Here is a 72,089-nt window from a genome sequence, read left to right as displayed (position 1 = left end):
TGTTTGTTTGCAGAAAATCACAAGGTAGAAGAACTACCACATCATCTAAGGTTTCCAAGACCTTAGTAAAAGCCACCTCAGCAAGGACTTATAAGTATTACTCCTCAAAAGTTCAAAGCCTCCCTCTTTCTCTCCAAAAATCCTAAAGCTTCATTTCTTTCCAAAGACCCTCAATATCCAAGATCAATTCCTTCCAAATTAAAGCCTCGCCATCATTAAAAGAAAGAGGATTGGAGTTCTAGATCGAGGAAAGCGCAAATGAGGAATCGAAAGGATTGTGGGTCGAAGAAAGCATGAAGAGGATTCCAAGACCATTGAACAAATACCAGATAAGTGGGCATTGCATTTTTCTCTCTACTATTAAGCTTCTTGCTTTATAATTTTTGGAAAAATACACATTTTTTAAATGACAACTCTAGAAAGAGATGAAATGGTTAAGGAGAGCAAGGAAAGGACTAGAAAAGGAAAAGCTATAGTTGGAGAGGAAATACATGAGGAAGTATAAAATGAAACTCAGGAGGATAACGTGGAAATGGAAGACATATACTATGGTGATTATGGAATTTGTATACGGAATTAACTAAACTTGAAACTCGAACACAAAATATGGAGACACAATTAGGAACTATTAGTGATACATTGAAAATCCTAACTGAAGCCATAACCAAGTTATCCTATTCTCAATCAAGAACTCCTATGGAAAAATCACCGACTCCTCCTAATCAAGTTGAGACGTCCACCTCTTGACTTGGAGAAACCTCTAACATTCTTAAGGACTTGAAACTGCCAATTTTCAATGGGGAAGAAAAGGAGCATAATAAAGATGTGATTAATGCGTTCTTGCAAAAGTGGCAAGACCCTTATCAACTCAGGAATACCCCTCTTGAAAATCAATTCATGGAAGCAAGTCTTTCCCTTGGAAACAAGGCCTATAAATAGTGGACGAGCCTCAAAGAAAATGATAGAATTCCTATGTATTGGGCTGAGTTTGAACAAGCCTTCTTAAAAAAACTTTGAACATTTTTTACCGAAAAATGAATTAGAAAGAGCGTGAGAGGCTTGGGACAATTGCACTATGGTAAAAACACTCTAGTCCAGTATATAGCAAAATATAGAGAAGTAGACCTTAAGCTAAAAGGAATTGATGAATTCCAAAAGATAAGTGGTTTTGTGAGAGGTCTCAAAGACAATCACAAGGTTGAGGTGAGAAGAAATTCTCCCAAAACCTATAGGCCCAAAACCTATAGGTTTTGTTCCTTAGTTCAATAAATTTCCCAATTTGAAAAGGAAGAGACACTTTAACAAGGAGGTTCCTCAGGAACCACCTAAGAAACCTCAAACACAAAATTATCCTCTCTTGAAGAAAGAGGATTATGCAAGGGCTAGACAATAAAATTTTTGCTTCAAATGTTTGGGCAAAGACCGTGCTGCTTGGAACTGCCCTAAAAATAAACAAGCAGGAGCTAAAGCCCCAAATAGACCTCCACAAAAACAACTACATGCGGTGTAGGTGTTTAATGGTACTAAAAAGTACACTGAAGTGGAGGTCTATCATGAGCAGAGCACCCACATGTGTGGCAGCCCGGCTACCTTTGGTCCTCATGATTTAATGAGGATGCATGGAAAAATAAAGGGGCAAAGGGTAAGAGTGATGATCGATGATAGTGCAACACATAATTTCTTGAACTACTCGCTAGTTACGAAATTAGAACTACTTGAGAGTCCAAGCGCCCATAAATATGTGGTCTCTTTGGCAAAGGGCAATGATAGGGACACCATGATACATGGTGTAGAGGTTGATATTCAAGGCTACAGAAAGCCTTAGGTTTCCAAATCATGCATCTCGATCGAACAAATGTAGTGCTTGGTCAAGAATGGTTGTATAGTCTCGGGTATAGCTTACACCGGAGTTATCTTAATAACTCCATTATGTTTGAAAATGAGGGTAGAGTCTTCTAGATTCAAGGAGAACATGATGTGCCCAACTCTCCTCTTATTTGTTTGATGGAATTGGAACGACTACTACACCAAGAAGAATGCAAGGTATGTATCTATGAACTTACTTTTATTGGTGATTTTATGTCTTTTGCATCGAAAAGAGTTCATATTGTTTTTTATAATGTTAAAAAGTATAAATCTTCTTGCAATGATTTAATGTTTGAATTTAAAGATGTTTTTTCGACTGATTTGCCTGATGGTTTACCCCCCAAGAGAGAAGTAGATCATAAAATAGATTTGATTCCTAGATCTGCCCCTGTTTGAAAATCCCCATATAGGCTTAGTCAAACGAAGGAACGTGAGGTCAAAAGACAATTAACTGAATACCTTAGAAAGGTCCAAATTCAAACAAGTAGCACATCTTGGTATGCACCAATTTTATTGATAAAGAAAAAGGATGGTACTATGTGCTTATGCATAGATTACTGAGCATTAAATAAAATCACTATAAAATATAAGTATCATATGCCTCGCATTGATGAGCTATTTGATCAATTTTGCAAGGGGCAAAATATTTTACTAAAATTGATTTAAGGTTAAGATATCCCCAAGTACAAATTAGAGAAGAGGATGTCCCTACAAAGACATCATTTCGTACTAGGTATGGGCATTATCAATTCAAAGAAATGCCACTTATGAATAGTGTCTTAACGCCATATTTAGGAAAATTTGCTATAGTATTTTTAGATGATATCCTTATTTATAGTAAAACCAAGAAAAAGCATTTGGAACATTTGCAAAATATTCCAACTGCTTAGAGATGATTCACTCTTTGCTAAAGAATCCAAATGTGAATTCTTTGCAAAAGAAGTAAAGTACTTGGGACATATAATATCCCAAAGAAGGGGTTTGTATGGATCCTGAAAAAGTAAGGGCCATATTGGAATGACCACATCCTACAAACCTAGAAGAATTACAGATATTCTTGGGTTTCTATAGAAGATTCATCCAAGATTATGCTAAGATAGCTGTTCCATGAAGCACCTTCATATGGGATGAACATCAAAAGAGAAGTTTTGAAAAAATAAAAGTAGCTATAGCAGCAACTCCTGTCTTAAAGGTAGTGAATCCCAATGAACCATTTGTGGTTGAGACAGATGCTAATGATATTGTTGTTGGGGTGGTACTTTAACAAAAAGGTGAACTAGTGGCTTTTGAAAGCAAAAAGTTAGATCGTGCCCAGCGGAATTACTCGGCATATGAGAAGGAACTATATGCTATAGTCTATGCTTTGAAGAAGTGGAGACACTATTTGTATGGTGCTAAATTTGATATCATCTTTGATCAAGAGAGCATTAAGTGGATTTACAATCAGCTAAAGCTGAAAGGTAGAAAAGCTAAATGGGTTGAATTAATGCAAGAGTTTGATATACAATTGACATATCGGAAAGGGAAGTTCAATGTGGTAGTAGACTCCCTTAGCCGAAGGCCAATTGTTAATGAATTGAGTTTTACTCAATTTTAGAATGATTTCCTTGAGTCCTTAAAAGGGAAATGTGAGTTTGATACTCACTTCTCAAAAAAATGGAAAGCAATTAGAAATAGGGATGCAACTAATTGAGAGGCTTTCATTGAGGATCGCATGGAAATGGTGACACACCACAAGTTGGTGATAAAGGACTCAAGTGGAAAAAATATACTATTGAGGATGGCTAGCTGCTCTACAAGGGTAGAGTATGCTCATATGGCATGTTCATTTGTCTGATAGGTATGATAATTTGCACATGCCTTACACTTATTTAATTTAAGGTTGTCTAATAGGTAGGATACTTTGCAAATGCCTTACATTTAATTTATTTACGTCCCTTGCAAATTTTCATGCTCATTAGACACCGTTTGCATGGCTAGATATGCATATTTTCCCATTTTCCACCACATGTCAAACTTGAGTATAGAAAAGAATGCTCATCGATGTGCTCCTATATCATGTGCTTTTGTCTGATGGGTATGATATTTTTCACAAACCTTCAAATATTTCACTTTAAGGCCCATGCAAATGTATCATGCTCCTTAGACACCATTTGCATGGTTGGACACACATATTTTTCCCTTTTTCAACACGTGTCCCACCTGACTATTAAAAAAAATATGCATTAATGTGCTCCTATGGGATGTGTATTTGTTCAATGGATACGATATTTGCACAAAACTTATAATTCTTTACTTTAAGGACCTTGCAAATTATCATGCTCATCAGACACTATTTGCAAATACGCATCAGCGTGCTCCTATCGCATGTGCATTTGTCCGATGGGTATGATATTTTGCACACACCTTGAAATCATTTAGTTTAAGGCCCATGGAACTTATCAAGCTCATCATTCACCATTTGCATAGCTAGATATGCATATTTTCCCATTTTTCACCACATGTCATATATGAGAATAAAAAAATACGCATCATCATGCTTCTATTGCATGTGCATTTGTCTCATGGGTATATTATTTTTCACACACATTGAAACCATTTGCTTTAAGTCTAGTGCAAAGTATCATGCTCATAAGACATCATTTGCATGGTTGGACATGCATATTTTCCTATTTTTCACATGTCATACATGAGTATTAAAAACAATACACACCCATGTGCTCCTATGGCACGTGCCTTTGTTTGATGGGTATGATAATTTTCACATGCTTGAAACCTAATTACTTTAAGGCCCTTGCAAAGTATCATGCTTATCAAACACCGTTTACATGGTTAGACATGCATATTTTCCCATTTTTCACCACGTGTCATACATGAGTATTAACAAAAATACACATCGACGTGATCCTATGGTATGTGCTTTTGTCATATGGCTATAATAATTTGCACACCCCTTATAATTATTTACTTTAAGTCCTTTACAAAGTATCATGCTCATCAGATAGGATTTGCATGGTTGGAAATGCATATTTTTCCATTTTTCACCACATGTCATATTTGATATCAAAAAATACGCATCAAAGTACTCCTCTCGCATGTGCATTTGTCCAATGGGTATGATAGTTTGCAAACACCTTAACCTTATTTACTTTGATGCCCGTGCAATGTTTCATGCTCATCAGACACCATGGACACACATATTTTTCCCTTTTCAACAACACGTGTCATACACGAGTATGAAAAAAATATGCATCGACGTGCTCCTATGGCATGTGCACTTGTCCAATGGGGACAATAGTTTGCACATGCCTTAAAATTATTTAATTTAAGTCCCTTGAAAAGTATCATGATCATCAAACACCTTTTTCAAGGTTAGACATGCATATTTTTTCATTTTTTTACATGTGTCATAATTCATTAACAAAAAATATGTATTGACGTGCTCCTATTGCATGTGCATTTTTCTAATGGGTAAGCTGGTTTGAAAAAATCTTTAAATTATTTACTTTAAGGCTCATGCAAGGTATCATGTTCATCAAACACCATTTGCATGGTTGGACACACATATTTTTCATTTTTTCAACACTTGTCATACATGAGTATGGGAAAAAAAAAACGCATCGACGTGCTCCTATGGCATGTGAATTTTTTTGATGGTTACAATACTTTGTACATGAATTAAATTTATTTAATTTAAGGCCCTTGCAAAGTATCATGCTCATCAGACACTGTTTGCATGGTTGGACATGCATATTTTTTCAATTTTCAACACGTCATACATGAGTACAAAAGAAAGTACACACCGACATGCTCCTATGGCATGTGCCTTTTTCTGATGGGTATGATACTTTGGAAACACCTTATCATTATTTACTCTAAGGCCCATGTAAATTATAATGCTCATCAGACACCGTTTGGCATGCATATTTTCTCATTTTTCACCACGTGCCATAGACGAGTATCAAAAAATACAAATCAATGTGCTCCTATGGTATGTGCATTTGTCCGATGGGTATGATATTTTGAGCACACCTTGAAATAATTTTATTTAATTCCCCTGGAAATTATCATGCTCATCAAACACCGTTTACATGGTTGGACATGCATATTTTTCAAATTTTCACCACGTGTCATAGATGATTATCAAGGAATATGCATCCGCGAGCTCCTATAGCATGTGCATTTGTTCGATGGATATGATATTTTGAGCACACCTTAAAATAATTTTATTTAATTCCCCTGGAAATTATCATGCTCATCAAACACCGTTTGCATGGTTGGACATGCATATTTTCCCTTTTTCACATGTCAGACATGAGTATCACTATGAGTATCATAAAATACGCATCAGCATGCTCCTATCGCATGTGCATTTGTCCGATGGGTATGATATTTTTTACACACTTTGAAATCATTTACTTTAAGTCTTGTGCAAAGTATCATGCTCATCAGACACCGTTTGCATGGTTAGACATGCATATTTTCCCTTTTTCAGCATGCGTCAGACATGAGTATCACCATGAGTATCATAAAATACACATCAACAATGCACATTTGTCCGATGGGTATGATATTTTTTACACACCTTGAAATTATTTACTTTAAGTCTTGTGCAAAGTATCAGGCTCATCAGACACCGTTTGCATTGTTGGACATGCATATTTTTCAAATTTTCACCACGTGTGATACGAGTATAAAAAAATATGCAACAACCTGCTCCTATGGCATGTGCATTTGTCCGATAGGTATGATACATTCCAAAAGCCTTAAACTTATTTAATTTAAGACCCTTGCAAAGTATCATGCTCATCAGACACCATTTGCATTGTTGGACATGCACATTTTCCCATTTTTCACCACCACGTGTCATACATGACTACAAAAACAAAAATGGATCAACGTGCTCCTATAACATGTGCCTTTTTCTAATGCATATGATACTTTGCACAAGCCTTAAAATTATTTACTTTAAGTCCTATGCAAATTAACATGTTCATTAGACACCATTTGCATTGTTAGACTTGCATATTTTCCCATGTTTCACCACATGTCATAGATGAGTATCTAAAAATGTGCATCAGTGTGCTCCTATCACATGTGCATTTGTCCGATGGTTTTTTTTTTTGTCACACCTTGAAATTATTTACTATAAGGCTCATGCAAAATATGATGCTCATCAGACACCGTTTGCATGGTTCGACATCATGAACCAAGTTCTCGAGTACCTGAGTTATTAAGACAACAAAGCAGCTACCATGCAATATATAAGCTGCACTGAATGAGCTGTATGGGATGAGAGAAATAGTGAGCACAAGGTGGACCACTTCTACAGAACTAGGATACCTCTTTGGCAAGCTTTCCAGACCACTAAAGGGTTGACGTACCACAAGTAGCGAGTTCGAGCTCGACCTGGGCGCACTAGACCAAGAAGTGGCTTGAGCAATTATCACATCTGAAGTTAGAAGGTGGTTTAGGAGTAGCGAGTGAGGTAGTAGAGAGGATGGGATAAAAGTAAGAGATGAGCCACAAGGAAGGTAAGAGTGTGCATAAGAAGTAGGAAATAGGGCAAGAAGATCAATAGCGATCTTCAGAGTCAAGTCAGGCTATACCTAAGGGCAAGGGAACGTCCTTAGTCATCTTTCCCTATGGATGGAATGTCCTTAGTCAAAATTGTGATCAAACTAAGAGGGTTCAAGCTAAGCTGAGGCGGCTTCTTATAAACAATTGATGATTAATGATAGTGAATTCTGTTTATCTGTGCATCAAATGTGCTATTCTATGTTAAGTCATTTCACCCCAACTACAATCACCCTAGTCCCTCATATTCTTTTACTACTAACACCGTATTTGTTCACCAACCTTGCACAACAACCTCAGGATTGCAAGAGAGGGCATCTTCACGAGTAACTCGTTAGTCAAATACCAACTACCGCTCACCAATACCTTGTAAACCCCTTAGACTAAAATGCAACCTTGAGCAAACCAATGTGCAACCTTAGACTAACGTGCAACCCTGAGCAAACCAAATTGTCAACATTTGGCAATCTTGTTGTGGAAGAGTCAGTCACGCTAAGAGTATTGTGAGTTGTGAGAGTATTGTGAGTTGTGGGCATTGAGCGGAATGAGCTTAGAAAGCCTAGGATTGAGTAAACAGTCATTGAGAGATTTATGTTGTCATGTAACGAACTAAGGCAGCTACTCGCCATTGCAAAATACTACAAGAAGCATCTTTAAGTTATTACAAATGACTAGAATAGCTTGTGGACATGTTTGAAGACAAGAAAGTGGACATCAAAGAGCATTCAGACAATAATTTGGCTAATTTGTGACTTAGCCAATATCTGACGCACGCTTAGAAAGAAGACATGGGTACGTAGCCAGATGGGAAGACTATCTAAACCATCCCGCCATGCAAGATAGAGCGGTTTCATAACCCAATTTGGGACTATGAGGGAGACTATCAGACCATTCAAATGCCCAACAGGAGTGATGTGTGCAAGATGAGAGACTTGGCCTCCCTACCCTAGGGGTGGGAGTTGACTACTATGCAAAGTCAAAAGGAAGAACTACTAGGTGGGAGTTGACTACTATGTAGAGTCAGAAGGAAGAACTATTAAGAATCAACTGAGACATTCTAGAAGACGAGCAACTAAAGGGCCATCACATCAAGTGGACAAAGAGTTCTCATCTACTGAAAGCTTGGAAGTGGAACATATGGCCGTGTCTTCTGTAAGTCGACATAATGAAAATGAACAAACCGAGAGATTGTCTCGGCACTATTTTTTTTTAGTGGAAAGGAATCATCGAGCAACCCATAATCAAAGGCAACCAGCTATAGCAGATGGTCCAATAACAATTAGAAATAAATAATGGCGAGCTCTGGATATGGAGCAATTGAGGCACGAACCGAGCGGAAAGTGACTCGAGTCGAGAATAAGTTGCACGATGCTCGTGATGAATATGGAGACGTGCCCATAGAATGTCTTTGCGTGGAACAATGGCAACCTCATGTAACATATCAGGAAGGTTACCGCTATGTACATTTGGGATGCAAAGTTGTTACCGACTCCATGCTTCCAAGTGGACGATCCATTTACTTGGTCTATGGAGCAGACTGAGTAGGTGAACCTAGAGAATGAGTAGGAAGGCTCAAAGCTCAAATTATTAAGGTGAAGTTTCAAAATTACAAGGGAGCAGATGGTGAAGACCCATATAGTCATTTGTAGAGCTTTTTGCAAGTCTGTCATGTTAATGGTGCTACTACAGATGCAGAGCACATGGATTATTTTCCTTGTACTTTGATCAAGTTTTAATCAATTTCCCATTGGATACTTTGCTGATTGGGACGCCATGTCGAAAGCTTTTTTGTGAAGATTCAGATAAGAAATCAATGAAAAAGATGTTTGAACTCATTTAAGCAAATAGAAATAGAATAAGAGGGAGTTCACTATTTTAGAGTTTATGCTGCAAATGTGAGCCCTCATTAATCAATTATCAACTGTACCTGGTGATGAGTCCATGCAAGCATGGTTGATTACTAGGTGCACTCAAATTGATTTAAGGAAACCAAAAATTGTGAATCCAACTTGGAGTTATGAAGAGCTGCTTGACTGAGCAGTAGCCTTGGAGAAGAGTAAAGGTCTCTAAGGCAAACCAAAGAAAAAGGATACTGAAAAGAAGGATGCTAATAATAAATATTAAGAGGAGAAAGCATTGAAAGAGCTAGGCATGCATAGGAAGGCAGGTTCTAATGAAAAATGGTGTGGCAAATGCTCGAGAAGTGATCACACAGAAGATAATTATAAGACAAAGCACTACAATATTTACACCAAGTATGAGCATGATAATTTTGAGCAATGGCTCAATGGTTAAAATCATACAATAGCCGCCAATCAGGTGACCACCATTGATGCTAAATCTACCGGTGAGAAACTGCCTCGACTTGATAATAAAGGTAAGGGAAAAGATGGGAAGGAAAAGGTTGATCCTTCCAAAGTCAAATGCTTTTGCTGTGGTAAAAATCATTTTCAAAATGATTGCCCCATTTGGGTGGAGCATGTAAAACACCTACATAATAATATGGAAAGGGGAGAAGTGCATCCCAAATGCAAAGCAGTCAAAGAAGAAATGCCTGACATAGTAGATGCTCATGTAGTTACCCATTCAAAGGGACCTATAGTATCTCCTAAAGATGATACAATGCATACTGATGTGGATTGGAGGGCGAAAAGAGAGACTGCAACTAGAATTGCTCATGAATTAAAGGGCAAAGCATCAGCAATTGAGTTGCCCATCGAGCAACCAATTACTATCATCGAGCCACGTGAATCTTCAAAATCTCAAGAACAAGTGATGAAATCAAAAAAATGCCTCAGTTACTAGCATAGAGCTAGCCGGAGCATGAGAAACCTTTAAAAACATGAAAGTGATGCTGGCATTTGCAAAGTTAATGTGACTTGCCCCGTATTGTCAAGAATTCTTCATGGAGCAATTCAAAGAGCCCGAGGGAAAAGCCCAAAGATGTGGATGCTTTGATCACGATGCCTATCATTAACACACCAACTGTGGATGAAGAGCTTCTAATCATCACTGTCAAGGTAAAAAATCAAACCATTCCAGGTGTGATAGTAGATGGTGGATCAAGGGTTACTATTATTTTTTAGGAATTCATGACATGGTTGAAGTTTAAAAACTTTAAGTCATCTCCTTTTGATCAGAGACCAGTAGAACCCAAAGGTATGCTTCAAGATGTAAGTTCTGTCGATGGTATTTATTATACTAAACAACATGTTATGATTGCAATGGAGCAACAAACATATCCTATTTTGTTAGGACGTCCATGGCTAAAAAATGCCAACGTGTTGCATGACTAGGGGTATGAGGAAATGAATATTAAGCTTGATGGGAAAGATGTTTGCATTTCGACTAATCCTCAAAAAATAATGAATAACTGTCGCCCTAAAGAATTAGATTTTTATGATCAATTTCCCCAGGATGTCGAGTCTCGACTCCTGGAGTTGCAAATCATTCTAGTTGGTGAACTTGACATATATTAAATGTAAAATGAAAGCTGAGCAAATAGCAACACAAAAGGATATGTATCCAAGTCATTTCATGGAAGATATCGTGGGTGAAAGGGAAATAGCCAAGACACCCATTGCCATCACACGACTCGGTACAAGGCAACTGATACATAAGCCAATGTAGGAACTTAATCTTGGTACGGAGGACAAGCCAAGCATGGTCATTGTTAGTGCTAATTAAATAATAGACTAGCTCAGTGTAATCATTTCAAAGAGTTGTTTGCATCCTATAAAGATGTCTTTATCTGGGCTTATATAGATCTCCAATGAGTTCGACCTGAGGTATGTAACATACAATTCCCCTTGTTTTGGATGTTAGACCCATTCGCTATAGGATGAATCCTAATTACGCTAAGCAAGTCAATATTGAGTTAGACCAACTCATTCAAGCATGATTTATTTATGCTAATAATCGAAGTGATTGGTTGTTTCCAAGTATAGTGTTACCAAGAAGAATGGCAAGCTTCTAGTTTGTGGGGATTTATAAAAACTAAATGCCCAAAAAGTACAAGATCCATTTTCGATACCATTCATGATTATGGGACTCGTGGTCTTGCTATTCATTGTTTGGTTGTTGCTGCTCCATGTTGGTTAGTGGTGCTTTCACTTGGTTGTGTGGTTTACGGAAAGAGATTGCGAGCCCTAAAGTCGAGTGCCATCTACATGGTCTTTTGATGGCATCAAATAATGTAAATTGGTTTATGGAGGCTTTGGAATTCATGGGTTTCAAGCAGCAAGGTGCCCTACAAATATACAATAGCAATTACAACGCAATAAAATTGTCTGGGAGGCAGCCACGTACAAATTTATGGCTCCATTTTTTGTCATTCCAATTTCTACCGATCTCATTCTTGAGCCTTTGGACATTCATGCTGCTAGTGACCTTCCTCTAGGCAAAAAAAACACGTTTTTGCCAGAGGAGCACCCCGTCCTCCACCTCTTCGTCAGTCATCATCACGGCCTCCTCTGCCGCCACCACCTCTGGTGGGAAGCTGTTCCTGGGCTTCTGCGGTCCCAGCTTGTTGCACATAAGAAGCTCTGAACCATGTGGCTGGAGGCGTTGTCCATTGTGTTTCATCGTGTGCTTACGGGCCTCTTCCATTGTAGTGACACTGCTCGATCATGTGCGTATTCATCAAGCATATAGCACACCACTTTCGGTTCAAAGCACACTCCATTATTGCAAAGCGCTCCAGATTTTTGCAATGGACACACCAACAAAGGTCTGGCCTTTGCACCCTCACAAGTAACTTTTGGAGGCCGCAGCACCCCCCTTTCCTCCTTTCAAGGTCTTCTTGGGATTTTCCTTCTCTTCTGCCACCGATTTGTCAATACTTTCATGAGATGAACTTGATTTGAGCTGTCCTCGCCTAACTCCTTGTCATTGTCTTGACACTTCTACTTTGAAGATTGCTTTTTAGATTTACTCTTGCCCTTGGACAACTGATGGTCTTTAGCCGTTTCACCCTGTAAGGATCTTGAACTTCCCATAGGGGTGTGCACATGGCTCAGAAAGCATATGAAAAATATATATATATCTCAAATATGAAAAACTCGAAGATGCTCTAATCCTCAACCGTCAGTCATTGATTGAGTGGAACCCGTTGCAAAAGTTACCGGTACTGCACCACATAATCCTCTACATCCTGCTCACCCTACTTCAAGAACCGCAATCCCTCCAATGTCTGTAGAATCGTCTTTTCCTTACAAAACTGCTTCAAGAAGGTGACCTTTATATCATTATAAGTCTAGAAGTGGTCTAGGGCAAACTCTCCTGACGCTTTTGCCTCTAGAGTAGACTCGAACATTGCTTCCTTCTGTGCCGGATCCACCACACGGAGCATGTTGAGTACATAAATTTTCCAAGTTGTCGGACATGTGCATCCGAATCGTTCACGAACTTTCCCCTGGAACTTGGTGTACTTCACGTTTTCCATTACCATCGAAACTGGATTGACCGGAACAATCGGTACCGATAGAACTTATCGTCCTCTTGCCGCGGCGAAGATGGTGAAGTGACGAACAAACCTTGTACTGCCGATGAGACGTGTCCCATAGTTGGTGATGATGGCTTGCTCTTCGACCCCATGGAAAAGGACGAATAGCAGTGTCCACACTTAGATGTTGCCTTGCAAAGAGCGGAGTACCCTCACCTGCTCCTATGGGGTGCTCTCAAGCTAGGCCTCACCATGTCCTAGATTGCATGTTGTAGCATCTTGCATGTTCTGCTGAACATCTATCTCCACCCACAGGTCGTCGTCATCGGAGATGGATTGCTTAGGCTGATGGGGCAGCCTCGTTGTTGGAACTAACGAATCTAGAGGTCCTTGCGACCTTGTTCGCATTCATGCCTCTGGTTGATTCTATGATTCGATGGGTCATACGGTCTCCTTTCACATGAAGCAGCCAAATCTATCGAACCAATTCACTAGCAAAACGACGATCACCAAATTGGGCATATTGTGGCCATGATTCACTGCGAACAGCTCTTTGAGCACAATGCTAATCTGTTGTCACTTTTGGCCAAGGCAAGCTTGCAGATCAACAACCAAAGTTGTAGGTCGTGGTCGCGTTAGATGTCGTCCCACCCAACAATGCAAACACGGCTAGTGCGCCATAGAGCTTGACATGCACCGCGCATGTGTGAAAACTTGTGATTAAGCATGGTCGTCAATGTGTAATGCCTTAATCAAAAGGCACTATGGAATATACTGCATGCTCATGCACACACGAATCACACTCAGAGATATGAAAATACAAAAAAGACAACTCTGCGTAATTCGAATATGTGAAATTTGCATAGAATGATCAAGAGACACTTGGCCTCATGGATATACAATGTGCGGCTACAACCGCTGACTGAAGGGTTGCGAGTACTTGCGCCTCCAGGAATCCACAATAACCCCGCATACTTTTAATGTCTTAACATGCACTTCAATTTTATAGAAGACTAGGCCTAACACTAATCCTAGTCCTAAGAGTCAAACTTAGTCAACTAGCATTTTGCTCTCAATGTGTTTGTGCCCTTCACCCCTTCCTTAATGTGGTAGATGGTTGAAGCACTTATGGAAAAGTCTCAACGGGACTTAATGTAGCAAAAGTAAGATGGTACTTTTTGTTACTACCATCTCAAACATTTAATCAAATCTCTCATGCCTAACACCAACTTTGAGATGGACAAATGTGTCCTTGCAACAATAGAGCAAAGGATGAAGACTAGAATATTAATATTTGCCATCGTTGCATATAAACATTAGACGTTAGTCAATGAACCATCCTTGATAGAATATACAACCCGAAGTGTGTATCTCTATTGTAGGCAAAACCTATCCTAAACATAAGAAAATGAGATTGTCTACCACCTATCTATAAAGAGTGCAAATAACTTTTTTTGCAGTGTCATGCATATTATGCTTAACACCATTTCAATGGAAAGCATTCTAAATTTTTCTATGAGATTTGTAGAAAGATTTGGTGATATGCAAATACCATTTTATGTTTCCAAAACTCACTAGTCAAACAGGAGTAAGATATGACCAAGTTATTCACTCTAATTTTTGTGATAATTGCCACTGTTGCATATGAACTTTAGATAGAGTGAATGAATCATCCTTGATAGAATAAAAGAGCCCCAAATAAAAAAATGTTAATTTCAATGTGTTTATGCAAGCATTAAAAATTTTGCTTTTCAATCACGTTAAAACTCTATAAAATGTCTTTTCTAATTATATGAAAACTCTAACACACATTGAAAATGATAATCTCAATGTGTTGTGCAAGCATAAAGTAAGTTTCTTTTTTTAGTTACATTACAACCCTAATAATTTGAGTGGCCATGTGTTTTGGAAGGATGCACCAATTTCCTCAAACCAAAATGGTAGTAGATATATGAGTTCCTCATTATGTTAAATCCCTTGAAAAAAGAGAGCCTTGATTCACTTTTGATTGATATGAAGCACATGATAGTCCAAGGGAGGGAGGCAATCCATGCATGAAATATTTATCATCAATGTCCCTTATTGATTGAGGGCCCAAGAAGTTCAAATTAATTGCCATTGAATAGTTTAAACTAGAGCAATAGAGCTTTGCAACTATATGAGTATTTTTGGGATATACCATTTCAAGTGGAAAGCATTTCCTTTATCCCGGTGCACTCGCTTCAGATCTTCAGCACACAAGGAAAGACGTGGTGGGGAGAAAGCTGCCCAACGCATCCGGCTGATCGTCGATCGGCTCATTCTTCAAGTAAGAATAACTAGAATTCTTCGAAAACATCTTTGGTGATGAAACCAAGTTTTCAACCAATACATGTGTCATAGATCTATAAAGCGATTGATGAGTCGCAACACATAGCTACCACTACCCAATCAATGTCCATGAATTTCCAAACATTTATCTAGCCACCCATATGGTGAACCTTCGATTGGGAGGTGAGAGGATACAAACTGTTTCTAATACCATTTCAAGTGGAAAGCATTCTAACTGTTTCTAAGAGATACGTAGCAACCTTTCTTTATGACGTGCATATACCCTTTGATGTATTCAAAACTTTGGTGGACCCATGAAGTTCGGATTTACTACCACAATAATAGTTCAAATAAGACTGATAGTGCTTTGCACATATATAAGCTTTGTTTGGGCTACGTTTCAATGCTCTATGTCTTTATAGTATGCAAAACCTATCCTAAACATAAGGAAATGAGGTCGTTTACAACCTATTATAATAATGTTTTCAGCAGTGTCATGCTTACTGTGCTTCATACCATTTTGAGTCTAAAGCATTCTAAATGTTTCTAAGAGATATGTAGCAAACTTTGGATGTGATATGCAATTACCATTTGATGTTCCCAAAACTCACTAGTCAAATAAGAATAGGATACGACCGAATCTTTCACGATAGGTTTTTATTGTAATTGCCATTGTTGCATGTGAACATTAGACATAGTTAATGAACCATCCTTGATAGGATCATACAACCCCAAGCCTAAAAATGATAATTTTAATGTGCTTTGTGAAAGCATAAAATACATTGCCTTAGTCAAATGCGTTACAACCCTAACAATTTCAGTGGACATGTGTTTTTGAAAAATGCACGAATTTCCTCAACCATAATGGTAGATATATGAGTTGCTTGTTGTGCTACTCTACTTGATAAAAGAGAGACCCCAATTCACTTTTGATTGAGACATGAAACACATGCTAGTCCAAGCCAAGGAGAAATCCAAGCATGGAGCATTTGTTATCAATGTCCCTTATTGATTGCACAACCAAGAAGTTCAAACTTGTTGTCACTAGAATAGTTTGTATGAAAGGGATGGTGCTTTGAACATATACGAGTTTTTTCGGGTTGCATTTCAATGCTTCGTGACTCTATAATAGGCTAAAACTATCCTAAACATAAGGAAATGAGGTTGTTGTTAACACTAATCCTAGGTTGTCTACCACCTATTTATAAACAGTGCCAATAATGTTCTTAGCAGGGTCATGCTTACTATGCTTAATACCATTTCAAGCGAGTTTTATTTCAAGCAAAAATCTTTCTAAATGTTTCTAAGAGATATATACCAAACTTTGTCTGTGATATGCAAATACCATTTGATGTTTCCAAAACTCATTAGTCAAACATTAGGACATGACCAACTCATTAGTCAAACATTAGGACATGACCAACCCATTAGTCAAACATTAGGACATGACCAAATCTTTCACACTAGGCTTGATAGGATCATACAGCTGTCAATGTTGTATGTGAAGTTTAGACATAGTCAATGATCTATCCTTGATAGGATCATACAACCCCAAGCTTAAAAATGATTTTTTCAATGTGTTTTGTGCAAGAATGAAATGCATTACTTTTTCCAAATTCATTACAGCTCTAACAATATGAGTGGCCATCTACATCCTTCGCTTGATAAAAGAGAGAACCCAATTCACTTTTAATTGATCCACTTCAATTGATAAAAGAGAGACTCCAATTCACATTTGACTGAGCAATGAAACACATGACAGTCCAAGCGAAGGAGAAAATCCAAGCATGGAGCATTTGTCTCATCAATGTGCCTTACCACAGTTGTGGACCCAAGAAGCTCATATTAATTCTCATTGGAACAATTCAAATGAGAGTGATAGTACTTTGTACATATGTGAGATTTTTTGGGCTGCATCTCAATGCGCCATGTCTCTATGGTAGGCAAAACATGTCCTAAAGATAAGGAAATGAGGCTGTCCACACCTATTTATAAAGAGTGCCAATAAAATTTTCAGGAGTATCATGCTTACCATGTTGATACCATTTCAATTCAAAAGCATTCTAAATGTTTTTAAGAGATATGTAGAAAACCTTGTTTGTGATATGCACATTCCATTTGATGTTTTCCAAATTCACTAGTCAAACAAGACTAGGATATAGCCAAACCTTGCACACTAGGGCTTTGTTATGCTATTTTATGTTTGTTATTGCTACCAAATATGATTGCATCCACACTAAAAGTATGGGCACAATCAATATTCTTCCTTGCTCATTAGGAGTCTTTAGAAAGGCGTGCATAGGAAAATTTTATATAAATCGTGGTCCCATATGTCAAGCACTTACTTTGGCCTAGAAAGAGCTTTTTGGAGCTTGTAGATCTTGGGCATTTGCCTTGATATCTAAATCCTTTTGCCAATTTCACATAGACCCCTTATTGGAGATTTCCATGTAGCCTTGACTAATTGGACGATTGGTAATAATAACTTCAAATTTTGGTTTGGTGAGTTCAAATATGGAGCCTTATGTTTTGGTTCACCACCATAAAGCCTTGGAGTTGTGCATGACTAGTTGCTACTTTTTCTATCACTAATATATGAGACTATCATGTCTTACCTCACCCACACCTTATATCACAACTAAGGTTAGGTAATGCAAGTTTCGATTGATTCACCGTGCGAAGGAAAGGAAGTTAAATGAGGAAAATAAAGGCATACGAGAGAAGAAAAGTTGGAGACGCATTACAAGGTTGAAAAAGTGGTTACTTTTGAAGACATACACGCAATGCATGAAGTGCACATTGCTAGGTCTCTCTAAATCCAAGTTTGGTATTAGGAAGGTCAACGTTGGACACTAGCTAAACACAACAATGCCATTATACAAAGGTTTAAGAGACACCACGTGTTATCATCAGGTTTGTGCTTTCCATATCCACTCATGCATCTTTATATCAACCATAGCATGTGCATCCACTTTTTATATGGAAACATGCCATTATGTTCCTTACATCTTAATAAGATTGAGTTCAAATTGCCATTGGATTATAATGAGAAACAATTCCTAGAAAGGAGTGAGAACTGAAAAGGTAAAGGTAAGGCGAGGAATGAAAAGGACATGGATGTTGAAGCATGTGATAATTGTTACAATGGGAGTGGATGTTGAACCATATGGTGATTGTTACAAAGAGGAATGAAAAGGACATGGATGTTGAAGCATGTGATAATTGTTACAACGGGCATGGATGTTGAACCATGTGGTGATTGTTACAAAGCTTAACACGGTTGGTAACTCTACATCCATGACTTGCATGACAAGTGTTGAGTTAGGTGAAAATTAATATTTTGTTTGAGATAATGTTTGTACTTTTGGAGGCAGCAGGCTAGTGATAATTATCATAAATAAAAAAGTTAAGATAATGTTATCAGTAACCAAGCACAATCTCCAATAGGCCTTAGAAGAAGTTGGACCAAACCTTAGTCTCTCGCAATTATAATATTATGAAGTCCTTGGCCTTATGTATGTTGCTCTGGTGAGAGACACCAAGTGCTCCTTGAGCCTTATGGAAGGATGCTTCATTAAGGTAAGAGGGAATGTGTAATAGTGATAGTGTCGTTACTTGGACAAGATGTCTTGACATGATGCATGGAGTCTAGTGGACCTACAATGCGAATCTAGACACCATGTATTCTTTTATTCAAGCCTGTGCTCTCATGGAAGGGTGCTTGTTAAGGTAAGAGGGAATGTGTAACATTGATAGTGTTGTTACCTTAATAAGATGTCTTCCTAGAGTCTAGTGAACCTACGACACCCTCAAGAGCTAAATCCAAGTGAACTCCTAAGTTTGACTAAGGCTAGGTCTACACCACTCGTCGGCCATCCTCCAAAAGGTGGCGTGAAGGGTTGCCGTCCTAGTTGGCCCAATAGGAGGTACGGGCTTAGACATTGACACATAAGGTTTGTGTCCCGACCCATGAAGGCCGTCCACTCCACTGCCAATTCCTCCAATTGCTACAGGATTGGCCCATTCCATCCGCTCCAATTGGTGGTGTAAACCACCACCACATGTGGGAGGGATCCTCCAATTCTATTTCCAACGTAGGGGGTGAACGGAGGGTGGTGAAATGGATGTGAGAGGTGATGAATACACCGAGATACATGTGAAGGGGGGGTGCGTCAGCGTTACAAAAGTGGGTCCCCCCCCGCCCCCCCGTTAATACTTCCAAAATGGGGTCCAAGTTCCCTCCGATTGTTTGAACCAAAACCAACGAACAAAGTGAATGAAAGAATCAATGACCCAAATATAGAAGAAGAAGAAGAAGAAGAAGAAGATCAACCTGTCCTTTTTGCATTGCCTCTGCTCTCACTGACTCCCCTGCCTCCTCCACTCACTCACTCAAACCTTCCCTTCCTCAATTCTTCTTCTTCTTCTGCTCCTCCTCCTCTTCCTTCTTCTGCTTCTTCACAACACATCCTTCCACACCCCTTCGCCCTCTCCCTGCCGGCCGGCTCCCTCCTGTAATCTGCATTCTTCCCCCACCCCCTTCTCCCAGCTCCCCCCTTTCACCCGCATTTCTCTCCTCTCCCCTGCCGCCCACCATCCCCCTCCCTCCCCCATCTTTTTGTCGGTTCGCTCAATCGCATGTGGCCGTGCCTGCTTCCCCGTGCCGGATTCCCGTGGCCATGCCGCAGCAGCCCATCTGGGATCCGATTCGCTGAATTGTACTCGATCATGGGTGTGATCTAGCTTGCAGAACTTCTCCCACAATAAGAGTGGCACAGCAGAAGCCGAATCGCTCTGACTTGTTGGAGCACGATGATGGTGGAAACACCTGCCTTGAGTGTCCAGCCGGTCAACATTAAGCAATCCTCCTTCATTTCGAACGGCGGGACGCCTTTGCATCCAAAGTCGCAACCAGCCAATGGCGAGGATTATGACAGCGACTGCACAGACTGTTCACAGTAAGTTCCACAGAGAGAGAGAGAGAGAGAGAGAGAGAGAGAGAGAGTCAGTCGAGCATTTAGATTAGGACAAACCAGGCGAACTTGACGACTGCCAAAAATTAGAGTAAGACGAGTGTTTTTGTAGTTCCTATACACATGACCGTTTCTACAGTTCGCTCATGCACGCTTAGCTTACAAAAGATAGATACTGGATTTGGCCTTCGATGTACGGCATTATCGCGTGCTACCTTGGTCCTTATATGATTAATTTTTCATACGCCTGTCGATGAAAACAAGTGGTCGCCAATTGACTTTTTGTGGCACATTGTGCAGAACACCCAGAAGCCTTTCAATGTCACTGCTTCCAGAGCTCGCTGGCGCCATCCCTCTTCTTGAAAGGTTTCAGGTATTATACTCATGGAAGTGGATGAGATAGGACAATGTATTGGCAGCAAATTGTCGAAAGAGTTTGGGGCCCGAATTCTTTCTCATGCACGAGATATTAGAAGTGGTCTTTAACAAACTGCAGTCCGTCATTTTGCTGAATCCTAAGTGTGATTGACATGGACGTAAAGTTTATGGTTTCATTATGCTTGGGCTTCATAATGCGTTTCATGTAATGTGATCCTTCAAACCTGTGGGGAAGTGAATTAAAAAGATAGCAAATTATAGGACTGGGAAGATGGCGTGGCATGTTCTGGTGACTAAGAGAGAAGAAATAAGGGGTCTGTTCAAGCTGCTCGACCTGTATAGACAAGTGAATCCACGTTTTAACAGGGAGTAGCGCACGTCAGTCTTGGGTTCACAAGGGGCATATAAACAGTGGAGACCACCTCACAAATGTCTTATCATTTTTCAATTGACAAGGCTCTTCAGAACTTATTGGGAACTTCCTGGGCTCTCCTTCTATATGACAAGGAAAGCAATTGCATGCAGGAATTGAAAACTTAATGAGGATCTTGCTAATTTGTGATATTGACAGTCACTTTAATATCTATGTACGAGAAATCCACGTGCTGTTGTTGTGGAGACCTACAAATATTCCATTGGTGGTTTCCTCCGATCTAAGACCGTCTTGCCCTCGCACAGGCTGCATTCTTCTATTATTATGTATAGATAGGGCAGGGCAGAGAAGACAAAGGTGTAAAATCCGAAGCTTTCCAAGTAGTGCCTAGACGTGGTTCAATGTAGATAGCACAGGGCAGAGATGACAAAAGGTTGAAACAAAAGCTGTGCAACTAGTCCCGGCAAGCTCCACCATAGCAATCTATGGCTTTGGCTTTATGGGAGGACAAGCTTTACTAATGGAAATCTCCAAAGGTCCCAAGACCATCTGCTGTTCTGAGACTAGTCAGAAGAAAAGGCTGTCGCAAGGTTAGATCCTTTTTTGAGAAGGACACCTTATCAATAATTTGCCTACGCAGTGTATGTCTTTTGTCCTTGCTCCAAGACATGACATTGTATTTTTCTGTGTCTGCTGATAGTTTTGTTATCTTGTCACACCAAGGGCACATAGCAGGAACTACACTTGATACAATCTCTATTCTCTAACACACACTCAGATCACGGGCGATGGCATCTGTTATTTCCTCCCAGCCTACTCTCGTAGATCGCAGGTTTTTTCAATTCCGTATCTTTCCTGTTTTCCTCATGCATATCCACGAGACCCTCAACTCCCTAGATGGTTCTCCTTGCCACATGTCATCATTTTAGCCTTTCCACTTGGTGCACCATTTACCCCTCTCTTGGGGCACATTAAAACCTTTTGCCCCTTGGCATTATTGCACATTTAGGTGCACCTAGGCCTTAGCACTCAGAGCCACCTAGTCAATGCCATTTCACCCTCACCTAGGACCTTGGCAGTTACTTCTCTTGACCATTTCATTTACGCACATTAATTATTACAACAGTTGGTCATCTAAGAGCGATCTTTCCGAGGTCATGCTATCTCGGCTAGAGCATAACATTCCTTCCCTCTTCAAGCATCAGTGTCCTCGATGATGAAATCTGGGAACACTCCGTAACTGGTATACGGATTCCCAGGCAGCTTTCGATAGAGGCTGACCATGCCATGCAACCAACACCGTGGGTATCTTCCGATTTCGTATTTGCATTGTTCCTCGGTCCAGGATTCTTGTTGGTTTTCGCCTTGCAATATCCTCTATCTCCTGAAACAAAACCACACCTTCGATTAGTGAGTCACCTGTATGTAAAAACTTCTTTAAGCGCGAAACATGAAAAATCGGGTGCACCTTACACCCCTGTGGCAATTCTAATTTATAGGCTACACTGCCTATTCTCTTTAGAATTAACCACGGTCCACAGTATCGAGGTGATAACTTAGCACACTCTCCTGAAGTCAACGACTTCGAGTGCGAAGGAACTCTGAGAAAAACTGTTTCTCCTTTCTTAAATACTCTTATAGACCGGTTCTCATCCGCATACACCTTGGCTCTATCCATAGCCTGGCGGATATTAGCTCTCGTAAGTGCTAGCATCTCCCGCATCTGAACCACAAAGTTCGCGGCACTAGGCACTTTCTGAGGTACTCCAACTATAGTTGGATTGGCGGGTCTATAACCATAGTTCAGTTCAAACGGACTGAACCCTGTAGAGGAATGTTTCCTATCATTGTAGGCAAACTCCAACAATGGCAACCACTTGTCCCATGTATGTTGCCTCAATGACACATATGCTCTCAGCATATCCTCTAAAGTCTGGTTGACTCTCTCCGTCTGACCATCCGTCTCAGGATGGTCCCCACTAGTCATTCCCAACTCAGTCCTTAGTGTCTCAAATACCGCTGTCCAAAAATGACCGGTAAATCTGACATCTCGGTCTGACACTATGGATCTAGGCAATCCATGCAGACGAAATATATGTCTAATGAACAAATCTGCCACTTGCGGGGCACTAACAGACTCCCTAGTCGGATTGAAGTGAGCCATCTTGATTATACGATCAACCACCACAAGGATAGAATCATATCCTCCTTGTGTTGTAGGCAGCCCTACAATAAAGTCCATGGAAATGCTCTCCCACTTACTTAGTGGTATCTCCAAGGGTTGTAAAAGTCCGGGTGGCTTCACCCGCTTGGCCTTACTTACCTAACAGGAAAAACACCGTGTCACATATTCATGAATATGCTTTTTCATCTTTGGCAAAAAGAAATCTCGCTTCACGAGATCATACGTCTTCTCGACTCCTGGATGTCCCGCACACGGGCTATCATGGCACTGTCGAATGACTATCTGCCTGAGATCATTCTGACTAGGTACTACAACCTTGCCATTTCTAACTAGCATACCATCCCTTATGGTAATCTTGCATAAGTTTGGCCTTTTCTGGATGCCAGGTCATCCTTTTCATTTTCCCCGAGTTTTAACACATGAGCCTTAGGCCATAAGCTCTGGACAAACTCGTCCACCTTCTGAGTTTCTCTAATCTCGGTCATTAGAGCACTCTCTAATACCGTGAAACTCAGGTTGTGCATAATGCGAGACAACGCATCAGCAACCTTATTGTCTTTTCCTCTTCGGTACCGAATCGTTAGATTAAACTCCTGCATGAGCTCTGCCCACCTAGCTTGGCGGCCCCTCAAGTCAGGCTGTTTACAAAAATGCTTCAGAGTATCATGATCCACATCCACATAAAGCTCTGAACCATATAAATAATGCCTCCATGTTTTCAAAGCATGGATAACAGTATATAACTCCAATTCATGAGTTGGCCAATTCCTTTGAGAGGGAGAAAGCTTCTTGCTTTCAAAGGCTACTGGCCTTCCCTCTTGAAGGAGAATTGCTCCTACTGCAATGCCACTTGCATCGGTTTCTAGGAACAACAGTTTCTGGGGATCAACTATTTTTAACACCGGTCCTGTGACCACAGCTTCTTTTATGGTGTTAAAACTTTCTTGTTGATTCTGTCCTCAAATAAAAGGTACTTTATCTGAGGTTAGATCAGTCAATGGCGATACTATTCCGAATATCCTTTGATATGCCTTCTATAAAACTGGACAAATCCCAAGAATGATCGCAACGCGGTCAGACTCTGAGGGATTGGCCAAGTTAGTATCGGAGCCACTTTCTTCGGATCCATTTCTACCCCCTATGGAGTAATTATGAACCCTAAATATTCAAGCCTAACCACACACAGTATAGTTTTCTTTTTATTTACATAAAGACTGGCTTTCCTCAAAGTACTGAACACTATTCTTAGGTGATCACGATGCTCAGTAATACTTTTACTGAATATCAAGATATCGTCAATAAAATGTACTACGAACTTTCCGATATACGGACGTAGCAAATCGTTCATAAGCATGACGAATGTCGCTGGAGCATCGGTAAGTCCGAAGGGCATTACCAAAAACTCATAATGACCAAATCTGCTTCTGAAAGCAGTTTTATGCACATCCTCGGCTCTAATCCGGATTTGATGGTAGCCACACTTAAGATCTATCTTACTGAAAATCACGGCTCCATGCAATGCATCTAGCAAATCATCAATCCGAGCCATCGGATATCTGTGCTTAACAGTGATATTATTCAATGCTCTGTAATCTATACAGAGGCGAAACGCATCATCCTTTTTCTTCTTTAATATCACTGGCGAAGCAAAAGGTGAGAAACTTGGTTGAATCTGCCCCAACTTGAGGTATTCTTCCAGTTGTCTACGCACCTCCGCCTCTTTGGTAAAACTCATTCTATAGGGCGGCCTATTTACACGTTCTGCCCCCGGGATCAGTTCAATCTTATGCTGAACTTTCCGCTCTGGAGGTAATCCATAAGGTAGTTCATCCCTAAAACATTCAAAGAACTCCTCTGTTATAAGATTAGCTAGCTTGGCCATTTCACCACTTTGCGTAACATCAGTGCTAGCCGAAGAACCATCAATCGGCTCTATCGATGCTGTGCAAAGGAATAAAAACTCTACTTGAGCTTTTCGGATTTCCATCACGGAAACCAATGGTCCCTGAGGTATATCTTTCTCACCTCGTAAGACATAAAGCACATCATTCATCTTGAATTGATATACGTGCTTTTTCCAATCAATGGCTGGATTCTTCCTAGAATGCCACGCCATACCCAGGGCTATATTTGCATGAGCAAGCTTGGTCATTTCAAAATCAAGCTTCTCAGCATAGTCCTGAATCCGAAGTTCCAACTGGGTAACCCTTTGGTCCCATACTTCAGTTGAACTTCCATCTACCATCCTGACTGTATACGCATAGTCAGATGGACTTGTCTTTAATTTCAGCCTCTTCACGAGCTTGGAGTTAATCACATTGTGAGTTGACGCCGAGTCAAACAACACAATGACATCATGATTGGCCACTTGTCCTTTCATTTTAATTAACTCCATATAATTAAAGGCTGTATACCCCGTTGCTGCGGGCTTAGATAGGATGTTATCAGGTGCACCGCTTACTAACTTAGTAACAGACACACTCAACAACACAGGCACTAACCTCTGAGAAGGTCCCGCCAATTGCATCTGCATATGTTCCGCCTTGGGACTCTCCTGCATTTCCACGTCGCATTCAGATATTATCATATTAGTCGTGCGACGGTCTTTATTCAGTGGACAATCTTTCCACTGATGTCGCTGAAGGCAGCCGAAGCACAATCCTTCTTTTCTAGCTTTCTCTTTTTGTTCAGGGGTCAACGAGGACTTTGACCAAGCCCGGGCTGCCATTGGAGTTATTTTTCTTTTCACCCCAATGGTGGTACTTGTTTTTACTGGTCCCTCAACCGGCTTCACCTGCTTGGTTTGGCCACTTGGCTGCGAGACACTTGTCTTTGAAGTCCATTTTCTTTGAAATCCCTCTTTTTTCGTGTACTCATACTGAGTCCCTGCCTGCACAAATCCACCAGATCTGCCTCTGGCATCCTCATAGTTCAGGGCTACTGCAATAGATTCATCTAATGTAGTCACATATTTAGCCCGAACTTCCATTTTGATCTTGTCGTTCAGTCCATAGATATAGTCTTTTAACTGAACCGACATAGGGAGAGGGTCTGTTATTTTCATGACACATTCCCTGAATTCGTCAGTGTACTCAGCCACCAACAAACTCCTCTGACGAAGATTTCTATAAGCATCCCAAGCTCGAGACTCTTCATCAGGTGGGAGAAAGTGTTTCTTAAATTCAGCTTTAAACCCTTCCCAGGTGGTAGGAGCAATTGATCCTTCTGTTGCTTTATCCACCATCTATCCGCTGCCTCAATAAACAGGTGAGTGGCCTCACGGATTTTCTTTAGATCAGATCTGATTTCACAAATGGCGAAGGCTTCTTCCCACTTGTGTAACCAAACCTCGATCACATCAGAACTGCGCTCGGTCATCCGACCAGCGTACTTTTTCGGTCTATAATTAGCGATATTAGGCACTTTGACCCTCGCGCGCTCTGATGAATGTATACTGGGCTCTGGCTCTGCTGGAGCTTTGCCCTTATCAATTCTAGACGGTCTAGCCGACAAGGCTTGCACCATCTCCCTGATCTCATTCTGACCAGCGTTCACTTGAAGCTGCTGGTTCATAATGTGCTGTAAAGCATCTTCTAATATCGAAATCCTACCGATCAAAGTAGGTGCTGTGTGATGTGACATTTGTTGTGTAGACCGTGCTCTAGACTCACTAGGATTCACCCTAGAATTCTATCCTTCTGCCTCCATAGTCTAAAAGGGGAAAATGTTTTTTTTTTTTTTTTTTTGAGTCCTTTCTAGAACCCAAATAAAATATACATACACCTCTTTTCTATTTTGCTTTCCTGTTTTTCTTTCTCTTGCACACTAAACTCCCAAATATGTAATACTCTGAACGTTCCTTTTACGGTGCATGAATAATAGGACCATATATAAAACTGTAAAATTTGTATCGAAAGAAGGTGCTTCCTGATTTTCTTCTCGAAATGTCGATTGATCCCCCTGTCGTATTTATCTCTGGTTCGCTTTTCCCTCCACCTGAAATAGTACCCAGACCTAGGCACGTGCGTGGGATTTACGGGCACAATGTTCGTAGCAGCGTCCATAGCCAACTGCGCTCAGAGTTATCTGGTAGATCACACGGCCAGCATCGACGGCTACTGCGTGGAGAAAATAGGAGGCGGAACGGGGCGAAGGCCTGGGGTCACAGTTGGTGTGACGAATGCGAAGGGGCAGGACGTAGACGTATAGCCACAGAAACTTGGCAGGCAATGGCGATGGCGACTCTTCCTATGTTGCCCGTTTCTCCTCACCTCGTCAATCCACCAGGATATCTAGGAAGGCCTACGTAATTGAGCGTAAGTGCCCGTCAACACCACGCCACATCGTCCCCGTAGAACATCAACCGGAGATGCCCGTCCACCTGCTCCCGTCACGTACATGTGATACAATTGACCACCTTGCATCACCTCTGCGCTCCAAACCTTCCTTCCGTCACCTAACTTGTCACTCTTCCCTTGGCTTGGGCTCTGATACCAATTGATACAATCTCTATTCTCTAACACACACTCAGATCACGGGCGATGGCATCTGTTATTTCCTCCCAGCCTACTCTCGTAGATCGCAGGTTTTTTCAATTCCATATCTTTCCTGTTTTCCTCATGCATATCCACGAGACCCTCAACTCCCTAGATGGTTCTCCTTGCCACATGTCATCATTTTAGCCTTTCCACTTGGTGCACCATTTACCCCTCTCTTGGGGCACATTAAAACCTTTTGCCCCTTGGCATTATTGCACATTTAGGTGCACCTAGGCCTTAGCACTCAGAGCCACCTAGTCAATGCCATTTCACCCTCACCTAGGACCTTGGCAGTTACTTTTGACCATTTCATTTACGCACATTAATTATTACAACAGTTGGTCATCTAAGAGAAAATGCCCACCGATCTTTCCGAGGTCATGCTATCTCGGCTAGAGCATAACAACACTCATGGCTCAAAGAAACATGCTTCATGAGGTAGGGGAGCTAGAGATATAGCTTTGTGGAATGATACACCTTATTAATCATGTAGCTTTGTGGAATGATACACCTTATTAATCACGTGTGCAGGTTGATGGGTTCTTAAGGTTGATGCAAAAGCAGCTGCAGACAGGTGGTAAACGTGGTTTTTTTTCAAAAAGATCAGTGGCTCCTCAAGGACGAGAGAAGTACACGTTAGAGGATATGTTGTGCTTCCAAAAGGTTGGTAGTGCTGCTACTTCTTGCTCAAGGGCTATATTTCTGTTTTCATGCAACGCTCTATGGATATGTCAGCTGAGAAATCGTTATTATTTATATAGGTTCTCAAGTGTCATTATTTTTGAACTTTCTTGGGACACTCAAGGGTTATATTTCTGTTTTCATGCAATGCTCTATGAATATGTCAGCTGAGAAATCCTTATTATTTATATAGGTTCTCAAGTGTCATTATTTTTGAACTTTCCAGGAACCAATTCCTACATCTCTCATGAAAATCAACAGCGACCTCATAAGTCGGGCTGTAAAGCTGTTTCAATTGGTTCTCAAGTACATGGGAGTTGATGGGTCATCAGGCTCAACGCCTTCAAGCTCACAAGAGCAACGAGAGTTAGTAATGAAGCTTTATAAGCACACTTTAAAGCGTGCTGAACTTCGGGATGAGCTGTTTGTGCAAGTCTCTAAACAGACGCGCAATAATCCAGACAGGTAAATTGCTTTTCGACGGGGCTTTGGCTTTTTTTGGATTGTTTGTGCTGAGAACGTCGCATTTGTTCTTTCCCTATTATATTTGAGAGGGTTGTATCTGCAGCCAACCTGCTTACATGATGTAAACCTGGAAAGTTACAATGGAAGATTTTGATGCAGCTTTTAGCTTCTTGGTTGATTTTTGCTTCACTTATTCATGGTTATTTATTCCACCCCCTGCTTGGGCCCTTGGCCAATTGCTTCATGGTTTATATATATTCATCTAAAGTTAATGTCTTGTATTAAGATACTTCTGTGTGATGCTAATTTTTTCATTTTCATTGCAGGTCTTCTTCATTGAAAGCCTGGGAGCTTTTGTACTTGTGTGCTTCAGCAATGCCGCCAGGAAAAGATGTCGCAGCTTATTTGTCTGAATACGTTCATGATGTTGGGCATGCTCAAGATGTTGATACTGAAATACAATCTCTGGCATTGAGGACATGGAATGCCTTGAAACGTACTACCAAAGCAGGTCCACGGCGCACAGTGCCCTCACAAGATGAGATAGAAGCACTACTTGCTGGACGCAAACTTACGACTGTAGCTTTTTTCCTGGATGAAACTTTTGAAGAGGTGACCTATGACATGACTACCACTGTTGCAGAGGCAGTAGAGGTAAGAGTTGTTATGAGATGTAATCCTGTGGTATCAAATGTGCTCAGGTCATTTTGGTGGCTCTGATGTGCACCTATAAGAAGCTTCCTGTAGTTTGAACGAAAGAGGATGCACATGGCCCACAAACACGTGCTTGGTTATGTACATGTCGAGAAAATTGTCATTTATTATGGTCTACCCCTATGTTCAATATATCTCCAGAGAACGTTTCGTATAGTCAGAAATATTTTCTAGAAATACCTAGACCCTTGGCTAGTTTCTTGATGCAGTGGAAATAGAAATGGATAAGGTGTGTGCAACAAACGAATCTTAGAGAGGAGAAGGGAATGCTTTGAAACTTCAAAGGTTCTGTGTCCATAAGAGAGAACTCACAAGCACCAAATTTGGGGCAGTGGAAATAGAAATGGATAAGGTGTGTGCAACAAAAGAATGTTTGAGAGGAGAAGGGAATGCTTTAATTCCAACTTCAAATTTTCTGTGTCTATAAGAGAGAACTCACAAGCAACAAATTCGGGATATAGACAACAGTAGAACAATCCTAAATATCTCAGAATATATTGCACAAATCTGAGCCAAACACTCTTACAGAAAGATTCACCAGAAATCCCAAAACATGCAGCAGTCCGCTGCCCTGGATGCTCTATGGTGAGCACGCATATTGCTCTCACTTCTGAGGTTGTGTGTTCCTCTGGTGCTCCAGAAGGTGGGGGCTGCTTCCAGTCTGAACTGCCAAAATGCCCCCACAATGGGGCTTTTTTATAGAGGATGTCAGACCCTGCAGACGGGCCAACGCAGTCTGTAGGTCAGCCAACCAGCACAGACTGGGCCCACCCAGTCTGTTGCTGACCCAAGTGGGCAGGCCCTGTTAGAAATGGACCAACAGAGGGTACGCACAGCAGAAGACCGATAGAATAGCCCAGGAGCTCACACTGTGTGTGGGGAGTGGAATCACAAACTTCTTAAACTTATGTGCATCAAATAGATGCAGATCAGGAAATAGACAGTAGACATAGCCAGATATAGAATCCACCAAATTTCCGTCCAAAACTATGGACACAACAAAAGAGATAGATCAGAGTCCCACCAATGGTGTGGTCCTCTGATCTTACCAAAGGTCCTTCTCTATCTGCTAGTCTCCTCTAGAACCCTGAGTCCACGTGCTCCACCTCGAGCGTATGTAGACTCTTCGTCCAGAGATCACAACACCTTGCTGCCCTAGAAGACAGCTAAGGTCCAGCCCTTGATGAGCTCAGTCTGCAGCAACTCCTAGACTCCTTTGCCTCCTGGATGTAGGCCGGAGGGTGTGTGTACAGCTGCTCCTGCTGCTCCTTTGATGGCTGACCTGTTGGATGTAAAATGAGGCCCAGGGCTTCTCCTTTTATAGGCTCCAAGAGCCCTGTGAAATGGCCGACTTTGTCTGCCCCAAAAACCGACCTGGTTGGCTGCCCCTACCAGCCCAACCAGGGCTCTATATAAGGGCTTTCACTTGCCCTTCCAGGCCTTTGTTCCAGGGCATAAAGACCTCCATTTTATTTGGGGTCCAGCCCCCCTTGGCCCTGCCATCTTCTAGGCTTGGTAGGCTCGCTCTGACCAGCCCTACCAGCTGCCCCAATACTGGCCGACCAAGCCTGTTGGCTCCCTCTGCTTGCTGGGCCATCTCCAGGGCCTGTTGCAGCCTATCAGCCTGCCCACAGCCCATGCTAGTCACCTTGCCATCAAGGTGCCTATGAACTCTGGTATCCCTGCCATCTCATGCTGCTCTAAATCTGCCTCTGACAGGTCAGATCCAGGCTGATTGTCCATCGCCATTTCTCTGTCCACAGACTCCATTTATTGCAGCCACCATGGCTCCTGCAGGTACTTTCCTTTTCTTTCTCTGATCTTTGCCCCCATGGCAGCCATAGTGCTGCCCATGTGGCCTTCTCTCAGAACCTAGGTCCACCTCCCCCATGCTCTCCTCATATGGGGGCTTACAGATGGGGAGGTGACCTTTCCAACACCCCCTCTCACTGACACATCTAGGCCCAATGCCAACACGTCGATAACGATGCTCCAGTAACTCCCTGGTCGTAGTCCTCTGGAACATTTTGATGTCGAAATCTTTTCCTCGCTTTTCATACAGTGGCTCCTGCTCCACTAGGTCCAGTTTCGCTTCCGCACACCATCTGGGTACATAGGTCCATCTCCGGTAGCACCTCCTGGCACCACCACCTTCAGTCACGTTCCCGCCTTCGAACTTGAGCAACCCAAACGCTAGTTGTCCCCCTCATAATGAGTGAACTACTTGGAGTCTTCCAGGCACCATGCTCTAAGGGTCTGTTTCAACCCATACTTCTTTGGCAAGGGGTGCAATAAAAGAACCATCTTGAGAAATGAAATCCCAAGAATATCTCCAGATAACCTGGACCACGAACTCTCACTGAGCTCTCAAGCAGGTACTCTTCTGGCTTCATACACCTTGTCCATCACCTTGTAGCAATCTGTGTCCGAGATTTGAAGAAGCACCCATACTTCCCCTTCTGCCTTCGAAGAAGGCCCATTCCTTCCAATCTCGCATTACCCGAGACATACGAAGAGCAGATTCTTTCCACAGCATGCTAAAGGCTGAAATTAAGAACATCAAGTACATACCAGATCATATGAGGAGAGCGTGGCGGAGGGAGACCTAGGGCAGGATGTGCCCAAGAAAAAAGGAAGAGAGGGGGCTGCCACAAGGGCAGCACCTCACGTCAAAGAGAGCTAGGTACCTGGAGGGGCCAGCATGGCTGCAATAGAAAGCGCCTATAGAAGGAGCAGATGGCGGGGACAGCAAACCCTAGATCTTGCATGGCAGGAAGCAGATCTGGAGCTGCAGCATGGCGTGATAATCTAAGAGCAAAGGCGTCTATGTGGCGAGCTGTTTGGCGGGGTCTGTGGGCAGGTACACGACCTGCAACAAGCGCCTGGAAATGACGCAAGATGGCAAGGAAAGGGAGGGGCTGCAGTGTGCAGCACCCTGCCCTTTATAGGGGCGAAGGATGCGGCTGGTCGGCCAGCCTGGCTGGGACATGAGGCCCAGCACACAGCCCCAAAATAGGGGGGCGTGGAGAGGGGGCCAGCTATTCGGCTGGCACACACATTAAAAGGGGGGCTGGAGCCCCACTTATAGGCAGTTTGAGGGCCTGCCCCAGTCGGCCATAAGGGGGCAGGCCAGTCGGCTGTTACAAGGGCTCTTGAGGCCTATATAAAGAGCCCTTTGGAGGGGCATAAATCATCCAGCAGGTCAGTGCACAGGGGAGCAGAAGGAGCAGCTAGAGCCCCTACAAAATACCAATTTGGGAGTAGGACGAGAAGGCATTGGGATACTTGGGAAGAGCCCTAGGTCCAGAGTATTTTCACCACCTGGATGTGAAGGCAATTGCAGCAGAGAACTTGCAAACACCGGACACTCTCTTTGGTGTACGCATGAAACACTCGAAGTTCAACCTCAAACAGGATCTCTTCGACCTTGAGATGAACGAGTCAGAAACGTTTGGGGTGTTTCTAAACCGCATGCAAGCTCTTCTAAGGCAGCTGAGTGATCTAGGAGCGTGGGTTGAAGATGGAGATAAGGAGGCTATCTTACTTAGAAGTCTACCTCCGGAGCAATATGGTGAAATCGTTCGCATCTTGAGGCTTGATGATGACATGGATTTCCTGGACTGCGTGGGGATGCTCTTGAGCAAAGAGAAACGCAATAACTTTATGTGGTTGGATAATAGGGTATATGCAACAAGTGATCATAAGAAGAGATCAACACGAGACACACGGAAGTGTAACAATTGTGGCAAGAAGGGCACATAGAAAACTATTGTTATACAAAGCAACATGATGAGGTACTAAAATCGACCAAGGAAGAAGCAATGATAGTGGAAGATCAAAAGACAAGTGATGTCACCATGCTGGCTGAGGTTGATCATCTCAGTGATCAGGATTATGCTTTTTAATCATGCTCTTTGTGAGCATTGGGTGTTAGCTCTTTGTGAGCATAGTCGTTTTTTGGGAGCACTTGTAGGAGAATGTTTTTACACAGTATCGTCTCTTTCCTCATTTTGGTTGAGGGGGGATTGTTGGGTTAGTTGTTACTCATCCTCATGGGGTTTGTGTAGTGGTGTGGTTAGGCATGTATATCCACGTGCCTTTCATGCATGCATGGAACTACATAGAAGGAGGCGGCAATGGGATGCCCTCATTCCAGTTCTTTCTAGGGTGGTGATGAGAGTCGACCTCGGCAGTTCTAGGGAGGGCACATGACTCTTGGCTTCTCTACACAGTCAAGGGATAGGAGGTTGCATGCTGGTGACTACGAGGAGAAGCGGTTTTGATCAGTCGGCTTATGAGTTGATTTAAGCATGTCGTCATTCGTGAATGTTGCAGTGTGTTGTGTGTAAGACTTTGTGGCTATCTATGATACTTTGTAGTGAGCAACAAGCCCAATAGGGATGCGCTCTTGTTAGTGGTGAATTGAAGTGATTTTTGTGTGAATCCTTGAGTCAATTTTCATCTTGGTTTTCTATCAGTTGAAAAGCTTTTGCTCTAGTCCTAGTTCAAATTATTCCGAGGCTTGCATCATTCTTGGTGCCTACACCATACCTTAGATGTTGTTGGACAACCAACATCCCCCAATCAACAATATGATGGTGTGCATTGATCAAAACTCAAACATGGGTCACCACTCAAGCAATCATCCATCGTAATGCCTTGTGTCGACTTGTCCCTAGGCCATGCACTCGAGCAATCATCAACAAATGCCTTGTGTCGACTATTCCACTGTGTCACCCCAATTGTGTCACCGGCAACTCCTCTTTAAGGTCCAATAAAAAGCCTCCCAAAAATATCCAACAAATTTTGGCAAAGAATGTTGAAACTTGACACAAAATCAAAAAGCACACTTTGAAATTGTAAATATCCTATGCTTTCTTCACGTTGTCAAGAACCACAAACAAGGGGTAGCCCTTTTACAACCTCTGTGGCATTTTTCTTGACGCTTTGGCCTAAAGAATTGGCTTGGGTTCTACAATGTTGTTCTTGCAACTACAGAGACCTTAGACCAAGCGGAATCGTCAACCCATTTTGATAGCCATCACCTCGAATTCATGCCAAGCCTCGAAGATTCGATCCCACCATCAATCAATCCGGCAAGCTTAATAGGAAAACAAGACAGCAATTTGTCATAGCAAGTCACGGAGAGGCACCACATAGGAATGCTTCTATCTTAGGCGAGTGAGAGATCTTAGTTACATGTTTGACCCTCAGAAACCTTTGGGGCACTCGACATTTGATGTGAGAGAGAGAGAGAGAGAGAGAGGTCTTTGGGAGGCCTCACATATTGATTGGGGCAAGCGTGGCCTCACAACATATTCTTTACCAGCTGTTAGCTACTGGTAGTCGAGAGAGAGAGAGAGAGAAGAAGAAGAAGAAGAAGAAGAATATATTATCGTCCTCTGAAGACCAAAACCGGCCTATGGGACCTGAGCAATACAATATCACAAGTACATGAAAGCTCCTCCCGAAGATGGGAGGGTGGAAAGAGAAATCACCTTCTAGGATTCAGGTGGATTCCTATGCTTGAAGAGCTTATACACAAATGTTCCTAAAGCTGAAGGTGACCCTTTATGCAGCAAATCAGCCAGTCTGTTATGTCCCTCAAGGAGGTGATTGAACTCTTCCCTAATGTGTGCATAGTGAGGGCATATCATTACCATGTGTTCTTCTGTTTCAACCATACCTTGATCACATAGTTGGCATATTCTACTCTCCCTTGGCATCTTTTTCCATCCCCCTGTTTCTATTTGCAGCTGGTGTGATCGGGTGCGAAGTGAGGCTAAAGCCCTCCGTTTATGCACTGCTATAGGTGTACATATGTACTTCTGTGTTGTTGTCTCCCTTCCTGTATAAATTGACCAATATTCGGGGTTGATATATGTGCGATAGTACTCAAATTTATCTTTGTTTTCTGCTGTTTGCCATTTCCTGTGTAGTGCATTCAGCAGGTCATAATGAAAAGCCTCTTCATCAATCTCCTCTGAAGAGTAGTTTAAATACTCTTCTACTTCCCACTTCTTGAACCATTTTTTTAGGTCCTGTGCCCATCCGGATGTCAAAATCTTGCCCTTGTTTGTCTTTTGAAGCTTCTGACTTTCATTCCATGCTCTCTTTGGTAGCCTATGGGACAAAGTACACCAAGAGAAAATAACTCATGCAAGCTTGAGTGGGCTGAAGCAAAGCGTGCGCTAGGGCCCTTGTTGAGTGCTAGCTAAGTTGAAGAGCTTGAACACAAAACTCAGGTGCAAGTTGAAAGCTGAGACTCAAAAGTCGAAACCTGTCATCGTGGTGGCTTTTTGATGGGCTGCGAAGATATTCTGGATTTGTGTTTGTTGAGCCGTCTCGTTGTGTGGTCTCCTTGATCTCCGGATCCGGTGGGCTATGTCAAGAGAGAGAGAGATGTATTACCAACTTCAGGAGGCCTCTCGGGCCTATGAGACAAAGTACAATCCAAGAGTAACTCATACAAGCCACTGTGGGCTGAAGCAAAGGGCTCGCTAAGGCTCATGCTGAGTGCTATGCTACAAAAACACAAATTCAAAAACCAGTACTCCAAAGATATAACCAGGTACCATAGTGCCTCTCCTCTGGTCTGCGAAGATGTCTCGAATTTGTGTTTGTCAGGTCGTCTCTTATTGTGGCAAGGGGCGTGGTCTCCGTGATCTCTGTATCCAGTGGGCCATGTCAAGAGTGACGCCTCGGCACGGCAGGTCCCCTCTGAGTAGAGCTAGGATCGGGTGGACCTCCTCAGTGCGTGTGAGGTCCATATGTCCTCCAGATACTGATATTGAGAGAGAGAGAGAGAGAGAGAGAGAGAGAGAGAGAGAGAGAGAGAGAGAGAGAGAGAGAGATTTACGTCTTGGGGAGGCCTCGAGGGTCTATGAGACAAAGTACGATCAAAGAGATTTGATCAAAGAGTAACTCATACTAGCCAATTTTAAAAGCTTTGAAAATTGTACTACGTAAAATATGACCTTTCTTTGAAAAAGTTATAATTTTAATGATTTTTGAGGGAATCTTAAAACGGGTACCAATGTTACATACCTGAATTATATAAAATCTTGGCAAAAGTTTTCAAACTCATTTTTAAAGTTTCACAATATTGGTAGAATGTAGTGATTTTTTCACACTATTTTACTAGGAGCAAAACCCTCGATCATTCATTCATACTGTGTATAGTGACCACATGGCAAAGGGACATGTTTAATAAGTGGGGGGACAATGGGCTTTTGGGGTTGGATGCCAATTTTGACACTAACAAGTATAAGGTTATACTCTCTAACTCAAAGCACTAATAAAACTTCCTTGATGTATGAATGGTGTTGCTGTTACTCACATTTTGTTGTAAGTCCTACTACTCAAAGGCATAAGTAGGTGCCATGGTGGCTCTCCGGTTTGGGGGGGGGAAGAGAGAGATAGAGAGAGAGAGATTAATGTCCGTAGGAGACCTCGCGGGCCTATGGGACAAAGTACAAAATGTCAAAAAGACTTACATCATCTGGAAAAATCCAGAGAGAATCAAGGGAGTGCATATAACAGCTCAACCCCGAATTATTATAGCATAGCTACATTCAAATACTATCTTAAAGGTGGCCTGATTAACATCAGTTTAAGATTGAGAGCCTTTAGGTTTGGATTTGAAATCTCTGATTAGTGCTTTTCCATCCTCGTAAACAACCCATTTTCCTTCCTTTCGAGCATCCTTCACTTAAGTCAATTCAGTGGCCTTCAGTTTGAGCTGTGTTGGGGTGAGCTCCTCCGCTATCCATATTTGAGTACCTTTCAACTTATTTGTTTGCTTGAGAATCTTGCTTCTTTTCATCTTGCCTTGGAAGCATACTTTGGCTTGTGTCCTCTCCTGGATCACAGCTATTACATCTTCAGCTTCCCACTCTATTTGTGGGATTGTTTCCATGATATTTTCCAACTTTTCCTTTTGACTTTCTTCAAACCAGCCCTATGGTAGCCCCCCTATCCGTATGAATCTTGCAATAACCACCCTCTTTTCCTGTTCTTGTACTTCTACATATACATCCGATGTGTTGATTTTAGTGTCCAATGTTGCTGTAATTTCCTGTTTCAATGACTAGAGCTGAATTGTACAAGTCCTGGACTATAGTCACCATCTGTGGTGTGGGTGCTGATGTATTGTGTATGTGTAATACTTCGTGAATGATTTCCTGCTTTCCTTGTCCTTCCCAAGCATTTGTTTTCCTCTCTAGAGGTGCAAGTCTGAGCTTGAGCTCACAGATTTCCTGCTGTAAATAATAAATATGCTCCTGTGGGTCTATCATGCTCACCATTCTCTTTTGCTGTAGATAATTCTTTGCATATGGGGAAGGCGTTTTTGCAAACATGTAAGGGGGGGGGGGGCGGCGAAGGGAGGGCTGCGATGGAGGAATATGATGCTTGGGTCGGAGTCGGAATAAAGGTCTTGACCTTGGGGAAGGCCATGAGAGCCTTGGCATCCTCTTCCATAGTGGCCTGCGTGTATTTTTGGCACCTCCCTTCTGTGGCTAACGCCCAGGGTTGGGTTAGGGTTCAGCCCAAACCCTGGAGTTAGATAAACCCTGCTACGAACTTCCTCTGGTGGCGTGATCCCTGTGGTAGCATTGTTAGGGCTTGCGCTGTTGCATGTGACCTGGAAACGAGGTTGCTGTCCGCGCTTTTGGTGGCACTGTTGCTGGTGGCGTTGCTGTTGTTCTGCTGGTGCTGTTGGTTGGTGGCGGTGCTGCTACAAGCAGGAGATGGAGAGGCTACGCGATGGACGGGTGACGAGCGACGGGAGAAGCTACGACGGGCGGAGAGAGAGAGAGAGAGAGAGAGAGAGAGAGAGAGAGAGAGAGAGAGAGGTACGAGTGTGGAGAGTAGGATATAAGATTAGAGATCACATCAAAAGTGGAGAGAGAGAGAGAGAGAGAGAGAGAGAGAGAGAGAGAGACTAACATAAGTGTAAATTGTCATAGGAACTTGCTGGGATAATCAAGCTCTCCATTTTCAACACTTTTAGTCTCTTTGAATGTAGAAAGGTTTTGACAGGCTCGAAGGTGCTGGATACTGGAAATGGTAAGTGTTTTCGCTAGGGATTTCTATTCATTGAAATGGTTGTTAGGGTAAACTTCAATATTGTTCATGTTTGGTGTCTAGTAGCTTGTATTCTGCTACCTGTATGTTCTAATGGTTATTTCCTAGAGAATTAAGACATGAACATTTTAGAATGATGAGGATTTCCATTATATTTACGATAGAGGTTAGTTCAAGGCATGCATGGATGGACCGGATTTGTGTTTTTGTGACCTTGTCCTGTTCCATATGCGCAGAAGAATATGTAGGTTTAGATGATCACAAGTATGTTGGGGATCTACTGAGTGACTTCAAAGCTGCAAAGGATAGAAGCAAAGGGGAAATAATCCAATGCAAGCTGGTGTTTAAGAAGCGTCTTTTCCGAGAATCAGATGAAGCCATTGCAGAACCAATGTTTGTGCAGCTCTCCTATGTTCAGGTATTATTTGAGCATTCGACATGCTGGAGTCACAAGGAACGATGCTATATTGGATGTCTTAGTGCGTCTTGCTCGCTGTCCATTTGAATGTCCAGTTATTTAAGTAGTTTTTGATCCTAAGAGAGATGTCCCATCCTCAGTAATGCTCTTGGACATCTCATTGCCCTTCTTAGTGCATCTGGCTTGCTGTCCAGTTATTTAAGTAGTGTTTGATCCTAAGAGAGATGTCCCATCCTCAGTAATGCTCTTGGACATCTCATTGCCCTTCTTAGTGCGTCTGGCTTGCTGTCCAGTTATTTAAGTAGTGTTTGATCCTAAGAGTGATGTCCCATCCTCAGTAATGCTCTTGGACATCTCATTGCCCTTCTTCCAGACACCATGTAATACTGGCCATTAGCGAGGATATTAATCAGTATACTCTGTTTACATTAACGCTTGCCTCAGTAAATCCTGCCATATCGAGCAGTGCTAGCTGTGAGCATACATCAGCAAGAAATTGTGTTGTGAAATGTAGAGGCACAGGTGCGCTAGCCACAAAGAAACACACAAATAGTTGCTTGGTTTGTTTTTTATGGATGGACATTCTATGATAATGTGGCTTTGTGGCAGCTGCAACATGACTATTTGCTTGGAAATTATCCTGTTGGGAGGGATGATGCTGCACAGCTAGCGGCTTTACAAATATTTGCAGAGATAGGTTCTGTGAGCAATCCTGAAACTACTGCGTAAGTGGAGAGAGTAATAGGTGATAGGATTGCTTTTACAAAGCTCTGGGGATTGAGGTGATCTGTCAATGAATTTGATCTTGGGCGAATTATGTCTCAAGTCAATTCCATTTTAGATATTAATCCTGTCTCCTACAAGCTTTTTTTGCTTGTCCTGGACAGCTTGAATTTACTTTGAAATGTCACCAAGTTTGTTCCCTCTTTTTATGTACTCTATGTCATCTGTTGTTGCAGGGATTGGCCTGCATTGCTGGATAGATATTTACCAAAGCAGGTGGCAGTTACAAGAGCCAGGCGTGATTGGGAGACGGAGATTTTGTCACGTTATCATTCTTTGGTAATTTATTATGTATGCTGAAAATTCTTTACACATAGGGAGGAAACTGCTGCTCTCAGTTTTCATCAAGCCATGTTTCAAGTCTCGGAATTTTAAACATGCTGAAAATCATTTTCACAATAGAGAGCAGTGTTGCTATCAATTTTCATTCAGGCATGTTTCAAACCTTCAGAATTTTATATATCAATATCTGAATATGCAAAGGCTTTTCACCCCTTTTAACAGGAGCACCTGTCAAGAGATGACTCACGTCAACAATTTTTGCGTGTGTTACGCTTGCTACCATATGGTAACTCGGTGTTTTTCAGTGCCCGCAAAATTGAGGATCCCATTGGTCTCTTGCCAGGACGGATCATATTGGGGATAAATAAGCGAGGGGTAGGTAGCTGCCTTTGCGTAGGTTGTATCTGTAACTTGTTGGGATGCCTGTATCTTCTGGTGTTCGTTTGAATATTCCTCAATCGGGGTGCCCAGGTACATTTTTTTCGACCAGTCCCAAAAGAGTATTTGCACTCTGCCGAGCTACGGGATATCATGCAGTTCGGTAGCAGCAACATGGCAGTTTTCTTCAAGATGCGGGTGGCAGGTGTCCTACACATTTTTCAGTTCGAGACTAAACAGGTACATCTCAAATACAAGAACACCTCTCAGTTTGGGGTTTTTCTGGTCTGATAATTGTGGATCAAATGCCTAACTGTCTTTCTTTTTGTACTTTCTTGGAAAACGGGTGCCTATAGGGAGAAGAAATATGTGTTGCTCTCCAGACACACATCAATGATGTAATGTTGAGGCGCTATTCTAGGACGCGATCAGTTGCAAATGGCGCCGTACAAAGTAATGGTGATTCAACAATGGCAAATATCAAGCCTCCTGGGATGGAGATATATGAAAAGCGTGTACAAGAAATGACCAAACTTCTTGAAGAAGCACAGAGGAAAATGGACCAAGTAAGTAGCTCTTAATATTGCAACTAGCTTGGAAGCATGATAGAAAATAAATAATACATATTTATGTTTATTGTTGTCTTTCTGAATTTACATATTTCTTTCTTGCTGGTTGTTGTGTTGCCTGAACCTCTTATGTTTTGATTATTCTTCAATGCTTTTTTGGGTGTAGCATATCAGCACTCAGCAAGTGATTTGCCCTTGTACCAAATCCTCCACAGTTGTTTGATACTTAGCATGGTTATGATTCAAAGCGATGCGAATGGAATTTAGTCCTTCATAATGGCAGTCTATTGCTGTTTTGGAATGAACAAAGGATGTTTGTGGATGCCACTTATTTTTTAGTGGCTATTGTCAGCAGTACTTTTTGGCTGTCTATGTTGTGTTCTAAGGTGTTCCTTTTTGTTGCAGCTTTCTGAAGAGCTCAGACATCGTGAAAAGAGGGAAACAGAACTGCAAGAGGAATCAGAAAGTCTCAAAGATTCTCTACGTGCAGAGCATCAATCTCTCTACGAAGTCACTGAAGAAAGTGGAAATTTAAGAAGGTTGCTAGAAGAGAAGGAGTTTTTACTACAGGTGAAATTATTTCTGCTTGGACTTATTGATATCAAACCTGCTAGGGTAGGCTATATGAATGTGACCCGTTTGCCTTTTGTTATGCCATTGAAAACATCACTTGGGCTTATGGTCAACGAGGATAAAATTTGATAGATTGTTCATCTTATTTGTTTTTGATTTCAAAGTGTTCTTCAAATGTAAAAGCATATGAAAACACAGGGATTCATTGTGATTATGTATGATGACGTGGTTGTGGTGGGTAAAAAGGCGGGTGCTCCCATGTTTTTATTAACGGATATTGATTGGCTGTTATAAAATATCTCTAGCGGAGGGTGAGTTAGGCTGCTTCAAAATGACTCATATTGCCATATTGCTTACATTGGCAGCCAAATAGTATATGAATTGATTTTCCTGTGTGGAGTCTGGACAGACAGCAGTAGAGTGCATTTCGTTAAAATTTCTAGTCTGCTGATCCCATACTAGATCAGGTAACTGAACAACAAATGATACGTCTCTATGCTCATCAAAAAGGGGTGAGAGATTTCTACGTCTTGAATTCACATGGTTGGAATGTCAGCTGGTTAAGGCCTTTGCTTCTGTGTTTGTGGTGGTTTGTGAGATGATCATGGAATTTGATGCGGAGAGGTCGCCATAGTTGCCAAAATGATTGGTTTGATGTTCCGTGTTAAGTGCAATGAGCATAGATGGGACACATGTTTCCTTGATTTCCTTTTCGTTCCATTTTGGGTCTCTCTTTTTTTTTTGGGTGGTTTCTAGAAGTGAACATTGGGTGTTATGTGCATGACTTTGACTGGTGATCACTCAACAAATAGTGATCTTTTACATCCGGTGAAAGAAAAGAGTATAGACTTGCTATGTAGATAGTACTTGCTGAGCTAGCTTCGGTGCTAGTCCAAGTACCTTGTTTTGGTGTTCCAAAACTTCTTTTAGAATTGTTCATCTGTGAGCTGCAGCTCCTCCCTGTCTCTCCCTCAGCCCCCCTCATCCCCTCAGCCTCCCTCAGCTCCCTTCCTCCCTCTCCTCTCAGCCCACTCCCTCCCCTCTCAGCCCCCAGCCCCCTCGCCCTGTTCTCAGCTCTCCTTGCCCCCCTTACTGCCCCCCTGCATCCCCTTCTTGCTCCTATGCCTCCTCTCAGCCCTACTGCCTCCTCTCAGTCCTCCCGCCTCCCCTCCCTGCATTTTCGTCTCCTCTCCCTGCCCCCACCAGCCCGCTCCCCTTCCTCGCACCCCCTCCCTACTCCCCCGCCTCCTCTATTCCTCTCTGTGCCACCGCCCTACCCCCCGCCTCCTTTCAGCCCTCCCCACCCCCTCTCCCTGCTTCCCCGCCTCCTTTCAGCATGCCCTCCCCTCTTCCCCCCTCCTGCCCGGCACCCTCTCCTTTCCCTTGTCTCCCGCCTTCCTCTCTTTTTCAGCCCCCCCTCTTTTTTCTTATCCCTGAGATGGACAGAGCTTGTAATTTTGTTTGAGTCGGTCTCTAATGAAATGGGTCTATTTTGGATTGCTTAGGTTTGAAGCTTGCTTACAAGGTTTCTTAGCTCATTTTTTATGTGCCATTTGCTTAGCTTTTGTTTCACCACTGCTCTAAACAACCTATCCACTGGATTTTATATGGAGAGGGTTTGTTCTGTTAATTTGCCAATCAGCATGAGAACCATATTCCATTGCCATATTACCTGACATGAACATCTTACCTTTTAAGTTTGTGGCGCGTGTTTGACTTTTACATGTTGAGTTTGACCATGCTTGTGGACAACATGCATTTTGGTGTTGTATTGCCGAACTACAGATTTTATCTTATGTTGCATTGTTGGAACTGCATGTATTTGTGTTGATTGTGGGACTCGGAATGACAGATTTTGTTGTGGGTTTCATCTTGTGTTATATTGTTGGAACTACTTGCATTTTTGTTGTATCGTCGAAACTCCAGATTTTATTGTGTGGATTTCTCATACAACTTAAGGCTATGATGTATGATAATTTTATATTTTCAGTAGTCGATTGGCCTACAAGATACATTTGTGCTCAGAATGTTTGTTTGGGTGAGGCGAAAATGAAATATTTTTGTCTTCAAAAGTTGTCATAGCTTGGATGGTTTCGATTTCATGATTAGTCTTCTCCTCATGACTAACTCTGCTGTTTGCCTGTGGAATTTTAAGAGAAACTTAATGTGAAACCTTTGTTTAAATGTATGCTGTGTGTAGATGTGTATGCTTCTGTGTGTAGATGTGTGGATGTGTGTTTGTGCTAGAGATTATGGTTTGCACCCGTGTGGAACACCGATGCTGATTATGGGGATTTCATGGGTAGCTAGTTCTGGCTGAAACATATTGGAGTTGATGGTTTTGAGCCTTGCTGGCTACTATCATTTTGTTATCAACTCCATTATTTGTGTTGATTTCATATCACAAGGCTGGACGCATTACTATTATTACCTACAATTTATTGCTATATTGTTCAAGCCAGTGATCAGTTTGTATAGTGTCCCTTTCTCCCCCTCCATAATTTGTTTTTGTGGGGCTGCATTTTTGCTCTTAAGCATTGTGTGTCATGTCCTTATTTTCTCTGCAAAGTGTTTTCCTTTGTTGTAGTCTCTATGGAAAAACTGTTCCCTCATGTTTGCATTTGCAAGCATGATTGTTTTTAATGTAGTTTTATGCCTTCTTTTACAGTGAATGTTGTGTTTTTAGAGGATGAGTTTGGGAATGTTCCTGGATTCTATCTAGGCTAATTGTTTTTAATGTAGTTTTATGCCTTCTTTTACAGTGAAAGTTCAAGTCTTCAAATGGAAATTTGGGTGTGGCATTTTAAAAGTCATACTCAAACTCTGTGGATAACTGCTTTCACCTTCTTTTGAAGAAAGCTTGCCCCCTCCCCTGTATCTTAGAAAATTCTTTTTTTTTTTCTTAATATTCAGACCACTGGTCATCTTTCCACTTTTAACTTGGCTACTTTGCACTCTCTGTCATACCAGGCTTTGTTTGGATCTGCTTTCATTCTTCCCAAATTGTTTTTAGCGCTATCTTTCTAAGAATTGAGTCCAACTATGCATTCATTTCTTCCAAAGTAAGGCCTTTTCCTACTTTCAATTAGTGTCCATTCTTTCTTGTTGATCCTTACTTTTTTGAAGTCAAAGTCCCGCCTTCTATTTTGGCAAATCTTCTATTCCTTGCGCAGAAAGCCGATACACAAATGAGGTGATTCCAGCATTCCGTCTCAAAATTTAAAATCCTAGTCTTATGAGTCATTAGAAGTTTAGTGGTTAGGTAATATACCACTGTCCACTCGTCTATTGTTCAGTATTGCTGGGAACCTTAGTCATTCCCAAAACAAGTATGACTGCGTGCAGAATCATATTTAGAGGTCCAGGCATGGAAATAAAGCACACGAAACACTTTTTCATTATTGCCATTTCTGCAGTGTCATATGAGACTCTTGAGGGGTTCTTCAATCTCTTCTTTCCAATGCATTTGCTCATCCCCTGACAATATTATTCCTGTAATTGTTATAGTGGTTGGTTTGAGTATGTTTGTGTTTAAACTTGCTGCTGACTATACATACTCTTCTTTTAGAAAGACTTGAACATCTTTCAAGGGGTCCTACTTTGGGACACTTTTTAATCTGAAGGTGAATTTTTAATGTTGCAAAGTAGCATGCCACATTGCTCTTATTCCCTGTGACATAGTTAGGTTTTTTCTTTCCACTCTTCCCATTGTAACAAGCTTAGCAAAATTTGATTTTATGTACAATGCAATTTTTACCAACCTCCTCCCACCCAAATGTTCCCATCCGTCCCTTCTCCCAAGTTCCAAATTAAGCTCTCTTGATTGCACATGGAATGCACTCACACTCTACTCAATGTGTAAGAAATTACCATATACCATTTCAACCCCATGGTGCACTTAGTCTAGAAGATGCATGGCCACATTCTTCCTAATAATTATAACATGATACATAAAAAATTCATGCTACAAGTCACTTCATGTATGTTGACATTTTGAGCTATGATAATTGTTTTCCAAGTTTAATAAGGGTTGTCTCTTGTTGATTCAGGAGTCCAACTAACTTGCTCGCACCCGTGCATTCTTTCCTGTTTCTGATTGAGCTCTGTTTTAATTTGTTTCAACATACATGCAGGCTGCATATGGACACATGTTTACTTTGTTATATCTCATGTCATTGTTCTTTCTTCATGTGCAGGCTGCAATCTCAGAAAAAGCTGCCTTAGAAAGGTCATTAACCAAGGATACCTTGCAGCAAGGTTGCATAGATGGGGACACTGCTTCTTCTAAACCGGCTGGGGGATCTGTGAATAGAAGAGAGAAGAATCTGCCTCGATCGAATACAGGAACAATATCACAAACTGCTATGTCTGATGCACAGGTACCATGCAACAATCTAGTCAAACTTTTTAATACTGGTTTTGTGTATGTGGGTGTAATAATTTCTTTGCTGATCAGTAACAACAGGCTACCATCTCTATAATTGTCACAGACTTGTTTGGAAGTAGTGTGAAGAACTAGACTTCTCGAGGATGGAAATGTGTGCAATGCATGCAGAATTTGAATGCCAATTGGCCCTTCAATGGAGGAAGAGTGCCCTCATGAGAGTACTTGTTTCTCTGTTCGATCTACATGCAAGGTGGTGGAGAGATGCAAATGAGAATGCTACGTGAGATTCACAGTGAAGGGTGATACCATTTTATTAATGTCCCTTGAGAGCACTCAAGTTTCATCTTCCCATTTAGATCATAAATACAAATATATGTTGCACCATTAAATTGGTGTATATTACATAATAATGCTTTAATGTCTACTAATCACAAATTAGTGATTTTCTCTTGTCGTGATACTCGCTCCTGCTTGAATGGGCAGAAGTCCACTTTTGGATCCTCTATTGTCTCTTTCTCTTGTGAACGCTTTTCTCTTTTACTTCTGCATTTGCATTGTCTCTTCATACTCTACAAATTGTCTTTTCTTGATAGTACACGATCTCTTCTAAATCAGAACTTAAATTCATCTTCAAGTTATGTTCCTCTTGATGCTGAATATTCAAAATGCAAGAAAACCATTGCAAGGTCTCTTCAATATCTCTTCATGCTCAGAGTCCTCTTCTGAATACCATGCTGCTTAAATCTCTTCATACTATTCTGCTCAATAACTTGAAACATATTCTTTAGTAAAAGGCGAAATAATAGTTCGCTCTGTGCTCAACACGCAGCCGCCATAACCTGAAAAATGTGTTAGAAATGATCCAACAGAGGGTACGCACAGCGTAGCCCAGGAGGGGGTGTGGAATCACAAACTTCTTAAACTTATGTGCATAGAATAGATGTGCAGACTCATCAATAGACAATGAACCTGCCAGATAGAGAAACCACCAAAATAATATATTTCCGTCCAAAGCTATTGACACAATACAAAAAAGATAGATCCAGAGTTGCACCAATGGTGTGGTCCTCTGATCTTACCACAAGGTACTCCTCCTATCTGCTGGCTATCTCTAGACTCCAGCCCACGTGCTCCACCTGGAGCGTGTGTAGACTTTCCATCCAGAATGATCTTCTCAACCTTGCTGCCCTGTGTAGGCAGCCCTCCAAGCTCAGTCTGCAGCTCTTCCTTCTCTCCTGGTCCTCCAGGAATAGGCTCCAAGAGTAGGTCTCCTGCTGCTCCTGACTGCTTGTCTTTTGCTGCTCCAGAAGACATGAAATGAGGGCTGGAGGCCCTCCTTTAATAGGCTGAGGGCCTGCTGCAAAAACCGACTCAGTCAGCCTCATTCTGGCTGACTAGATTGGCCGACCAGTCTGCTGCTGGTCCAGCTTTTTAAGGGCTATCAAACCGGGGCCTTAGGCCCACACTTCTAGGGCTTTAGCCCTCCTTTCAAGGCAGGGCCCAGCCCCCTTGGTCTGCCCTATATAAGGCCTGGTTGGCTGCCTCCAAGCAGCCCATGGATGCTTTGCCTTTCCCTCACAGAATTGGTCTTGGCGATTTTGCCTAATAGAATAGGACATTTTGCCATGGATGCCTTTGCTTATGTTTCTTACATTCGAAGCATTTACCTTCCTTAATCAGCCTTTTCAGTGATGGAAGGAAATGTTATCCATCCAAGATGTGATTGGCTGTTAACAATTAGTACAGAAGCTTTCTACTTTCCCTAATTGAAGGTTTTATGAGGATTAAACTTCCTCTCGGCTATTTCAGCTAATTTAGTGAGGTCTTTAAGAGTCGTTGGATTAAATATTTCAATCTCGTACTTCACTTTCGGTCTTAGGATTGCTTAATACTTATAATTCTAAAGAGAGTTTTCAAAACCTGGCTCCAAATTCAGTGTTACTCTCGTTGTTTAATTGCCTAAGCCTTTCCCAATGGAAGGTCAATTCTTTTTCATGCCTTGGAGGCACAAAAGTGGTTTTCAGTTGCTCTTCAAACTTGGAACATTGAAGAATAGGCTCTTTTCCAGTTTGTAATAAGGACCACCACATCAAAGCATCCTTTTGTAGATGCAATGTGGCAAGCGCAAGCTTCTCGTGATTGGTCTTATCTTGATGGGCGAAATACAGCTCAAAATGGTGAATCCAATTAAAGATTTTATCCGCCTCTCTTGCTCCATCATGTTTTGGGAATTCTATGCTCTCTCGGGGTTGGAATTTGGCTCTCTTTGAAGGGGTACTTAAATCTTCATCTCCAAAATTCAGCACTCTCTTAGTCCCTAAATTTGTTATTATGGACTGTTCAATCATATTGATAAGCTGAGAAACCAACTTATCAACAGGAGACTCCTCTCTCCCTCTTGCCCATGTGTACGGGGTTTTGAGTTGAAAAGTACTTAGTGCCTTGCTCTTGGATGGACTCGTTTCTCCTTTCATTTCCAAAGGAGAACTCCCTATGAAGAGGTTCTTGAAGGAGAGACGAAGGTAATTTTACTCATGGGTTATTATACTCAAGATGTGTCATCTAAACTAACCTCTTCTTGAGGAGGTGATATTGTTCTGTTCCTATCTCCTTTTGGTAGTGGTAGGAAAAAGGACAAGTTAATTATTAAATCTCCCTTCCCTTTCATTCTTTCCTTTTAGTAATACAAGAGAGAAAATGACTTGCTGTAATTTCAGAATAGAGGTTTATTTTACAGCAAAAGTCAAGTGCTATAAAGTTGGTGATACTTATCTGACTCCCGCTTTGTTTGTGTAAAAAAAAACAGCTTGAAGTGATCTCTTCTTCTTGTTTTTCTGCTGTAAACTAGTACACTCAGCTACTTATTTTGAGTGGATTGGAGCTCTAGACACCATTATAGGGGGTACTTGGTGGGTGGATCACCCCCTTAAAATCTTTTTCCAATCCAACCTCTCGTTAGGGAGAATGGGGGGTCTCTTTTCCCCACGGTTTAAGGGTTTTAAGGGTGTATTCACGTAGGGGGAGTCGCCTCGTTAGGACACCTCATTCCCCATCCAAAGGACAAATTCTTTAGAGAAAGCCCTTGCCTCAGACTCTCCATATTCAAGGCAACCATCTGAACACGAAACCCTAGGGCACTCCATGGAATCCAACCTCGTCAGTATCAACATCCACCGCATCTGGAACATTCCAAGCACTCCATGTTGTCCTTCATCTTCACAAAGGTCTACGACTCCCCGTCCGCCCACATCTCAATGTCAGACATCATTACTTTGGTTTCTAGGTTTGCACATCTTACCTCAGTAACACATGGAGATTAGCTTTGGCTTTTGTGTTACCATTTGAATCCGAGTTGGACGACTCCTTGTTCTTTTGATCCGCCTTCTTCTTTCTGTAATCCTTCGCAAAATGGCTTGGCGTGTCAGAATAGAAACACTTTTTCTTTTGCTTTCTCTTCTTAGAAGTGTCCTTGTCATCTCGAGAGTCATCCTTCTTGGGCTTGCCACCGGTAGGCTTGCCCTTTCATTTGCTGGCGTTATCTTTTGCCAATAATGCCGTGTCATCGTTGTCGTTGTTGTAGAGCTTCTCCCTAGCTTCTTCCTCGAGGAGTATTGGACCCAACCTCTCAAAAGTCAAAGGTTTGGTCCTCTGTCCTGCAGTCATAGTCGTAACGAAGCTTTTGAAACTTTGAGGTAGTCTCCTCAGTACCATCAAGGCCAACTGGCACGAGTCCACCTTCTGACCAACCGATGCTAGTTGATCCCTCACCAACTTGACCTTCGTCAAGTGGTCATGTACAGAATCTCCTTCATCCATATCCAAGTTGAAGAGTTGATGCTAAAGAAGCAAGATCCGAGATGTGCTATCTGTCTCATACAAATCTTTTAGAATGGCCCACACCACTAGTGACATGTCAGTCACTTGGATGTGAGGAAGCACAAAGTCCTGCATAGTCTTTATGATCAATGCCAGGGCTTGGGCATCTCTATCTTTCCATGCTTCGAGCTCCTCTCCATCTACTGGTATGAGTATCCTTCCATTGTTGTCCATCACATCCTCTGACTTCGCCTCGGCTCCTGTTGTCAGTTTCCATAGTTTTTGAGCCACTAAATGATTCGAGATCTTCACCTTCCAGATAGGATAGTTAGTCTCATTCAGTTTCTCAGACTCTTCAAAGTTAGGAATGGTGAAAGAAAGAACTTGACTGAGGGAGGAGGAAGGGAGAGAAGTGGCTGAAGAGGCTTCTAAAATCAACATCTTTGCTGCTAAACCACACAACAAAAACGAAAAGCAAACTCAACCTTCTGTAGACTAGAACTCCGTACACACGTGACTGAACCTGAGTCACCCTCCTTCTCGCAAGGACACTATCCTCCAGCCGTGGAAGTCGATTCCCGAGAGCCTCTGAATCAGGGTCGTCCTTTAGCAAGGGCCCTGCCTTTAGGCTCCCACACTTGTGAGCCTCCTACTTAGGCTCTGATACCATGTTAGAAATCAACCAACAGAGGGTATGCACAACGGAAGATTGATAGAATAGCCCAGGAGCTCACACAGCGGGATTGGGGGTGGAATCACAAACTTCCTTACTTTGTGTGCTCCAAATAGATGTGCAGACTCAACAATAGACAATGATCCAGCAAGATATAGAAGCTATCAAAAGAATATATTTCCGTCCCAAACTATGGACACAAGACAAAGAGAGATAGATCCAAAGTCCCACCAGAGTGTGGTCCTTTGATCTTACCACCACGTATTTATACTATACACCGGATATCTCTAGAACTAGAGACTATGTGCTCCACATTGAGCGTGTGTAGAATCTCTGTCCAGATCTTAGCTCCTTGCTGCTCTTGTAGACAGCCTAGGGTTCAGCCCTGTGTAGAGCTAAGTATGCAGCACCTTTGCTCTTGCTTTTCCTGTTGGATGTAGGCCCAAGGAATGAGCACTGGATGCTCCTTCTGCTCCCTTGTGTGCTGACTTGCTGGATGCATTATGAGGCCCAAATGCCTCTTTTTATAGGCCCCCAACGGGGTCCAAAATGGCTGACTGGTCTGCCCCAAATTGGTCAGATCAGCCTGTCCCAACCAACCCCACAGCTCCCCATAAATGGGGCCGTGGGATGCCTTTATGGGGCAGTGTGCTGGCCAACCTGGTTGGCCAGCCGACCAGCTTGCTTGCCCTCTATAAGGGCAGGGTGCTACCTCCTTCAGCCCCTCCTTTGCTGCACCTCCTGGCCACTAGGATGTCCTTCACCCCTGGTACTCATTTGGGGGTTTACAGATGCGGAGGTGACCTTTCCAACACAAAGAATGTGGTACATGTTATCTGGGTGATTTATGGTGCAAAGTGGCTGATGCTAAGGTTCAGATTCAACGTTTTACTGCTGTGGTGCAGCAACATGGATTGTCTTCCAGTGAGCAAACTAGAATTTCAAGCTGCTCTTAATTGTTCAAAGGAAATTGAGAAAATGGCAGCTTTGCTCTTGCCAAAAAGCCATGCAGGATACAGTTGTTCATCGAAATCTTTTTTAAAAAGCCTCCATACCTCCTGTAGAATGCATTCTCTGCATCGTATTTTGCGCCCAGATGATTCTTGGACAATAAATAATCGACAGCTTGATGAGGTGGTTCAGCATTATGTTGCAGATTTGTTTGCTGCCCCTCAGCCCTCTTCTTTGCTGAGCTTGTTGCTAGAGATGCTTTTCTTCGTCATGTCCATCCAATTCTCTCTTTTGAGGAGGCAGATCGCCATTCACAGATCATGAGCTCAAATGGGCATTAGCTAAAGTGGGATGTTAAAAATCCCTTGGTTGTGATGGCCTTACGGTGGAATTTTTTGCTGAATTTTGGGACCAACTGAGTCCTGTTCTTTTGCACATGATCAATGATGCTTGGCTTTTTGCTTCTTTACCCTCTTCTCGGAAGGAAGATCTGCTGCGTTTGGTTCCTAAGAAGCCGCTATGCAAGCATGTGTTGGATTGGAGGCCAATAACCTTGATGCCTGTGATATACAAGCTTATCTCTAACATGTTGGTAACACGTATCTCCCAGATATTATATAGAGGCTTGCACCACAGATTTGGCACTCCAAGGTTCCATTACACCAACAAGTCTTTTTATGGTGGAGAAAGAGATTAAAATAGATTTGGCACTCCAAGGTTCCATTACGCCAACAAGTCTTTTTATGGTGTGTTCTGTTAAGGGTTGTTCCGTCTAGACAGCTTTTATCATGCAGACGTATTGCTCTAGCTATCTGTCGTTGGTGTTTAGCTCCCAGGGAATCTGTATCTCATATCTCTTGGCATTGCCCTGAGACACAGAACTTCTTGGGCATCCTTTGGCACGGATTGAGATTGAGATTTTCTCAGGCTGCTTTTGGCAAGCTTTTCTGGTTGTTTGGGATCGGAGTTTGATTTGTTCTTAACCTGGGTTCGCTACTGGGCACTCTAGACTCTTTGGAAAGCTAGAAATCTCAGAGTCTTTGGTGATCCAGTTTTTTCTACTTTTGTTTTTCTAGTCGTTCTATGCAACAATCGCCCTTCGAAAGTTTGCAAACTCACTGCATAGATCAGGATGTATATTTGTCTTACATGGACATTTTCGCTTGAAAGCATTCAAAGTTTTCACTACAAAAAAAAGTGTGTGTGTATCATGCCCATAGGTGGAGGAACAAATTGAGGCTCATTTGGAATTCAAAACTTCCTCATCAGAAACATGTTTTCTTTTGGAGAGTAATTTGAGGAGTATTTCCTATTGGGCAGCTTTTGGCTTGTAGACATGTTGGCCCTTCTCACTGTCACAGATGTCCCGCGCTATGGGAATCTGTGAACCACATCTTCTGGCGTTGTCCTCACTCCAGAGATTTCTTATTCTTTCTGCAACGGTTGTTAGTGCTCCATTTTCTTGATGCTACTTTTGGAAGGCATTTTTGGATTTTCGGATGGTAGCCTGTCCAGGCCAGAGGCTATGAGCATTTCTTCTATTGGGTTTGCTTTTGGGCTCTCTAAACTATATGGAAGGAGCACAACCAGAGAGTTTGGAGACCCTCTCTTTCATAGTGTCTCTCTCTTTAGGGGCATTGTTTTTAGGCAATCTTGCGTTGATTGCTTGCGAGCCCATTGGATTGTTAGTACTCTCAATTCCTTTCCCCACCAAGGAGTACATATTTGTTGTATAATGACATTTTTTGATCTTGTAATTGCTTCCCCCTTCTTTTAAGGGGTTGCAAGTTGTAATACAACTCTAATTGGACTTCACCAAAAGAAAAATGTGTGTATCATGCTCATATCATTTGATTGTATGAGCATCTTTAGTAGATGTTTTTTTCTATTTCCGATCATCGTTGTATCGGTCTCTCTGGGATGCTCGTTCTCTTGGAGACCTTCCTTCGTCCTAGTAAGACGTGTTTTATTATTGCTTCTAGTTTTGAGTAGTAGCTCTATGCTTAGGACAGCATGAATCTACATTCTTCGAAATGAAATATCTTCTTTGTACATATGTATGTATGTATACACACACACACATATATATATGAATATATGTTTATATACATACCTACATATAGTCTCTCTCTCTCTCTCTCTCTCATGCGTGCCCGCACGCACACATGCAATGAATGCCCTAAGCAATGATGTGAGAGGGAAGGAAAGGGGGAGAAGTACAATGGGGAGAGAGTGAGAGAGAGAAGTGACACAAAGATGCGGGTGTGAAGTGATGAGCCACACTACAAACTCATAGGTTTTATTAGGATTAGGTTTTTTCACCCTATGACTGTCTTAAGACAGTCATAGGTGTCATATCTTTAATAAAGGGGTGGCAATGTGCCTTTACCCCAACAACCTCCCACCTAAAGGCCAATGTGCCTAAAGGGGAGAAAAGAATAAAAATTACAGCAATATACAGTTACTGTATACAAGACCATAAAATAATAATGGTCTCATCCTAATCCCATGATGTGGCGGCAATGTGCAAACTGCTCTGTAGGCAAGCTCTTAGTGAGCAAATCTGCAGGATTATCATCAGTATGCACCTTCACAAGCTCAAGTGGCTTGTCCTCCAGTACCTCCCTGATGAAATGATATTTCACATCTATGTGCTTGGTCTTTTGATGAAAGATCGGATTCTTTGCCAACATGATAGCACTCTGACTATCACAATGCAAAACTGGCATATCTCCTGTAATGCCCAAATCTCCCACCAGCCGAGTAAGCCATATTGCTTCCTTGCAAGCCTCAGTGGCTGCAACATATTCAGCTTCAGTAGTTGACAGTGCAATGCATTTCTGCAACCGAGACACCCATGATATAGCACCTCCTGCAAAAGTGAAAATATAACCGGTAGTAGACTTCCGGTTATCTGCATTCCCTGCATAGTCTGAATCTGTAAAACCATGCACCAATGCATTTTGCCTACCATAGCATATGCACAAGTCTTTGGTACCTTTGAGATACCTCAAGACACCTTTCACTGCTTCCCAGTGCCGCTTGCCTGGATTTGCCATATACCTGCTGATGACTCCCACCGCAAAAGCAATATCCGGACGAGTGGCAACCATGGCATACATCAAAGAACCAACTGCAGATGCATACGGAACCTTGGCCATTTCAGCCTTATCATCATCTGATCTGGGGCTATCCTTACTGCTGAGTTTTAAATGTGGAGGCAACGGGGTACTAATAGACTTCCCCCCCTCCATTTTAAACCTCTGCAGTACTTTGTCAATGTACTCCTTTTGTGACAGAAACAAAAGTCCCTTGGACCTGTCACGAGTAATCCGCATGCCAAGAATATGGTTTGCATCACCCAAGTCTTTCATGTCAAAAGACTTATGCAGTTGTTTCTTTAAAGCACTAATCTCAAGCTGAGATTTACTGGCAATCAGCATGTCATCCACATATAGAATGAGTAGCATCAAACTGCCATCCTTTGCCCGTTTAGTGTACAAGCAATGATCGGTCTTACACCTGTGATACCCTTGGGACTGCATGAAGGCATCAAACTTCTTGTACCATTCTCTTGGTGCCTGCTTGAGTCCATACAAGCTCCTCTTGAGCTTATACACAAGCTGCTCTTTCCCTTTAACAGCATATCCCTCCGGCTGACTCATATAGATCTCATCATGAAGATCTCCGTGAAGAAAAGCAGTCTTCACATCCATCTGACATAAATCCATGTCCTCATGAGCAACAAGAGCTAACACCGCTCTCAAAGTAGTCATCTTGACTACAGGAGAAAAGATCTCATCAAAGTCAATGCCCTTCTCCTGCTTAAATCCCTTGGCAACCAATCTGGCCTTATACCTCGGTAAAGCATTTGAATCCACTTTGACTTTGTAAACCCACTTGCATGGCAAAACCTTTCTGCCTGCAGGTAGCTGCACCAAGTCCCATGTATCATTTTGAAGTAGGGAGTCCATTTCTGACTGCATGGCTTTCTCCCACTTCTTTTTCTCTGTTCTTCCCTTAGCTTCCTTGAAGCTGGAAGGCTCACCACAATCTGTCAGCATAATAAAATCAGCCACATTATTGGCTCCTGGAATAAACCTGTCAGGAGGCCGTTGTACACGAGTGCTCCTCCTAACAAAATGTTCCGGATTAGGCTGCTGTCTAGCCTGTTCGTCATGCATGACGGGTGGCTGTACCACCATATCTGGCTGTTCTACAGCCCCATTTGCTGGCATATTCAGTGGTGCATCATTGGCAAGATTATCTGGCTGATTTTCAGCCCTCTTGAACAGGGTTATCTGCAGCAGCCTGCTGCTGCATATAAATGGGCATTCTTTGCTGTCCGACATCATCATAAATAACCCTCCTGTATTCCACAGGTTGCACGGGTTCTTTGTGTACACTATCCTCTTTAAAGATGACATCATTGCTGCGTATAATCTTCCGTTTAACGGGATCCCATAACCTGTACCCCATTTCACCTTCGTCACCATAACCCATAAAGATGCATCTGGAAGACTTTGGCTCCAGTTTGGTGCGCAGTTCTTTGCGTATATGAGCAAAGCACTCGCAGCCAAACACACGTAAGTGCTTATATGAAGGTGGCTTGCCAGACCACACCTCTTCTGGCACTTTCAACTCCAAAGCCTTGTTAGGAGACCTGTTGATTATGTGAACTGCTGTTTGCACGGCTTCTGCCCAAAAGCCATGGGGCAATGCAGCATAAGACAACATACATCGAACCTTCTCCTGAATAGTTCGATTCATCCGCTCACTTACACCATTTTGAGATGCATTATGAGGGGTTGTGAGTTCCTGTTTAATGCCCTTAGCTTCGCAAAACTGCACAAAAGCATGAGACACATACTCACCCCCATTATCGGATCTGAGGCAATTCAGCCTGCGACCTGTCCGATTCTCAACTTGAGTGACAAACTTCTTGAAAGCATCTAAGGCATCGCTCTTATGCTTCAAGAAATAGACCCACACTTTGCGTGTGGCATCATCAATAAAAGTAATGAAATACTTTGCACCCCCTAGTGATAACTGTGGCATCTCACACAAATCAGTGTGCACTAGATCAAGCGGTGCTCTATTTTTGGGAGTTCTCCTCTTATGAGGAGTCATAGAATGCTTGCCAAATATGCAATGATCACAAGTAGGCAAATCTGAAAATGAAAAAGACGGCATATAACCCAAACGTGACAGTTCTTGCATTCCTTTAACGGACATGTGTCCCAACCGGCTATGCCACAATGAAACCTTTGGCAGCTCGGTTATGGCAACAACATGATTACCTACACTGGAAACATAAAGAGGGTACAAGGTATCACTCTTAAAACCCTCAGCCACTACAACCTGGCCATCAGTAATCACCCATTTGGAATCCCCAAATGTGGTGTGGTAACCACTGTCATCCAACAAGCTAGTGCTAATCAGATTTTTCTTGATTTGCGGCACATGGCGAACACCATCAAGCATAAATATGCGTTTATCAGGGAATACTATCTGTATACTGCCAATCCCTGCAATCTGACATGCATAGTTGTTCCCAAGGTGAACAACTCCATGAACTCTTCCCTAATGTGTGCATAGTGAGGGCATATCATTACCATGTGTTCTTCTGTTTCAACCATACCTTGATCACATAGTTGGCATATTCTACTCTCCCTTGGCATCTTTTTCCATCCCCCTGTTTCTATTTGCAGCTGGTGTGATCGGGTGCGAAGTGAGGCTAAAGCCCTCCGTTTATGCACTGCTATAGGTGTACATATGTACTTCTGCGTTGTTGTCTCCCTTCCTGTATAAATTGACCAATATTCGGGGTTGATATATGTGCGATAGTACTCAAATTTATCTTTGTTTTCTGCTGTTTGCCATTTCCTGTGTAGTGCATTCAGCAGGTCATAATGAAAAGCCTCTTCATCAATCTCCTCTGAAGAGTAGTTTAAATACTCTTCTACTTCCCACTTCTTGAACCATTTTTTTAGGTCCTGTGCCCATCCGGATGTCAAAATCTTGCCCTTGTTTGTCTTTTGAAGCTTCTGACTTTCATTCCATGCTCTCTTTGGTAGCCTTTCATTATCCATGCACTTGACCTGTGTGATATATCTGAGTACTCTCTTCAGAGCATGTAGCTCTATGGGTATACATCCTGTCTCTAGGAGTAACAAAGAGTATGGTGTAGTAGCCTTGATGCCCAGGTGCCTCCTAATGAAAGACTTTTGCATTTTCTCTATCTCATTCCACGTTGATGGAGATATACTCCCACCCCATACCTCTACTCCGTAGAGTACTGTCTGTATCACATATGCCCCAAAGATCATATTTCGTACTTGCCACCTTCTCGTATTGCTATTGTTGCACTCATTTTCAAATTGGAAGTATTTTGCCCATCCTGCATCAAGTCTCTGTTGCACACAGCTGTTCCATCTATTATTGGCGGGGATTTCAATACCCAAGTATTTGAATGAGTACCTGTGTAGGAAGTAAACCACTCCCTATGAGGAGTAACATGAAAAGAAGCACCTGAATCCAAGAGCCAGGTGTGCATGTCATGGCCATCAATAACCAAAGTATGTGCAATTACAGCAGAAGAGCATAGAACATCATGTTTGTCACTGTCACTGTCCTCTGCTGCAACATTCACTGCATCCAAGTCATCTACCTTGGCCTTGCCTTTGCCTTTGCTTCCACTGCCTGCATCCTTTGCCTCAGCCTTCTTGGCTTTCTGATCCCGTATAAACTTGAAGCACTTAGACTTCACATGTCCCTTCTTGCCACAATAAAAGCATTCAATATCCTTTTTGCCACGGGACTGACTGCGGGATTTGGACTTACTAGCAGATCTCCCCTTCTGCTGAGTCCTGCCTCTTTCCTGTACCTACAAAGCATTTGAAGACTTGCTGCCCGCATTATTCTTCTTGCTCATCTCCTCCATGAGGAGAGAGCTCTCTACATCAGCATATATAAGAGTGACATTTGAATTAGACAGGGTGGTCTTGAAAGTGTCCCAACTCTCAGGGAGTGTACACAACGAGAAAGTAGCCTTGAACTCCTTATCAAGGTTCAACCCCTGTGCAATCAGCTGTGTAAAGATGGCATTGAACTCACTCAAGTGTGAGGTCATAGCTGTACCTTCCTTCATGCGAAGATCAACCAGCTTCTTCAACCAATACACCTTACTGGCTGAACTCTTTTGGGCATACAACTCTGCTAGCCTCTGCCATACGCCATAAGAGGTCTTTTCAGCCTGAACATTATACACAAGAGAATCACTGAGAGTAAGCATGATAGCAGCCCTCGCGGACAGATCTAGCTCCTCCCACTCATCATCTGACATCCCAGATGGCTTGACACCCTTCACCCTTATGGGCTTAGAAATCTTCTTAAGCAGAAGTACATTCAAACACTGTTCTGCCCATAATGCATAATTGTGTGCCCCTTCCAATTTCTTTATGTTCAGAATTGATGATTCACTTCCCCCTGATGCCATATCAGATAAGGAAAGTACCTGACTCTCTGTAAGTCAAAAAAGACTGAATAAAATTCTGATTTCTCAGAAAAAACCTGCTCTATCAAGAGCCAGGAGCACTCACAATAGTGCTGTTTTTACTGTCAAAAAATCTGCAACAAAACAGAAAAAATTTCCCTCCAGTTACTGTACCTCCTGACACACTGTACCGTGCTCAAATAGGCATAAAACAGTAATTTCAGAATGCTGCAGCTGTTCCACAAGTGCTTTAACAGTGCATCATCAGCTGACGAAGCACCAAAACCCTGCTGTCCTGATCACTTCTCCCACCTCAGATGAGGTATTGCACTGATTTTATATGCATAAACCACTTGTCATACACTGTTTTGTTCACTGAAAAAGAGGCTCCAGACACTTCAGCCTGTCACAAATCTGCAACAGAAAATGAGACAAATCCCAAGCAATCACCCTTCTGCCAAGGGGATAAAAGGCATCTGAAGGTCTCAAACAGTAACCCAAGTGCTCTCAAGCAAAATCTGGGCAAAAGCCCTTTGATTTGACACCTGTACCAAGTGAAAAAAAAACACCTCAACACTGAGGTAGCATGCAAAATGCAGCGCTTTCCTGGCACTTTCACCTGACAATGCAATGCATAAACAGCCCTGTGTACACAATAACAACACAGATCCCAACGTACAAACACTGAAGAGAAAATCTTTTGAGCACTGTCAACTATGGACAGTTAGGGACCGAGTAAACTGGATCCGCCCTGGCCAAGCGTTGCTCAACTGAGATTTTCCAAGGTGTCGTACACAAAATGTGACCTGTAGAAATGTCACTGAATACACTGCGGAAACAAGACCAATGTGGGCTCCCTGGCTCCACACTGCCTCAAGGCATACACTGCATAAGCTTCCAGGCAAAGCCCTTTAAAAATGTCACCCAAAAGCTGAGATTTGCACTCAGCAAAAGCATAAAAGTCCTCTGCAAAATCAAGGCATTACCTTCCCGAAACAAGATAACTGTGCAACCACCACACACTGTGGTACTAGTCACCTCAAGCACGAGGGACAAGAGTGTACTTGCTGTACCTCAAAAAACACAGTTTGAAGAACTGAATAGCCGGGAATGCTCTCTCTTTTCCTTCTTTCCCCAAAGAAAAGGTGCTGTACTTGTGTACTGGTAGCACTGTACCTGCTGTACCTGTGTACTTGTGCAGGGTACGAAATCCCAGAACAGAGAGAAAAAAAAATTTCTGAAATGCTCTTCCCTGACGCAGCTCCTTGACGAAAAAGTTCCTGACGCAGCTCCCTGTACGTACGGCAGCGTCCGTACAGTATGGACGCCTGTACGGTGTCCGTACGGCGGTACGGACGGCCGTACGTCCGTACACGCGTGCCTGCTCTGCCTGCGCGCCGCCCTGTTCAAGGCCCTGAGGCTGCGTAGGTGCGCTCCGGTGCTGCACACAGCTAGCTGCTGCTGTTGCAGCTGCTGGCGCTGTTCCGCGCCGCCCTGCCCTGACGCAGGCTGCTAGCGTTGTTCCGCGCCGCCCCGCTGCAGCCCGTGCTGCTGCCCTCGCTATCCCGCTGTAGCCCGAGCTGCCTGCGCAATGCCAAGGGCACAAGTCCCGAGGGGGTAGAGGGAGAGGTAGGCAGGGGTAGGGAGGGAGTGAGGCTGGCTCTGATACCAGTTGAGAGGGAAGGAAAGGGGGAGAAGTACAATGGGGAGAGAGTGAGAGAGAGAAGTGACACAAAGATGCGGGTGTGAAGTGATGAGCCACACCACAAACTCATAGGTTTTATTAGGATTAGGTTTTTTTACCCTATGACTGTCTTAAGACAGTCATAGGTGTCATATCTTTAATAAAGGGGTGGCAATGTGCCTTTACCCCAACATGATGAAAATGGCCTGAACCTCTTGTGGGTGAAAGAGATCAGAATAAGGTCAATTAGACCATGATCGTATTTATTTTTACCAACATAGCTGCCTGGTATGAAAATTTCAATACTTTTGTTTCGAATCAGACCCCTAAATTTTGAAATAGGCTCATCTGCTTGGATATGAGTTGACATTCTTGTCTTTGCACGAAACGCCCAGTTTTCGTCTCCCTTCAGACTTTCATGGATTGTCTATTTTGTCATATGCTTCAGACTGGGTATCTAAGACCTCTTGTACAGTATTCTGTGTATTCTGAAGACGCTTCATAACAAATTTATTTGGCATGCGTGCACATGCACCTGTGGATCCTTGTACATGCGTTGAATGTGAATTATTGGTTATGCAGGTCATTGATCTTCAAAATCAATTGAAAATCCGAACAGATGAGTTACGTTCAGCACAAGGGACAGTAAAAAAGCTAACAAATGAAAAGCAACTACTTGATCAGAAGTTTGGCCGGGCTGAATCGAAGAAGCTGAATGAGGTATATGGTTCATCTCTGAGGGATGCGTGAATTTCGACATTGCTAACTAGATTACGCAAAGTATTTTCAAGAATTTAAAGAGGGCTGAATATGTTCTCTGCAGACTCAGAATTTAGAAAGGAAGTTTGCACAAGAGCGTGACTCTCTTAGATCAAGGATAGCGGAATTAGAGAAGAAGTTGACAGAGCAGACACAGGAATTCAGTGTAGCGGAGTCTCTGCTTGCTCTTCGCACCTCAGAACTGGAGGCATTGCAGGGAAGCCTGAAGGAGCTTGAAGAGCTAAGAGAGATGAAAGAGGTGGAGTCCTTTGGTTCTCATATGTCAGTCAATTTTGGTTGGTGGTTGTCCCAATGCTTTTCTCAAAAAAGCCTTGCTTGTCCAATCGCAGAACCCTGTAAGGTCTCATTGACCATCTAGGGACTCTAAGAGTGTATTGTCCCTCATGTGACAGGATATTGACAGGAAAAATGCTCAAACTGCTTCAATCTTGAAAAAGCAAGCAGAGCAGTTGGTTGAGCTTGAAGCACTATACAAAGAGGAGCAAGTTCTTAGAAAACGCTATTTTAATATGATGGAAGGTAGATTGGTGTGATGTTTTCTTTGTTTCTTTTCTTGTGCGCACATATATTTCGTTGCTATGTTGAACTTGATTTTCATGAAACTTTGTCTATCATGGCACTTTCTATAATCTTGTCTAGTGTGTGCTATGGTTAGTCAAGGCTAGGACATTTTGATAAATGTAACAAGCCTGAATTTTTCAGATATGAAAGGGAAAATCAGAGTCTATGCTCGTTGGAGACCGCTTAGTGAGAAGGAGAGACTGGAGGGACAAAAAGTGGTATTGACCTCTTCTGATGAGTTCACTTTGGAGCACCCTTGGAAAGATGACAAACCAAAGCAGCACCAGTTTGATCACATTTTTGATGGTGATGCCACCCAGGAACAGATATTTGAGAACACAAAGGTGTATCTTAAACTTTTTTATTTACTCGCAATGGGATTAGCAACGTTTGAATTCCATATTCTCTGTTTTGTTTGGTTAGGGTGTTTGGCTTGGGGAAATGCTGCTGAAAAAGGGATTTAATTTGTGGGGAGATTTTGATTTTTTCAAGCATAGACTTTACAAGTGTCTAATAAGATCATTTATGGAATTGCTGCAGTATCTGGTACAGTCAGCGGTGGATGGGTACAATGTGTGTATATTTGCTTATGGGCAGACTGGATCTGGTAAAACCTTTACAATATATGGTTCAGAGGGTAATCTTGGTCTCACTCCTAGAGCAACTGAAGAACTCTTCAAGATATTAAAGAGAGATAGCAACAAGTTTTCTTTTACACTTAAGGTGAGCTCCGCACAAAAGTACTGGTTCAGGAGCACGGCTGTCAGAAGGAAATGATTGGTGTTACTTTTCAACATGTCAGCTTTCTGATGTATGTTTGTGGATATGACACAGGCATACATGGTAGAACTTTATCAGGATACCCTGGTCGATTTATTGTTGCCAAAGCATGGAAAGAGGCAGAAACTTGAAGTGAAGAAAGACTCAAAGGTATAATTAAACATCAAGTTGAGAATACAAACTTTTAAAGGTTTGGTGGCAGTACTCTGGCCTATTATAAGGAACAAAAACTTGACATTAAATAGATTACTTTAATGGTCTAGGTTTTTCTTATAGAAAATGAAAAAAGAACTTAAGTTGTTTAGTGATCAAACATGTTTATGAGCATGAGTGCAGGCTATTTGAAAATTGTTTCTCTTATATCGTCTAGTTGAACAAAGATTCAAGTCAGATTTAATCCAGTAAAGATGTTGGTAATGTGTTTCTGTGGGGTCGTGATACAGTGGTTTATCTGCTCAGCTGACAAGTTCTCTTTACCGCCTGCCTTGAATGTTTGGAAGTGCATCAGGGATGATAGGATCTTCACAATGCAGTAGCTTTCAATTGTTAAGCTGCTTGATGATATTTTGCACTGAGATGCCTCACTGTGTTGATCAAATTTCCATTTGCACAAAAGTTTCTACAGCGCTCTTGGTCATCAAAGTCTTGTGTTTTAGAAGAATTCGTACTTATTTGTTTTGTTGTACAGGGTTTAGTTGTTGTAGAGAATGCTACAGTTCTATCAATATCCACAAGAGAGGAGCTGGAAGCAGTTGTCGCTAAAGGTCTGGAGAAACGGCATACATCTGGAACACAGATGAATGCAGAAAGTTCAAGATCCCACCTTATACTTTCAGTTGTTATTGAGAGCACCAATCTCCAAACACAAGTGCAAGTGAAGGGGAAGGTGACTTCTTGCTCGTATTGTGCTTATCATGATAGACTCGTAATTTAGAAATAATCTGGTACTTTTCAGTACACTTTAATAGAGATGCATTTTTATCATATCATGTGCAGATTTATGGAATGTGTTTCTGTTTGATGCCAGCTGAGCTTTGTTGATTTGGCTGGATCTGAGAGGATAAAAAAGTCGGGATCAACTGGGGAGCAGCTAAAAGAGGCTCAGAGCATAAACAAATCCTTGTCTGCACTAGGCGATGTCATCAGTGCACTGTCCACAGAGACGCAACATATTCCATACCGAAACCACAAGTTGACAATGCTTATGAGTGACTCTCTTGGTGGCAATGCAAAGACACTAATGATCGTCAATATATCTCCAGCTGACTTAAATCTTGATGAAACTCATAATTCACTCAGGTAAGAGAACTCTCTGGAAAATTGAAATGTAAGAAGCTATAGGAAGACTGTAAATGGCATAATTTTTTATGATATTGCTGAGGATGTGTATCTGGCTTACTCCAACCTTTGAAGAAAAAGAGCATTATCTTTGTGATGGTATGAATGTGGCTTACTTAATCCCTCTTGGCTTACTAGTCAAGCTTCATATGAGGGGATTGTAAGGGTCAACTGCCAATTATGCTAGTACAAAAACTGCCCTGATTGTTAGGGATGCATGATATGTCAGGTAGGGTTCAGGTACGAGCATATGAATGGCATACCATTGATAAGTTTTGTAAGAGGGCTGCTGTAAAGGTCAACCGCTACTTATGCTATGCTAGTAAATGAAATCTGTCCTGGTTATTAGGGAATACATGATATGCCAGGTGGTTGGTACTAGAGTATAGCATACCAAGGGCCAACCATGACCAACATTCTAACAGTAACTCTTTGAAATCAGTTGCTGGGATGTCTGCATCTTCCATGCCTTGTCCAAGAGGCTATGATTTGTGATATAATTCTACCCCCCGTGTCCACAACTTACGAGACACAACTGATAGGCCCAACTTGAAGACCTGCTACAAATATTCTTTCATTGCCATAATGAAGATGGTTTAAGTGCTAGCAAGTGCAACTTGATGTGAGTGACATGTAACTGGACCACTACTCAGGGTGTCTACAATGGCAGTCATGCAGTATGACTACAATGGCAGTCATGCACTTCAAGAGGGGATTCTTGTATTTTCTTAGATCTTAGACTTTCTCAATCTACCATAGGATTAGAGGTTGATATATACGATAAACGTGAACAACCTGAATATAGTGGTTTACACATTATAAAAATGCCTCACATTGACTCGATCATTTCTGATTTGGCAAAATATGGAGTCATTTCTTCCCAATTCCATAGATTTTCCCGCCTTTGTACAACTAAGGAGGCTTTTATCACTCAATGTAGTAATTTGATCACTTTACTATTACACAAGAGGTATAATCCAAGGAAAATAATGAAAAAAGTTCGCACATTCTTAGATATGAAGTCTTTTTTCTATGGTGTTTCGGCCTTAGGCTTGTTTAGAATGATTGAACGTAAGCTGAAAACAAAAAGCGGGGAGCTGAATAGCCCGTTTTTCTTTTAGTTTCTAAAGAGAGTTTGTTTGAGTATACTTGTGCTTTCTAAGTTCGAAATTTATTTTTGCCTCTTTGCAGAAACGAGACATAAGTGTAAAGTGCCATTTAACTTTTTATGTTTTAAATAAGAGAGAGAGAGAGAGAGAGAGAGAGAGAGAGAGAGAGAGTTTCTAGTTTTTTGGAAGTTTTTGTTTCTTGACTTGCTTGTTTATTTTTGCTTAAGTCACCTGCTTCGTTTCTTCTTTATTTCTTGTTTTCATTCTCTATTGTTTATTTGACGTATTTTAGTAAGCACTGGGTTTGCCCAAGAGACTCCGCGGGTCTTTAGAAACCCAGTATAGCTGCTTATGCTTGGGCACTGATGACGACATAAGTGTTGCTTTGCTTGCTTAGTATGTCTTCCTTTTGCTTTTCACAAAAGTTTTTGTTTACCTCTTTTTTCTTCTCTTTCATTTTCTCTCTTTTTTTTTTTTTTTTTTCCTTTGTAGATTTTTGATCTTTAGAACAACAAAATTTCTAAATTTGTATGATTGGACTTATTCTAGTCTTACAAAGGTATATTTTCTTCAAAGTATTCATTGGAGTAGAGGGTCATTAGATGGGGGCTTATCTAGCTTCTGTAGGGGGTTGGTCGACCTCTCAAGGTTAAGAGCGTAGACAATATGCTACAAAGGCACTTTATCTTGACATATTGTTTGCACACTAAGCTTGATAGATTCTAAGAAATTCTTTCAGATGTGCATTTGCCAGTTGTTGAAATGAACTTTTTTTCTTGCAGAAAAGTTAAAAGGCCCATGATTTGGAAAGCAAGATTCTATGATTCATATTACTGTTCATTGCACCACATATTTCTAAGGATGTTTTAAGCGATTCAAGGTTTTATTTTAACGTAGTCATCTTTTGGTTCTCATTGCCATGTCCCAGCTATGCAACAAGAGTGCGCTCAATTATAAATGATGCGAGTAAAAACACTGCTTCAAAGGAGGTAATCCGCTTAAAGAAGCTAGTTGGTTACTGGAAGGAGCAAGCTGGCAAAAGACCAGACGAAGAGGAGCTTGAAGAGATTACAGAGGAAAGGCGCGTAAAAGAAAAAGGTCCTGGCAGATGATAACCGTTCAAATTGAGTATTCTTCCTGGAATAGGCAGTGGAAAAATGTCTCTGCACTCGGCTTTTAGTTGTCAAGGTCATCTTGCTGAGGCTTAAGTTTTGAAGCGAAAGGTTCCTGCTTATGGCTGATTTATTGTATGAATATGACCATGTCTCCGTCTAGTTCTCTGCTCAATTTCAATTTCAACATATTATCAAATTTAACCCTTGTCATTCAAACGGTTCGAGGACCATAACATAGTTAGTGTAATATTTTTGGCAATGTTGCAGTACAAGGGTATGAAAACTTGTCATTGCCTATAGGGCTTGCTCCCACCCTCTTGTAACAAAAAATGTTTGTTCATAAGTTATTTTCAACCTATACACAACCCTTTTTCTTCGTTAAAAAGGTAGGATTCAAGAACATACTTCACTATTGTTACTAGAGATCCTTGCATCACTATTGGATAAGATTGACAAATATTGAAGGATTGAGATGTGCTTCTTATTTTAGTCAATTTTACACAAATTAGGTATGCAAATATGGTTATTGTATCTGACTAAACTGTTTTGTTTAATGATTTGTAAGAAGTGTCAACAAATTGGAAGCATAGTAGAGAAGCTACGGGTATCTCTTATAATCGATGCATTTCAAGTTGAAATTTAGTTGTAAGTGTAGAGGGAAAATTGGCAATAAACCCAAATATAACTTCCATGGGACTCATGTTTGGTGTCATGGATGAGCTTTGATAAACAAAACAAATGGGATAAATCATGATGTTCTGGCTTCCAATAAGAACCTCAAAGATTGGCTTAGTATTTTAAATATGGTGTCACCAAGTGTTAAACTGGGTAAGAGAATCTCTTTTGAATCACAATTCATCAAAGCACTCTTGCCCTTGCTGCCTACCACTTCTTGACATATGCACGCAAATGTCAATACATGCACATGCACATGCACATGCACAAGCATATGTGGTCCCATGTCCACATGTATGGAAGCATGTGGCTAATACTCTATTTCACCAATGACTACATTGTGCTTAGACATGCTTGCGCTTGCACACGTTTGCATACACACACGACCTCCACATCCATGCTCATATATCTTAGTACATATTTGCAGCCATGCGCATAGTTGCACATGCACATATTCATAGGAACGAGTGTGTACATAGATAACATGTATGCTCGTTCATACTATCTTCTCACTTGTTCCCTTGTTTATAAATTGCACTTTGCATGCAAGGGCCTATACTTAAATAGGACTTAATTACACTTGCATGTGCTCGTGAGCAGCAATGCATGCACATGCAACATGCAAATGCTCGCTTGTTGGTGCATGTGTGCATGGGTGTGCTCACACTTGCACATATATGCACTCATGCATGTGTAAATGCATACATGTGGGCACACATGCACACAATCGCTCACATGTGTACATTCGTAGATATTGACATGCATACATGTGGACATACTCAAATATTCCTAGGTGGCAAGGAAAATTTGAGTCTCATATTTAACACGAGGAACATTCTTAATTGGGAATGATTTGTTCCATGATGTATTGCAAATGATACAAGCTCACTTAAAAAAGAATTACTCTCATTAAGTGGAACGCTTGATTTGTCTACAGATGGGATAAAGGGTACATCACATTTTTATATGATCGAGATTTAGGTCTATTAATAAGAGGCATTGGATAGTGTTGTAGCTCAAGTCCTCATTATTGTCAAAATATGGTTGTCTTGAGGTCTCATAATTGCATCGAGAGAATATTTTGAAATAATAGACATAATGCGATCCCTTTACCCTAAAATTCGATTTGGTTATAGGTGTGTACTTATCTTATGTGATTAATTTACGTGAATGTGTTAAGGGAATCTCAAATGCAACATTCAAAGATGTATATTTGCAGAGAAGGCCTAAAGCAATTATCTAAAAGATATGTTTAAATGTTTTAAATGCATTCTTTTTCACATGTGTTATTCGGGTTTACGTAAAACCCCTTGTGCTTTAAACTCCATAAACCTATTTGGACCTTGGAGTTTGAAAGAGAAACATGATAAAAAGGATTCAAGGTGTTTTTAGTTAGGTTCAAATTATGAATGATATGACACGTCAGATCCTGATTACCACAATATGTCATGCCACTTTGGACCATCTCTAGTTCTTTTGTATTGCATTTCGTGCTAAAAATGTGTTTCGAGCTTGCATAGTTATGAGTGTTTCGGAGAGGTAGAATGATCAAATTGATTCAATGAATTGGGTCTAAATTTTGCAACTTGTTTTACCTTAGCAATCCAAGCAACAATCATTTCTATGCCATGAGGGGCACCCCAACTCTTTCATATAAAGACTTTGAATTTTTAGCTTAGGGTTCCAAAGAAAGGGAATGTTTTCAAAGAGGGTTCATTGAGGTTTTCAAGATATCATTGCCTCTTTGACCATTTTCATGTAAAAATGATGAGGTGCCTACATAATTGTAGTAGGCACTCAAACCAATGTGGTTCACATTGTCTCCAACCACCACATGTCATTTAATTCTAGGTAACGTAAATCATTTTACCACTAGAATTATTGTCAAAGACTAACTCATCATGCCATGCTTGGAATATCTATGTGTCATACAGAGCCTTGGCTAGATGGAGGTAATTGAGGCTGGCATTACAATCATCTAGACGACTAGCCGAGAGTGGGGTTAGCACAGCCCTGTATGCAATCATATCCAGATGATTTGACATGCATAGTATTTAGATGGACTACCTTCCCCTCTTTCATTATATCTTGGATGTCCCATCCCTCTAGATCCCATGAGATGAGATAACAATAACATACGATTGGGTCTACTCCAGCTCTATACATCATAGACTTGGGGGGTGACTAGGAGTTCCCCCCAAGATCCAGTTCGATAGTACTAGAATAAAGTTTTGCAGAATAATAACTCGGGACAAGTTTAACTTTTTGCACCACTCCAATTCTCTGGTTATTTAGATGTAGTAACTTCTCTCTCTCTCTCTCTCTCTCTCTCTCTCTCTCTCTCTCTCTCTCTTTGGGCATTGCATGCTGTGTCAAAAAGTCAAGGGAATTGCAAGGATGGTCTTATGGGAAATAACTTATGTAGTACTTGGTTTAAAAAAAATTCACTTTCACCAGCAACAATCATAAAATTGCTATTTTTATCTCAAAATATGGCATTAAGCTTGTATTTCTTGACAAATTTTAGAATTTCAAAAACACTTACTTCACATCCTAGCATATAACTCCTTTTTTTTCCTTTGATAATTAGGAAATGTTGTAGATCTTGGCAAGATTTCAAATTTGTACTATACAAATTTCTAAACTAAGTCTTGGAAAATGTTGGCCAATTTATTTTTATTGGGGCATAAATTGTTTACTAACCTTATAAAAATTTTTCCTTCTTAATGAAGTCACAAGAGAATTATAATTGTTCCATACTTGAGAACTAAGTGTGGCAAGCCTTGGGAAGTCATTGTTGGCCAATTCTTGTTTAATATAAAAGTCTCGATCTCAACATTTGATTTTCTAGTGAAGTAATCATTCATGAGGAATGATCTATAAGAACTAGCTCCTCTTGCACAATATCCAAATTTTCACATGATTCTTGAAAGTCAAGAGTTCTTCTCACACATCTTCCCCAATCACTGCTTAGATTGCACTAACAGGTATAGCTTACGTAGGTTGCAAAACTTGGGATTTGGGAGTTGCAACAAGATTAAAGAGGGTGCAAGCGAATGTAGAAGAATGGCAAGAGATTTAGCAATGCAATAGTATGCATGATAATCAAAGCGATGCAATAGAATGCATGATGATCAAAGAAAAAAAGGGAGGCTTGCCCTCTATTGTAGCAATTGCGATTTACCGAGGGCTCTTTCAACAATTGGATGATTTTCTCCACATCTGAAACACTTGATGGTAGGTATTTGCTTGAGTCTTGACCTCATTTCTTCTGTTGTTTAAAAACCACATGTTCTCTCATCCTTACGAATTACATGCTCAGTTTATGAAGGTGCTACAAAGAAAAGAGGAGAACACTAGGCACTTATTCTCATACTATCCATGTAATAAAAATGTTGGGAGCATTGGTTTAATTATGAATGACGTATCTATAAAAATGTGGCCTAATTTTGTAACAAGAGCACTGTGCTCCCATACTATTGCCCTTTAACCCACAAAAGAATCTCTACCATGTAAAACACTATTGGCACCTAGTGCATATTTTTCACACTTGTTAGTATATATAAAATTTCTTAAAATAACACTATATGCACATACTACCCTGATTTCAAATACCCATAAAACTTGTCTCTTCATTCTTTAAGAAAGCAATGATTTGCTAATAAGCAATTCAAACGTAATGTGGAAAGAATATTCATAACATCTCTGTCATATAGAATCTTAAGTAAAATCTTTGCATTTAGATATTAACCCTTATTTAAAGTATAAATAACCCAAATTCCACTCTCAAATTTGATGAAAGGGTGCATCCAAAACAGTATACTAGCAGGTTACCAAATATGAGTGCTAATATGGTCCATATTTTGTGTATTCTATTTTTCTTGGCATTCTCTACATCACAGCCATGACTCGCTAACACACAGCTAAAGATCGTGAATTAGGAATATTGTACACATTTATGCACACTTTTCAACACGTGAAAATTTTTACAGTGGCAAAGCAACATGGCATTGCTCAAGGAAAGAGAAATATGGTATGGGTAACTTTATCAGGATTGTTACTTAAGCACACAAATAAAAGTAATGGAGTGGTTTTAGAGCAAGTTTTAGACACGTTGCCACAGTAGGACAACATCATGAGTTTCTACAGAGAAGGCCCCACTACCTAGCCAGGTGCGGCGAGGGGCAGGGGACTATTGGCTCGGGGTCCCTTGCCCCTAGCCACACCTAGTTAGGTACATGGTGCCTTCTTTGTAGAAACTCATGATGTTGAATACTACATGGAAAAGGGTCTCTTTCCCACATGGAAAAACTTCCATAATGTCTTGTGTTTGTCCAGTAAGCATAGGAAGTTCCACAAATCAAAGTAATGGAGTGGTTTGTCCCATAAGCATAGGAAGTTCCAGATGTGGTTTTGTCTTTCAGTATGTCTGTCCATATGTGATAAGGAGGCTACCATATATTGTGGTTGGATCCTTGATATGCATGTGAAAATTGCATCTGTTCATAATTGTTGGAGTTTTATCGAGGCTGATTTTTTTGGTTATGTATAAAAATTGAAATCACCAATCAAATTTTTTTCTTGTTTTCATGACCATTGATTTGAAGCACTTGTTCCAAGAGGTCGAGGAGACTTTTTATCTTGCTTGTTGGTGGCTTGTAGATGGCCACAATCATATAGTCAATTTTACGAATTTTGAGATGTGAGTTTCTATGATCTCTATTCTATGTGACTATTCTATGCTATAGTGCTGGATGATGACGTTCCTATTTATTAGAACACATGACTCACATGAGGAGAAGTTTTGTATTGCTTGAAAATTATTAGGCATGAATGTTTCTAAGTTTTTGGTTTGGGTTTCTGTAAGCAAATCACATATGATTGTATTAGATGGTGTGCTTCTTGAATGCCAATCTTGTATTTTTGGAAGGATTTTGTGTTCAAAGATTGAATATTTATGTTAAAACTTTGTGATTGGAATATTTGTTCTCTTAGTGTGCACCATCTTTTTGTATTGTTAATCTGTCCATTTCTGTTGGACATCCTTGTCAACATGGAAGTTCTCTTTTTGTTGTGGTTCCTAAAAGTAAAGTTTTTCAAATTTTTTCACATGTGATATGGCAGTGTAAGCT

The 72,089-nt window shown here is 41.6% G+C and overlaps 1 protein-coding gene across 1 annotated transcript; it reads left to right on the top strand.

Annotated features, from left to right (window-relative positions):
- Positions 1 to 19,493: 19,493 nt before the first annotated feature.
- Positions 19,494 to 66,706, top strand: LOC147882232 (kinesin-like protein KIN-14I). Its single transcript, XM_087401298.1, has 23 exons — positions 19,494 to 20,154; positions 20,470 to 20,542; positions 28,175 to 28,306; positions 28,551 to 28,789; positions 29,116 to 29,443; positions 38,473 to 38,572; positions 38,827 to 39,008; positions 39,618 to 39,733; positions 39,968 to 40,070; positions 40,296 to 40,448; positions 40,545 to 40,691; positions 40,808 to 41,017; positions 41,426 to 41,590; positions 45,790 to 45,972; positions 61,182 to 61,319; positions 61,423 to 61,617; positions 61,772 to 61,898; positions 62,082 to 62,284; positions 62,481 to 62,663; positions 62,775 to 62,870; positions 63,409 to 63,606; positions 63,748 to 64,019; positions 66,096 to 66,706. The coding sequence occupies exons 1-23, from the start codon at positions 20,009 to 20,011 to the stop codon at positions 66,277 to 66,279; spliced, it is 3,873 nt and encodes a 1,290-aa protein (XP_087257424.1). The 5' UTR covers positions 19,494 to 20,008; the 3' UTR covers positions 66,280 to 66,706.
- The last annotated feature ends 5,383 nt before the right edge of the window (positions 66,707 to 72,089 follow it).

Source organism: Dipteris shenzhenensis, chromosome 30 (genome assembly GCF_047967505.1).
Source record: "Dipteris shenzhenensis isolate YYH24624 ecotype China chromosome 30, Dip_SZ_1.0, whole genome shotgun sequence".
Lineage (NCBI taxonomy): Eukaryota > Viridiplantae > Streptophyta > Polypodiopsida > Gleicheniales > Dipteridaceae > Dipteris > Dipteris shenzhenensis.
Note: the sequence above shows the minus strand (reverse complement) of the source record. Positions and strands in the feature narration are given on the sequence as shown.

Coding starts and splice junctions, on each gene's coding strand:
- LOC147882232 (XM_087401298.1), top strand. CDS start 20,009: ATGATGGTGGAAACACCTGCCTTGAGTGTCCAGCCGGTCAACATTAAG. Junction 28,790..29,115: donor ACGCGCAATAATCCAGACAG/GTAAATTGCTTT, acceptor TTTTCATTGCAG/GTCTTCTTCATTGAAAGCCT. Junction 45,973..61,181: donor CTGCTATGTCTGATGCACAG/GTACCATGCAAC, acceptor TTGGTTATGCAG/GTCATTGATCTTCAAAATCA.